Source organism: Mercenaria mercenaria, chromosome 6 (genome assembly GCF_021730395.1).
Source record: "Mercenaria mercenaria strain notata chromosome 6, MADL_Memer_1, whole genome shotgun sequence".
NCBI classification, from domain to species: domain Eukaryota; kingdom Metazoa; phylum Mollusca; class Bivalvia; order Venerida; family Veneridae; genus Mercenaria; species Mercenaria mercenaria.
This window is the reverse complement of record NC_069366.1, coordinates 34798399-34855496: the sequence shown is the minus strand read 5'-3', so window position 1 is coordinate 34855496 and position 57098 is coordinate 34798399. Positions and strand designations below refer to the sequence as shown.

General features: G+C 35.9%; 2 protein-coding genes across 10 annotated transcripts; both read right to left on the bottom strand.

Moving 5' to 3' along the window:
* Window positions 1–9356: 9356 nt before the first annotated feature.
* On the bottom strand, window positions 9357–32208 carry LOC123549198 (D-aspartate oxidase-like). 7 transcript variants are annotated; one of them, XM_045337094.2, is made up of 11 exons: window positions 27151–27349; window positions 26302–26521; window positions 26044–26158; window positions 17538–17617; window positions 16283–16348; window positions 14671–14725; window positions 14161–14262; window positions 13182–13243; window positions 12013–12130; window positions 11494–11592; window positions 9357–9520 (listed from the first exon to the last, which is right to left on the bottom strand). In XM_045337094.2, the coding sequence occupies exons 2-11, from the start codon at window positions 26493–26495 to the stop codon at window positions 9407–9409; spliced, it is 1005 nt and encodes a 334-aa protein (XP_045193029.2). In that variant the 5' UTR covers window positions 26496–26521; window positions 27151–27349; the 3' UTR covers window positions 9357–9406. The 7 variants fall into 7 exon arrangements, with proteins under 7 accessions (XP_045193029.2, XP_045193025.2, XP_045193021.2 ...); XM_045337090.2 differs by lacking the exons at window positions 9357–9520; window positions 27151–27349 and adding exons at window positions 9701–10485; window positions 32190–32208; XM_045337086.2 differs by lacking the exons at window positions 9357–9520; window positions 27151–27349 and adding exons at window positions 9701–10485; window positions 27367–27620.
* Window positions 32209–34245: 2037 nt separating this feature from the next.
* Window positions 34246–52118, bottom strand: LOC128545880 (D-aspartate oxidase-like). 3 transcript variants are annotated; one of them, XM_053545609.1, is made up of 12 exons: window positions 51805–52118; window positions 50740–50951; window positions 50492–50606; window positions 49026–49105; window positions 47894–47959; window positions 45321–45375; window positions 44846–44947; window positions 43815–43876; window positions 40406–40523; window positions 39827–39925; window positions 36184–38484; window positions 34246–35390 (listed from the first exon to the last, which is right to left on the bottom strand). In XM_053545609.1, exons 2-11 carry the CDS (start codon window positions 50931–50933, stop codon window positions 38371–38373), a joined length of 1005 nt encoding a protein of 334 aa, XP_053401584.1. In that variant the 5' UTR covers window positions 50934–50951; window positions 51805–52118; the 3' UTR covers window positions 34246–35390; window positions 36184–38370. The 3 variants fall into 3 exon arrangements, with proteins under 3 accessions (XP_053401584.1, XP_053401583.1, XP_053401585.1); XM_053545608.1 differs by having other exon boundaries at window positions 51816–52118; XM_053545610.1 differs by lacking the exon at window positions 51805–52118 and adding an exon at window positions 51684–51764.
* Window positions 52119–57098: the final 4980 nt, after the last annotated feature.

Here is a 57098-nt window from a genome sequence, read left to right as displayed (position 1 = left end):
AAATTCCAGAAGCTTCCATGGTTCTTAAGCGTCCCATACCCGGGACTATTATTCGATGTTGATCATTGTTCAGGTGGTTTAGTGGGGAATGGAACTCGCGAGCCTAGTCAGAGTGGCCATTATGCCACGTGGTTTTCTCTTTTGTGATTGTTCCTGTTGTTGTTGTTGTTGTTGCTGCTGTTTTATTCAAATTATTGAAGGGCCTTTTAATCCGTAAAGCCACCGTAACTGGCGTTAATCAATTAAGATTTTCAAGCCAGCTGTACAACTATTTATACCATGGCAGTCCTGTGTTATTTATAAAAGGGCATTCTGATCTGTCAAAAACATGTTAAATACTATGCAACGAACGTGCGTTATTTCATCACGAGCGGGCACCTTGGTAGAATCAACGACCTTCTGTAAGCCAACTGGATGGCTTCCTCACATGAAGAATTTAACTCCCCGAGTGAAACTCTAACCCACATCGATGAGGGGTAATTGATATGAAGTCAGCGACCTTAACCCCTCGGCCACGGTGGTCCACTAAAACTTTGTTACTTTTTAATACCTTTTGTATCTTACCTTATTGCTAAAATACCTCAACTGTGACGTATCCTTTATAATTTAAATAAAATATGGTTTGCAAGGTTGACAGCGTGTTAATTTAGCAAATATGATAACAACTTGTTAGCGAAGCAAGCTGGACACTACCTAGAATTTAAAGGATGTCAGCCAGTTGCACATCACAGACGCTTTTGATATGGACATGCCAGGTGAGCGGCTCTGGACCTTATGAAACATCTTGCTCAACTTTGTTTCTTAAAATACATTCCATAGCATAGCTTTCAAAATATATAGAGGATATTACATGAGTGCCTTTTCATACTGAATTTATTAAACGAGTTGAATAAAATGATAAAATGCGAGGCTCTGCTGAGATTTTATCAATTTTATTCAACGAGTTCAATAAGTTCAATGTAAAAAGTCACAAATGTAATATTCTTTTTATCACATGTTAGCTTTTCCTGTCGAAACATCAAAGATTGAGCTTTCTTTTACTATATAAACTAGTCAATGTGACCAATGTCTCCTATATTATAAACGACGTCGACGTCAAAGCTTTATTACACTAGTGTATTATCATTTTTATGTAATGGCTTTATTACACTCTCGCGACGTCAAACATGTGATAAAAATAGTTTAGTCAGTGTAGGGCAATATAAAACAAGAGATCACACTCAGAGTGATCTTGGCGCCCACCATTTAGCCATGTTTGAATGTTCCAAATTTCAAGACTAGCTTATGGTCAAAATCAAGGTCAAAGTTCATTTCGGTACACAAAACTGTGCATGTGCTCCATGCAAGTGCTTCAAATTTGAAAGCTGTAGCTTGAGAAATGTGAAAGTAGGTCACTAGATCAATTTCATGGTCAAAGTTTATTTCGGTACACAAAACTATGCATGTGCTTCAAATTTGAAGACTGTAGCTTGAGAAATGTGAAAGTAGGTGAATAGGTCAACCGTAAGGTCAAAGTTCATTTCGGTACATCAAACTATGCATGTGGTCAAAATTTGAAGCCTGTACCTTCAAAAATGTGAAAGAAGGTCACTAGGTCAATGTCAATGTTTAGTTCGATACACAAAACTATGCATGTGGTCCAACTTCGAAGGCTGTAGCTACAGAAATGTGAAAGTAGGTTACTAGGTCAAGATCAAGGTCGACTCATGTCAAGGTTCATCTGGCCACTCAAAACTATACATGTGGTTCAAATTTGAATGTTGTAGGTTATAGGCAAGAAGATTTTTGATGTTTTTCCCTATATAAGTCTATAAAAAGCATGTGACCCCGGGGCGGGGCCATATTAGACCCTAGGGAAATAATTTGAACACATTTGGTAGAGAACCACTAGATGATGCTACATACCAAATATCAAAGCCCTAGGCCCTGTGGTTTGGACAAGAAGTTTTTCCCTATATAAATCTATGTAAATTATAAAAATAATCAAAGGGCCATAACTCACTCAAAAATATTTGAACCAGTCTGATTTTCAGGGGGACACAACCAGAGGACCAAAACATTATTCTGACAAAGTTTGGTCAAAACCCCCCCCCCCCCCCCCCCACCCAGTCATTTCTGAGGAGATGCGATAACGAGAAATTGTTAACGGGCGGAAGGACGGACGGACGGACGGACAACGGACGCAGAGTGATTTGAATAGCCCACCGTCTGATGATGGTGGGCTAAAAATATCGTATAACACTATCAATCGTTCAGGCATTAGCAATATAACAAAGTAATTTTTGTAATTCCTGTTATATCGGCAATAATCTGTACGTACTCGTATTAAACTTATTAAGTATCTATTATTAGTTATCAGTTCATTTGAATTAAAATCAAACTTACTTTTTGGTTTAGATATGTGTAAAGGATATTTACACGGATGGGCAAACCGCGTCTTAGAAACAAATAGAAGTAACTCAGATTATCAAAACTCAACCTTTAACCCGCTGTGATAGCGTCCATTACTGTAATTCACCAAAAACCAGCCATAAGACACCAAAATCTTACAATTTACCACATTACAGCTATAAATACAGTAAGTATAAAGTGTAAAGGCGTCAGTCACTATATGTTATTTATTTATTTAGTTATTCTGTTTCGTTTATAGTCACATCAACCCAATTTAAGTCATATGCCGATTTTCAAGCTTATGGTGGTGGAGAAAGATCTCAATTGCCCCTCCGACAGGAGGGCACCGAAGTAGAACTATAAGCTAGCTGGATAGCCTGCCTACGTGAATAATTTCACACCTTAAACGAGGCTTCAAACTGGCATCAGCGAGAGGCAAGACATTCAAAGTCAGCAATACTAACCACTTGGCCTCGGATGGCCGTTATATCATATATGTTACATTTTTTTTCTGATTGAAAAAGTAAAGTTAGTAGTAAATGTTGTATTTTTAATTTCCTGGCCAGAAGTCAGAAATGTAGTACAAGGTTATTTGTTATCAAAGTGGTTTTGAATTTCCGGTGAATGACACCCCCCCCCCCCCCCCCCTCCAAAAAAAAAACAACAACAACAACAAAGGATATTCAGTTCTTTCCAAATATGTTACTTGGTATCATATAAGTGTTTACTTGGTATTATATTAGTGAAACACAGCAAACGTGGGTAAACAAATTGTCATATTTCAAGGAAACGTGATATCTTATCTGACGTGTAAACTCGCCAAACACAAACCATGATCATTTACCATGTATTATATTTCGAACGTAAGGCCTAAAAAAGTTCTTTGTTTTCAGTAGCATGCTCAAAAAATTACTGAATTACTGTAGGTAGGTCGGTAATTTTTTTGCATTTTTTTTTATTTAGTTGGACTTTTTTTAGTCTAAACATTAATGCATATAAGGGGGGTATGCCTTTAGAGCGTTATTCAGTTGATTTCTAACATCACTGACCATATTTAAAGCATAAAAATGCAGTTTTGCAACTTCAAATCTCCAAGGCCATAAAAAACATTTAGGGTCGGGCAAAATATTTAGGCTAGGTCGGGATACCGGAAACAAACATTTTTTAGGCCTAATCAGACAATAATGCGCTTGTAAGTTTGTACAGCTACACAGAGATACATATCTGCCTCGGATAACAACTTTTAAGGAAAGAAAAAAGACTTTACTGTTGTTTTATCTTGGCAAAAAATTGTAAAAGAATTTTTTCAATACTTTGATTTACTGCTTTACTGTAGCCTGGCTCCCTGGCTGCATGGTCATTTTTTATATTAATACTGGAAACATTTTATAAGAAACTTTTAAGCCTCTAAAATAGTACAGTTTTATCTGATGGCTGAACCATACATGTTTGGAGTCAGGGGCAATAAAAATGTCAATGTAGAAACAACCTTCTGGAGTTACTTCCCTCTTAATGAAGAAAACTGATATATGTGAATGAGAACAAACATAGGGACGGGAGTCAGTCTAGTTTTACTGTTTACGATCAATGTACAGAAATGTCAGTGTACAGCCTATTTATACACTTCCATCGTCATCTTTCTAGTTTCAAAGTGTTTCCATTACATAATTTCTAATTGATTATAACTCCGTGGCCGAATGATTCGATTCACTTGCGACAATGAAACCTCGCATTTGGTGTAATTTTTTATGTGAAAAAGCCATCCAGCTGACTAACGGAAGGTCGGTGGTTTTACACAGGACCCGGTGCCCGTCCATGCTTGAAACAATGTCTTCTTCCTCCGCCATAATTTTTCATGACCTAAATTGTGTTGATATGAATGTGACAAAAACAAAAAAGAAGCAAGCTGATTATGAATGTACAATGAACCATCTGAGTGCAGTAACACATTAAACAGTAATCTACTTACGGTACAATATAATGTTCATCATAACGAAAGGAAGGTAACTTGTATACAATCCTATATCCACACACATATATAAATGCACTCTTAACTAAATGCGCAGTTAAGATTTATCTTAACATAATATTATTTTATCAAAGTTATGCTAATAGTAAGTTAAATTATCAGATGATACGACTACGTTTGATATCTTGTGCATAATTTGTGAAGTGTTTCATAAAAGGTCTGTAACTGTATACATACTTATAATCGATACTTTACAAAAGAGCAACAAACGAAAGAATTGATCCGTTCTCGAAAATTTCTGTAGGCCAAGTGGTCTAGTGATAGCATCCTTGACTGTCAAACCAGATTTCAGGTGTTTGAAACCCGGTCCAAGCAATGGAAATTTCTGATATGCTCTAGAGTGTCTCACATCTAACTAGGAGGCCAGCATTAGTTCGTCTCATAAAAGACAGTTTCGTGTGTATCGGTGCTATACACCGGGTACGTTACAGAACCAGACTGTCTATTCACAAAGAGCTAGGCTAAGCTATCCGGACATCTCTCTCTCTCTCTCTCTCTCTCTCTCTCTCATTCTTTCTCAAAAATAATGACAGAACAATGACTTATTGAATATTAAACCATTACCATCGGAAATAATACGTATCAATTTTGAAATGCACCATACTGAAATTGTAACCTTTATAACATGTTTATTATGGTCAAATATATTACTTTTAATTCAGTCAGTTTTATACAATTTGAAAATTTAAAACTCTTCCTGTAGTTAGATTGAATTTCTGCGCAGTTATTTTGAAAACGTGTGTGTGAGTGCGCGTCAAATAGTACAATGTGTGCTATGACTGGTCGTCGATAAAGTATAGTTTCAAGTTTCTTCAACACAAAAGTAGACAAAAATAATAAATAAAATTGGTGTTCATTGTTTTAAACAGCAGAAAAAATATAGCACAAAGGTATACCGTAAATGTAGCAGTCACTATTTACACGGTATAGCACATTTTTGCACTTACTTAATTCCACCGTTGTGAAACGTATAAAGGTGGAAACATTTCATCACCCGTAATATTTAGTTCCTTTAACTGATTTTATATATATTAGCCTTGCTCAATGAAAAAATGAGTAAACTACATACCAGGTTATTCTGAAACAAGAAAAGAACAACAAAAACAATTGTTTAGGATTTTACATGTATATTGATTTTTGTATACATATACGTATATAAAACGAAGAAAGGGGAGCGGTGGTCTAGTGGTTAAGGTGTTGGCCGCTCAACCCGGGGGTCGTTGATTCGAGTCCTACTGGAGTCACGACCATGACTTCTCATATGACATCAGTACCGGGTTTTCCAGAAGCGGACTCGAGAGTGGTTCAAATAAACTGAGCTTTCATCACAATCGAGATAAAACAAATTAGTATATAAACTAAACTAGCCGTGTTGTCTTTCGACTAAAATTGTTATGCAATCAATCGTCCTGTGAAAAAGGTGAGTGATAAAATTCAGTTATTTTTCTGGCTTACCTAAGCTGTATAGTACACTTTTGAGAATACTTAAAGGCACTCGCTACAGTTTTTCCGGACGGGTCGATATTTACCCCAACACCATGCCAATTTGGTTGTGTTTCTAATCGATGTAGCTCACTGCAGAGTCGGTGCGGTCTTCTGCGCATGCCCGGAAGTGATTATCTAATGTCGCGTGCGGCACAAATTCGCAAATTATTGTATGTTCGCATGCATGTAATGTACAAAATGTATAATACACTGACTAAAGGTTAGGGTAAGTATCACCATGGTTACAAAATATATACATTCAAAGTACTTTTAGTTCAAATTGCTTCAATCCGACATATACTGGAGTCTGTTATTTATACCAACGCTCAAACTCTGCATTGAGTCACAGCTGTTTCTAATCCCGTACCGTACCCGTACCGTACATTCGTAAACTATAGGACGTTTTGTTAAAAAAAAGGGGCGGAGACTTTCATCGTTCTATGCCATCAAAATGCTTCAGAAACACCTTAAAATGCGCTTAATAAGAAATCTGCCGTTTGATAATTATATATATATATTTCTAAGCCATTTGCTCAAACACTGAATGAGTATTTCGTACCAACCTGCGTTGTATAAATGCCCGCCACACACCACCTCGTTGTAATTTGATTTAAGCGAAATTTAATATGGTGACCTATCAATTTTCTTTTTGTTTTAGATTAGGTAGACATAACCAAAGGTATGTGCAGAGTTTGATTAAATTCTATTATGTGAAACTCGATAAAAAAGCAGAAGTACCAACTTGAAACTGACAAAAATATGCAAAAATAGCCCTTGGGTCTGCTGAACAAGTATTCCTTTCTTTACAAAATCATGTTCTTTTGATTTCTCTGAGCATGTTTCAAATAGATATATTGTTTTCCGTTATAAAAATGCTTAGATAATCAAATTTATGCTGATAATTGTACTTAACAGAAATATATTTTAGGATTACAGAAATTTTGAAAAATGTTTAAAATAGCACCATATCTAGGGGCAAATTAAATTGAAACAAAGATGGTGACATAGTATTTTTATTTCATTTTTCAATACATCATAACATGATCTTTTAATACAAAACATTTCATCAAAATCTATTATTGAGAAAAAAATTACGAAACTGTAGCGAGCGTCCTTAAAACAACATTTTTTACTTCAAGCTATCATTTTTTTTTTCAGACAACGATGTTAAATTGACACGCCCCGAATCTATATCGTTGTTATCCTACTTTTCAAAACACTTTTCAACAAAAAGGTATGAGAGTCTGTATCTAAGAAAATCTGAGGAAGTCGTATGTTCTGTTTACCAGAAAATATGCAACGTGCAATTTCATCTAAATGCCTGTAAAATATTCTTTTTGGTTACACGTACATATGTATTTATTCAGATAGATAGCAATATATTTCGAATCTAAATGAGCCGTGCCATGAGAAAACCAACATAGTGGGTTTGCGACCAGCATGGATCCAGACCAGCATCCGCGCAGTCTGGTCAGGATCCATGCTGTTCGCTAACGGTTTCTCTAATTGCAATAGGCTTTGAAAGCGAACAGCATGGATCCTGACCAGACTGCGCGGATGCGCAGGCTGGTCTGGATCCATGCTGGTCGCAAACCCACTATGTTGGTTTTCTCATGGCACGGCTCAAATATAATTTCTACGTTGGTGAAAGAAAATACGTAAACGAATATAGATTTAAATGGTAATTCTTATCACCATGTTGTTACTGTTTGCTGTCCCCAAGGCATTGTTCGGTGCCAGTGACTTTATACTTCCCCCTTTACTAAGTTTTCGTGGCTCCTCTTTGTTTTGGCAGCCGAATCCCAAGACGGTACTTGATTGTTTTTTTTCCTACTTGTGTGGGTGCGTTTGTAAGCTTGTGAGTCTATAACGGTGCCCTACTGTTTTCTTATATGTTGCTTGTTCGTTTTTCTATGTTATTCAGTTGATAGTCAATGTGTGTTTATCTTTGGTACATGAGTGTATGCGCTATTGTGGTTTACGTTGTAGTGCGACTGTTTTTAAAGAACATGGCATTCCCTTGTATATTCGTCCTTGTTCAATTTTCTCCTTCGGATTCCTCCCCCACTCCCGACCCCATTTCGCCCCTTACCATTTCCTTCCCCTTTATCAATATTTACATTATATTAATATGTACTTGTTGGATATTTGAAGCAACCCGTCTGAAATATTTTTCCATTACAACTTCTTTTTGTTGTGGGCATACTATGTAAATGCGTGGCTCTGGGGCTGTGTTTTTGCTGCTCTGTGCTTCGGAGAAATCTACCCTTACCTATTATCTTTTATATTCCCGCCATTTCAGTTATACTTTATGAGTGTACGTCTCTATCTTGTGTTTTGTTATAATACCTCAGTGTAAGTTTTCTTTTACTAGGAGAGAATATTTGCAGAACGTTATTGCTTTTGACAATCAAGTAAAATGTAATTCTTGTCTAAAGATTATAAAAACATTCAGAAATTATGAAATAGAAATAAACGGATTTTTGCTACGTGGTTAAGTTCACAATTAAAAGGATAGATATAAAGAAAGGTGAAAATGATTTCACCCTTGACTGTTTTCAGCATTTTGGTACTGTCAGTAAATGGTTAGTGAATGATGCTACTTGAATTTAAATCGTCGCCTCAACGCGAAACTAGTCTATGTGTATATAGAAATAGAAGCAGATAGACTAGTTTCGCGTTGAGGCCACGAAATGCGGTTACTAAAAATAGAAAAATATATTTAAGTTACTGATTAAAAAACAATTGATAGATCAGCACCAAACTTTGTGTGTAACATCCTTTTATGGTCCTCTCTCAAATTCGTTGAAACGGCTTGACCCATTTAAGAGTTGGCGAGAACTAAAACTTGAAAAAATCTTCTTTAAATGACTTCTTCTGATGAGCCACTTGAAACTTGGTCTGCATCATCATTGTATGGTATGGTCGTCTCTTAAGTTTGTTTAAACGTGTCTACCTGCTTGGCCGGTTTTAGCGGCTGCCGCAGCAATAAGAAAAAATAACTTAATATAATGAAACTGCTTAATGCAAGTTCACCAAATTTACTCAGTAGCACGATTTAAAGATCGCAGTTCATCTCATGTGAGCGACTTAGTTTCACTTGGGCCTCTTGATTATTTTTCATATATGTTTAAACGTTTGGTCTATTTGATGACATGATGACATACAATCTGGATGACTTTGGAACATACATGAAATTTTGTGTAACACTTACAGGGAAGTCAAATAACCTTAAAAGAGCTTCATAAGGTACAAAAAGACCTAGACAAAATCATCTAATGCCATCCTATAAGTATGATTTACACAATAGAAAAATAGACTTTTTCCTTACTTTGCATAAAATGTTTTCGCTACTTAGATTAAAATCGAACAATGGCTCAATTTTTAAACGCTCCCATGTTATGAAAATAGGCTATCAAAAGTCAAGACAATATCGATAAAAGCATTCTGGTTAACTTTCAAAACATTTACTTATATCTTTTCTTGTACAGTTACTACAGTTTATAATCTTGACGTAGGCTGGTTTAAATGTTCAGCTGCAAGTGTGGCTGCATCCAGTGATGTGCCCCAAGACAGAGTTATGCCGGAGGCACCATGTCCGTAATTATGAACAACCTGCAACATCATATACATTCATTCTGAAGTCGCGGTTATTTCCACCAACATAAATTTTATTTTCTAAGCTGCATTTACAATTTCTCCAGAAACTCGAAAAGTAGTCTCATTTTTTTCTACGCCTCTTCAATAAACATTACACAATGCACTAATATAAGCAACTGACAACAAGGCAAACTGTAAGATAAACAACTGCAATAATGTATTATGCATAAAATAACATATATATACATATAGGTGTAAAAATATATTCAAGTAAGTTACAAGACAAAATACAAGAGGTACTATTAGCACCTAGAAATCATATCTGATCAACAACAGTTCTGTATCATTTAATGACAATCTCAATAATATGACATTGGCATCAAAGTCACACCATTTTGCATTTTCCGCATGAGTCGAAGGCGATCTGGTCCCATCTGCTTGCTGAGAAGCAACTTTTAGTTTATTATAAATCATCTAAAAAGACTAGCACCGATTATATACATACAAAGCCATAAACCTAACAAAAAAACAGGAAAAACGGTCGAAGTTTGCATTTGGTCAGTGTAGAAACAAGTTGTACTTGCTCTTAATTTTGTAAGATTATCAAATTATACCATGTATGCATTTTTCATAATTCTACAGCATATATATATTGTTGCCATCACCGAACACGGGTGCTCTCTTAGAGCCTGGATTTATCAGATGTTAGACACATAGGATTTTCGAGGCCATTTTATGAAGGCAGAAAAAGTTTATATATTATGAACTTGAAATTGCTTAAAAATATCTTCGAAAGAAAATGTGGTCTCTTAACAACAATATGTTGTGTGACGTCGGTATAGAGTATATTTGTGGATAAAACATTATCATAATTTTGATGGAATATTGTGTAAATCTTCTACAGCAAGTTTAGCAGCATCTATAGATGTTCCCCAGGCTAAAGCGATCCCTAAAGCCCCGTGTCCATAATTATGAACCACCTGCAACAAAATGTAGTTACATTTAAAGTTAGATCCCAACAAATTGTAGTCTTCTTGCACCTAAAGTAAAACTGTCCTGTGAAGTCTGATGATCAAAGGAACATAGTATTGTCCAGACACTGATTGGAAAAAAATAAACACAGAATAAGTAAAATATGCCAATTTCATTTTTGTACCTATACATACTAGCCTAAAAGATCCAGGAAGCAGTTACAACAACAGACAACGCCTCTATAATACCAAAAGAAGCCTTTTGAGAATGATGAGATAAACAAGCTTTTCTTGGCTATCAAGTGGGTAGGTAAAGGGACCAAATGACATCCAGGTTGAATGGATAACGTTAAAGTAACAAACGCATGTCCCTAGTTACTTACAGTTTTACGTACGCCATGCGTTACTGTCCACAGACATACATCCTACGTTTGACAATTGTGGGCCCAAGCTTTCTCCAATAATTACTAAGAAAATGGTTTCAATCTCAAAATTATATTGACCTTGATCCGCTACATACAAATATCAAGAAATTTAGGGGTTGTCTTCCAAGTAAAGGCAATCAACGGCCAAAGGTCAAAGCTTTCTCCAGTTATTGAACATAAACCGGTTTCAGTTTCAAAGGCACTTTGGACACGGCCTTTAAATTTGAGATAGTGGCCTAAATGTATTGACTACAGACATTCGTCCTATGACGATGCACTGACGTGGGTCAAAAGTTACTCAAGCTACTGCTTCAGTCTTGAGTTCACTGTGACCTTGATCTTCATTCTACTGATCCCAACAACACTAGCGATCATCGAATGACCACCGGCAATAGTCCTATGACGTCTGATGATCAAAGGAACATAGCATTGTCCAGACATTGATTGGAAACAAAATGTCCTCGCCACGTACAGACGTTTCGGCATCGTCATGAGTAAAGCAATACGCCTCCCATTTTTTTATTCTAGCTATACTAAGGAATAATTCATGAGTAAAACTTTGATGTAAAATAAAAAGAAAATAATACTGTACATTTAGAGATCCCTTTGGAAACTTCATAACTTCCTTTTCCAACCTGAGAGGGTCTCTATGAGGTCTCAGATCAACCCACTCGCTTTGTATTGGCGCTCCCTGCAAACATGAAATATGAAATGCCCTATTTTGCAATATAACGGTTTACATTGTACACAAATTTGACGTTTAAAAAAAGAAAATTCAACCAATTTTAAGTACAGGAGACTGTTTTTAGATGTTCATTCATACATAACAGATAAAGGTAATTATTCTGAGTATTTCTTAGCTTTAAGATTGAAATTTTACACAAAATTGAAACAGTGCCCAGAGTTCGATTCTATATCAAATTTTATGGGTTGCAAAGTAATAAAATCCACTATAGGTTAACAGCGCTCACATTTTGAAAAATCGGCGTTAAACATTACGAGCATTTTTTTATTTCTTAAGGTAATGAAATGGCAGTCCGCGGCATTTGTTATATCCGAACATACTTAAGCGTCTGTATACATTTTACTGCTAATACTGTACAAGATCTACCTTCAGACTTGGCCAAAGTTTATAACATCTTTCCAGTATTCCAGCTGTGTCTTTCGGGTCGATGTCTAAACTGAAATTATTCTTCTGACGGATACCACCGATCGCCACTGCGTCAAAACTGAAAGATTTTGACCGTTTAATACACACACATACACACACGCGAGCACACTTGCGCAAACACATTCTCTCCCTCTTTAATTAAACGTGTTTTACTACTACAATGTATTGTACTAGTTAATTATCGTAATCAAGGCTAAATGTAATAAAACTATCTGATTTGAAGCGCAAGTGGACCTCGAAACCCCAACAGCTGGTTTTGCTAACTCATATATTTGGTGTGATGATTCTCTTATTTTACAGAGCGCATGCTAGATTAGTTTACAGGTTATATGATTTACATACATACGGCATCGTCAACAGCTGATATATTTGTATTTGTTCACCACTTTTAATCAAAGCAAGTTATCAGCAGGCACCTTACAGCAAAACGCTAAATTTCATCATCGACAATGGTTTGCCCCCTCCGCCCCCTCCCCCTAAAAAAATGAACAATTGCGGGGTTCAAACACAAATAGACAGGAAAACGTACAAATACAGACCGCACCGCACCGTACCAGACCAGATCAGATAACACCGCATCAAGCAAGTTTATGTCATCTTATTTTTGATGTTACGCTTATATTAGCGATTTTTTAAATAGTTTTTGCGCTCATAAAACAGTGTGACATTTAGCGTTTGGGTTGCAATATATGCTGATGTTATAAAGCTTGAGACATTGTGTTAAAGACGCGACATAACTGCGACATTCAGCGTTAGTTAAGACATTTAACATCAGCTTCGCGAGGTAGAAACGCTGGTTTCGATATTTAGCGCCGGTATCACAGCCGGGCTGTCACGGTATAATTTGAACAGTGCTATTTTCTTCGATCAAGTCTGTCAGTCAAACTAAACAATATTTATTTTAAAACAACATACACATAACATGTACAACAAAGTTTTACAGGTCAAACACATGGATTGGAAAACAAGCTAGTAGCTGATATAAATTTCCTTCCAAAATCACTTTTCGTTGCACTTCAGTTAACAATATGTGCTAGGTATTTTAAAATCATTTTAACATTGTCAATTGTGACGGATAAGGCTGAAAAAAAAACACGTCGGATACAAACCTTGGAATGAAATAAGCAGAATCTTCCGTATACACCCAGTACTTTATCCAAGGAGCCTTGAGCTATAAGAGAAAAAACACATCAAATACGCATTAAACTTTATAACCATACCATTAAACTGACTTCAACACCTTTAACATTTAACTGTTTAAATCTACTAGTTAAACATTTTGTCCGTTGAACATTATTAAAATACAGACTGAAGAATAGTACAAGAGGTCCAGAGCGCCCGCATCGCTCATCTGGTCTATTTAGTTATACTTTAAAACTATAAACTGTGACTGTTAACTGAAGTCGAGGATCACTAGTGTAAAATATCAATATTTATATCAGAATTGATGATACTCTCTATTTTTTCTTTTCAAAAGCTTAAGGCTTGTGTTGTAGTTTGTGTTATATTAGCGGCATCAACATGATCGTGGGTTCGATCCCTGGCCGGGTCAAACCAAATGACAACAAACAACCTATGGCATTCTTAAATAAGTCTCGTTGCTGGTTTATGCGTTCTAAAGTCTTTATTTTAGAGAGTTAAATTCTACGGCGAATCGAAATAAAAAGATCATATATCGCCGTTTGAAAGTGTAACTGGACTGAACTGACAATTCGACAGTAAACAACAAAAAGAAAACATAAAATGTCCGAAATAGTATATATTTACAACAGATAAGATGGATACCAATAATTTTCTGGTACTGTGCACGAGTTACTTATCTATAAAGGCACGTTAAGCTTCAGGTTATGACCCAAAACTCGTAAAACCTTCTCTCTTTCAGATAGACAGGCGAGACAACTTAGGAAAGGTTCTTGCAAAATCACTTTTTGTTGCACTTCACAATAAATTTAGAATAGTAAGTTAATAATTGTATTAACCTGAATGCGCGCCGTTAGAGAGAAGATTATAGTTAAAGGAGGACATAAAAAACGGACGGACGGACGAGATGAATTGTGTTTAGCTAATAAAAATCTGCGTATATCTTACACGTATAAGATGTCCTCTGACTGGATACACCGACTTGTCTCCAACCAAATCTCGGCTCGAAAATCCGGCACAGTTCACAACAACATCATATTCACCTACAAACTGTACAAAAGTGAAACTGATTTTTATTACTCTATTCGATTTCAAAAATGATGTAAATAACGAATTTGGAAAAGAGTAATTTCATTTTGATTACCCTCCCCCCTTCCCCACGTCAGGACGTAAAAACAAGTCAGTCACCGAAAAAGAATAAATGAAAGTTTTAAAGGTATTTTTAACGCTTTTGTTAGAATACAGAAAAGGACTATTTATTACTCCAATGGAACGATGTGGAAAAACTTAAGTTTCGAAGCTGTTTATAGATTTTATCTGCAGAACAAAGTACCTACAAGTACTTTATAGGCGAGAGACATGAATACTGTAATTACAGACTTGATACCGTATTTCTGATACTGGCCGTCATGTTTTATCGTCACGTAATATAATTTTAAAAGAATAATATAAAATTACCTCTTCTAAACTCTTTACATGCCTATTTTCTACTGTCCCACCACGCTCTTTAAATCTGTAAGAGAAAAAATCTATACAGCATAAATAAGCAGGGTTGAAAGCAATTACTTTGGACTATTTTTACTTACATAGCACTTTATTATGTTACCAGAAACTTGGCAGCTTTTTACACGCCCGTCTCTGAAAGAGCGGTGCGTTTTATGTGAACACCCGTTGCGGGCGGCCGGTCGGCGTCCAAAAGCATGTCCACTCTCTAAGTCGAACAGTTTTCATTCGATCGTCGCCAAACTTGGTGAAAATATTTGTGGGCAAAATATATCGGCCATGTTCTATAACCAGCAAAATCGCCTTAGTCACTTTTGGGTTATGGCCCTTGAATTACTCAAAATCAGAAATTTAGCCTTTTCCACCCTCTTAGTCAAACAGTTTCCATCCAATCTTCACCAAACTTGGTGACAATATTGTGGCCATAATATCTCAGCCAAGTTCGATAATCAGCTAAATCGCCCCAGGAATTCTTTTATTATTGCCATTAAATTACTCGAAAAACTGCGAATTTAACATTGTCCGCTCTCTAAGTCAATCAGTTTCCATCCGATCTTCACCAAACTTGCTGACAATGTTTGTGGGCATAATATCTTAGCCAAGTTCGATAATCAGCCAAATCGCCCAAGGCACTTTTGGACTATAGCCCTTGAATTACTCGAAAACAGCAATTTTAGCCTTGTCCGCTCTCTAAGTCGAACAGTTTTCATCCGATCTTCCACAAACTTGCAGATAATGTTTCTGGGAATATATCTCAGCCAAGTTCGATAACCAGCCAAATCGGCCCAGGCACTCTTTGATTATGGCCCATGAATTACACGAAATCTACGAATTTAGCCTTGTCCGCTTTCTAAGTCGAACAGTTTTCATCCGATCTCCACCAAACTTGCTGACAATGTTTGTGGGCATAATATCTCGGCCAAGTTTGATAACTAGCAAAATCGCCATAGGCACTCTTGGATTATGGCCCTTGAATTAGGCCAAGTTCGATGACGGGCGTATTTTGTGACACTCTTGTTTTAGCGTTATCCAAGCCACAGAAACACAAAACTGAAAATGGTTCTAATATTCACTATAATAAAGGCTGTTTCGCGATTCAGCAATGAAACAGTCAAGATAAATAGAATATAGTCGTTATGGTGCAGAAAGAAAGACACACGCTAAACCTGAACACACACAGACTACTGGATTTGAATTGTTGAAAAAGACGCTAAACCTGAATACACACACACATAGCTGGATCTAAGCTGGTAAAAAGACGTTAACCTTGAACATAAACACTACTGGATTTTAACGTATAATCTCACCGGTATTCAGTTTACAGAACGCCAGTTTTCGTGCAGCAAAACGGTTTTAATTTCTTTCGGAATATAATTTACTTGAACTCTATGTAACCCGACGACACATAAAATCATAAGTAAAAATATATCTTACGATAATGACGAAGAGTTACTTTGAAGGACAAAAAAAAGTGCCGTGTACTACAAAATTTATCATGATAAACCCGTTTAAACTATCATCCTAACATCAACAAAATGACTGAGAGAGAGAGTAATTGAAAAATTACCTAGTCATTAACCAAGGCAAAAATCGACTGCAATCTGTAATCACTGTTGTAACCTGGTACCCATACCTGTAAATAAATAGCGAAAAGCTCTTTATTTTTAATGAAAGCTAGTTAACAGCTTCCTACCCTTTGCAATTATTGAAATCGGCTGTTATAGTGAAACAACTCGTTGTTGACATCTATAATTTCTTGGAAGACTTGGTCAAAAATTTAGCTTTCAGACATTCATCAACTTGCTTGTCTTTGTCAAACAACCCTGATGGAAACGGACACTACAAAGCGGGCATCTTTTCTTCTGAATCAAAGGGACAGTCATGGCTGTTCTCCGGGCATTGCGTTTCCATTTTTGTACAAAGCAATCAACATTACTGTTTTTACAACAGACAGCAAACAGTTAGATACCTAAAGTAAGACCTATTTTTTTCATTTAACGTCATCCAAGACTGTAAACCAAAGCGATGTTTTCATTCAAGAAATATGACTCTTTTCTTTTGATTCACATAAACTAGTAAATTATAAACAGTTACAAATGTACAGCTGCCCGCTGCATAATAACACGGTCATTAAATGATTTATAAAGTTAAGTAAAGATATCAAACGCGGATCCCTCCCTAAGATAGTTTATTTTTACACGATTGTGTAACTTAAATGTAGAAAATCATCTTCAAAGGAAATCAACTTTATGAAATATACATAAACATTACGAGTTGATACTGCTACATTCAAGTATCGGGTATAAAAGTTGTGTATTATGTGTGTATATATATAGTATTTAAACCTTAACTCTCATCACCATTCATGCACACAGACATGTTAATTTTATGTTTACATAGAAATTATGCAGTAATTGTTTGTATTTTCAAATATGAATTAGGGTCTTATAGCCTTTGGCGCTCTCTAACAAACAATGGTACAATGCACTTACACCATGACTACACATAGTTTAAATCCTATGAATTATTACTTTTGAAATGGACGACATCCGTCACCCGATTTGCCCGGTGTGTAGTAGTACTTTGCTATATCGTTCTACATTATTTACTCCCAATGCTTGTTTATTTAATGAAGGTACTTACTTAATAATGTATATGAAGTTAACCTGAAGTATGTGCGCTATACCACTTGTGCTCCATTTAAGTTCGTCTGTTGTTATCGTCTGCTGCTTACACAGGAATTTCCTACATGTATGATTTGATAAATGCCAACATATTTATCTAGTTTCTAAATGAAAAAAATGTTAACTGTATATACATACTTGTAATTTACTGATAATTTCCTTAGTTCGTCAGGAGTCAATTGGCGAAAACTGAACACAAGACTTTTATATAGCGGATTCTGTAAAAGAGGAAAAAATGTGTTGTTACATAAGCCAGTTTGATTCTAAAATATAAATACTAAAATACGAACGGGTAGACTTTCAAGCTGGAGAAAAAATATGGTTACACATATCCGCTAAAAGTTGGTTGTGAAACAGTACACTGCGGTGATTTATTTTAACAGTTATCAGCTTAATAGCCCCCACCGGTAACCCATATGGGTGACTACTCCAGAAGACTGTTAGTAATGTTAGTGGGAGAATGGTGCAAGATACAGAACACGCTCCTATTTTAGAAGCTTCCCTGACATTTTTAGCGTGCCATACACGGGACTGTTATCCAAACGTTATCATTTTTAGATGTAGGAGCGAGGGCTTGAACATAACAACTGCGTCCGCTTTACATAGAACTCAATGTGATAATCCTACGCATTACGGAAGGAAACGTTTTCACGTCGTTTAGTGAGCAGCAAACAATTCAATAATGATGCGACCTATCACTAAAGTATCTTCACTAGATGAGATATTTTCACTACATTGATACTGTATGACATGTTCCTGCTACAATTACCTCCATTTCGTGCTAGCAACTGTATAGCAAGTCATAAGCATATAAAGTGTCAAAACTCTGTTTAATATAATAGTCATTTATTTACACTCTGTTACAAAAACCAGATTTGTAATAATTATAACAATTCTCGTTTTTATTATAAAAGTGGTTGCAAAGGTTCAACCACATTTGTAATAACCAGATTTGTAATAAAAATCGCAAACACTTTTTTTCGTGAGATGTGTTTTCCCACGTGATATTCAAGCTTATGCATGCGTTATTAGGCACGTGCAGGTCGAATTAAACTGTCCTGGGTCATTTAAGACTCCAATTGTTTTACCCGAAATCCTTGTTCATGGATATATTTTACTTTAAAAAGTTATTACATTTCTCGTTTTTATTACAAAAGTGGTTGCAAAGGTTTAACCACATTTGTAATAACCAGATTTGTAATAAAAATCGCAAACACTTTTTTTCGGAAGATGTGTTTTCCCACGTGATATTCAAGCTTATGCATGCGTTATTAAGCACGTGCAGGTCGAATTAAATTTTCCTGGATCATTTAAGACTCCAAATGTTTTACCCGAAATCCTTGTTCATGGATATATTTTACTTTAAAAAGTTATTACATTTCTCGTTTTTATTACAAAAGTGGTTGCAAAGGTTCAACCACATTTGTAATAACCAGATTTGTAATAAAAATCGCAAACACTTTCTTCGGGAGATGTGTTTTCCCACGTGATATTCAAGCTTATGCATGCGTTATTAAGCACGTGCAGGTCGAATTAAACTGTCCTGGGTCATTTAAGACTCCAACTGTTTTACCCGAAATCCTTGTTCATGGATATATTTTACTTTAAAAAGTTATTACATTTCTCGTTTTTATTACAAAAGTGGTTGCAAATGTTTAACCACATTTGTAATAACCAGATTTGTAATAAAAATCGCAAACACTTTTTTTCGGGAGATGTGTTTTCCCACGTGATATTCAAGCTTAGGCATGCGTTATTAGGCACGTGCAGGTCGAATTGAATTGTCCTGGGTCATATAAGACTCCAAATGTTTTACCCGAAATCCTTGTTCATGGATATATTTTACTTTAAAACGTTATTACATTTCTCGTTTTTATTACAAAAGTGGTTGCAAAGGTTCAACCACATTTGTAATAACCAGATTTGTAATAAAAATCGCAAACACTTTTTTTCGGGAGATGTGTTTTCCCACGTGATATTCAAGTTTAGGCATGCGTTATTAAGCACGTGCAGGTCGAATTGAACTGTCCAAGGTCATTTAAGACTCCAATTGTTTTACCCGAAATCCTTGTTCATGGATATATTTTACTTTAAAAAGTTATTACATTTCTCGTTTATATTACAAAAGTGGTTGCAAAGGTTCAACCACATTTGTAATAACCAGACTTGTAATAAAAATCGCAAACACTTTTTTTCGGGAGATGTGTTTTCCCACGTGATATTCAAGCTTATGCATGCGTTATTAAGCACGTGCAGGTCGAATTAGACTGTCCCGGGTCATTTAAGACTCCAAATGTTTTACCTGAAATCCTTGTTCATGGACATATTTTACTTTAGAAAATTATTACATTTCTCGTTTTTATTACAAAAGTGGTTGCAAAGGTTCAACCACATTTGTAATAACCAGATTTGTAATAAAAATCGCAAACACTTTTTTTCGGGAGATGTGTTTTCCCACGTGATATTCAAGCTTAGGCATGCGTTATCAGGCACGTGCAGGTCGAATTAAACTGTCCTGGGTCATTAAAGACTCCAATTGATTTACCCGAAATCCTTGGTCATGGACATATTTTACTTTAAAAAGTTATTACATTTCTCGTTTTTATTACAAAGGTGGTTGCAAAGATTCAACCACATTTGTAATAACCAGATTTGTAATAAAAATCGCAAACACTTTTTTTCGGGAGATGTGTTTTCCCACGTGATATTCAAGCTTATGCATGCGTTATTAAGCACGTGCAGGTCGAATTAGACTGTCCCGGGTAATTTAAGACTCAAAATGTTTTACCCGAAATCCTTGTTCATGGACATATTTTACTTTAGAAAATTATTACATTTCTCGTTTTTATTACAAAAGTGGTTGCAAAAGTTCAACCAGATTTGTAATAAAAATCGCAAACACTTTTTTTCGGGAGATGTGTTTTCCCACGTGATATTTAAGCTTATGCATGCGTTATTAAGCACGTGCAGGTCGAATTAAACTGTCCTGGGTCATTTAAGACTCCAGATGTTTTACCCGAAATCCTTGTTCATGGACATATTTTACTTTAGAAAATTATTACATTTCTCGTTTTTATTACAAAAGTGGTTGCAAAGGTTCAACCACATTTGTAATAACCAGAATTGTAATAAAAATCGCAAATTGTTTTTTTGAGAGATGTGTTTTCCCACGTGATATTCAAGCTAACGCATGCGTTATTAAGCACGTGCAGGTCGAATTAAACTGTCCTCGGTCATTTAAGACTCCAAATGTTTTACCTGAAATCCTTGTTCATGGACATATTGTACTTTGAAAAAGTATTACATTTCTCGTCGGTTACTAACATAAAGATACTGTTGTACTGATTTTAATATCATTGACATTTTTATCATCATTATAAACATTATCATAATAATAATAGTAATAATAATAATCCTCATCATCTTGGGCTGGTCCGTTCTAGGATCAATGGTAAGATTACTTGAAACAGCTCTGGATGACGAAAGTTAGCTACAAATGTATGTCGCCACCGGGTTCGAACCAGTGACCTGAACTTGTAGATAAACATTTCAGCTAGTCGAGGTAACAGTAGAAGTAGCTGAAGTTGGCATTCTGACATTTTCGTGAATTTCCGGAAAGTCTATATTTAGGCTGACCTGTGCATTTATGCATCTGAATTAGGGTCAGAAAATTTCATATTCAGGTAGAATAAGCCTTCTTTGAAATAACAGCGAACGGTGTTTACCAATTAACCCGTCACGTGGCTCAATTTGTGTTATCATTTCTGCATCCACTGTCACTACCACTTTAATATGATTACAACTTCAGCTACTTCTACTGTTACCTCGACTAGCTGAAATGTTTATCTACAAGTTCAGGTCACTGGTTCGAACCCGGTGGCGACATACATTTGTAGCTATCTTTCGTCATCCAGAGCTGTTTCAAGTTGGTTGACAGACAGGAAGTTGCTATGTCATGGTACAAATTATGTACAACTTGTCAACCTTAAGTCTAGGAGGGCCCGATCTTGTGCTGCGAACTAATGTCTATGAGATTCTAAGAAAATACACCTTATTTTCTAATTACCCTCACCTCATTGAGCCCGCCTATGAGTTAACAGGCCTTCTTTTATTATAATCCCGCCGTGAAACAGCGGAGTTTGTGTGTTCCTGCAGTTATATATACATGTATAAGTTTTTGTCCTTGGTATAACTTGCCCATGCATAGTCAGAAATTTCAAATTATTTGGTACAAATAACCAGCATGGATAGAAGGTGTGTTGCGATCATGATCATTGTTGCTATCTCCAAGATCAATGTCACAGCTTTGAACTTAGATTTGTTTTGTTATTTTGTGTAATATATAATGTTTGTGCCCGAATCATAACTCGCTTTAGTCAGATTTCCAAATACTTTGGTACAAATAACCACCATTTATTGTCAATCTGTAGTGGTCATATTACACCTATTACTGCAAACGTCTCGAATTTTGGCAATCTGTATAATGGATTTGATGAATAATATATTTGTTTGTTGGATTCAGAGAGCCTGCTTTCAACAGTATTTAGGTAATACAGTTTAGGGCAATTAATCTTACCATTGATCCTAGAACGGACCAGCCCAAGATGATGAGGATTATTATTATTACTGTTATTATTATGATAATGTTTATAATGATGATAAAAATGTCAATGATATTAAAATCAGTACAACAGTATCTTTATGTTAGTAACCGACGAGAAATGTAATACTTTTTCAAAGTACAATATGTCCATGAACAAGGATTTCAGGTAAAACATTTGGAGTCTTAAATGACCGAGGACAGTTTAATTCGACCTGCACGTGCTTAATAACGCATGCATTAGCTTGAATATCACGTGGGAAAACACATCTCTCAAAAAAACAATTTGCGATTTTTATTACAATTCTGGTTATTACAAATGTGGTTGAACCTTTGCAACCACTTTTGTAATAAAAACGAGAAATGTAATAATTTTCTAAAGTAAAATATGTCCATGAACAAGGATTTCGGGTAAAACATCTGGAGTCTTAAATGACCCAGGACAGTTTAATTCGACCTGCACGTGCTTAATAACGCATGCATAAGCTTGAATATCACGTGGGAAAACACATCTCCCGAAAAAAAGTGTTTGCGATTTTTATTACAAATCTGGTTATTACATATCTGGTTGAACCTTTGCAACCACTTTTGTAATAAAAACGAGAAATGTAATAATTTTCTAAAGTAAAATATGTCCATGAACAAGGATTTCGGGTCAAACATTTGGAGTCTTAAATGACCCGGGACAGTCTAATTCGACCTGCACGTGCTTAATAACGCATGCATAAGCTTGAATATCACGTGGGAAAACACATCTCCCGAAAAAGTGTTTGCGATTTTTATTACAAATCTGGTTATTACAAATGTGGTTGAACCTTTGCAACCACTTTTGTAATAAAAACGAGAAATGTAATAACTTTTTAAAGTAAAATATATCCATGAACATGGATTTCGGGTAAAACAATTGGAGTCTTAAATGACCCAGGACAGTTTGATTCGACCTGCACGTGCCTAATAACGCATGCCTAAGCTTGAATATCACGTGGGAAAACACATCTCCCGAAAAAAGTGTTTGCCATTTTTATTACAAATCTGGTTATTACAAATGTGGTTAAACCTTTGCAACCACTTTTGTAATAAAAACGAGAAATGTAATAACTTTTTAAAGTAAAATATGTCCATGAACAAGGATTTCAGGTAAAACATTTGGAGTCTTAAATGACCCGGGACAGTCTAATTCGACCTGCACGTGCTTAATAACGCATGCATTAGCTTGAATATCACGTGGGAAAACATATCTCCCGAAAAAAAGTGTTTGCGATTTTTATTACAAATCTGGTTATTACAAATGTGGTTGAACCTTTGCAACCACTTTTGTAATAAAAACGAGAAATGTAATAACTTCTTAAATTAAAATATATCCATGAACAAGGATTTCGGGTAAAACAATTGGAGTCTTAAATGACCTTGGACAATTTAATTCGACCTGCACGTTCCTAATAACGCATGCATAAGCTTGAATATCACGTGGGAAAACACATCTCCCGAAAAAAAAAGTTTGCATTTTTTATTACAATTCTGGTTATTACAAATGTGGTTGAACCTTTGCAACCACTTTTGTAATAAAAACGAGAAATGTAATAATTTTCTAAAGTAAAATATGTCCATGAACAAGGATTTCGGGTAAAACATTTGGAGTCTTAAATGACCCAGGAAAGTTTAATTCGACCTGCATGTGCCTAATAACGCATGCCTAAGCTTGAATATCACGTGGGAAAACACATCTCCCGAAAAAAAGTGTTTGCGATTTTTATTACAAATCTGGTTATTACAAATGTGGTTGAACCTTTGCAACCACTTTTGTAATAAAAACGAGAAATGTAATAATTTTCTAAAGTAAAGTATGTCCATGAACAAGGATTTCGGGTAAAACATTTGGAGTCTTAAATGACCCATGTCAGTTTAATTCGACCTGCACGTGCTTAATAACGCATGCCTAAGCTTGAATATCACGTGGGAAAACACATCTACCGCAAAAAGTGTTTGCGATTTTTATTACAAATCTGGTTATTACAAATGTGGTTGAACCTTTGCAACCACTTTTGTAATAAAAACGAGAAGTAAAATATGTCCATGAAGAAGGATTTCGGGTAAAACATTAGGAGTCTTAAATGACCCAGGACAGTTCAATTCGACCTGCACGTGCTTAATAACGCATGCCTAAGCTTGAATATCACGTGGGAAAACACATCTCCCAAAAAAAAGTGTTTGCGATTTTTATTACAAATCTGGTTATTACAAATGTGGTTGAACCTTTGCAACCACTTTTGTAATAAAAACGAGAAATGTAATAATTTTCTGAAGTAAAATATGTCCATGAAGAAGAATTTCGGGTAAACATTTGGAGTCTTAAATGACCCAGGACAGTTCAATTCGACCTGCACGTGCTTAATAACGCATGCCTAAGCTTGAATATCACTTGGGAAAACACATCTCCCGAAAAAAGTGTTTGCGATTTTTATTACAAATCTGGTTATTACAAATGTGGTTGAACCTTTGCAACCACTTTTGTAATAAAAACGAGAAATGTAATAATTTTCTAAAGTAAAATATGTCCATGAAGAAGGATTTCGGGTAAAACATTTGGAGTCTTAAATGACCCAGGACAGTTCAATTCGACCTGCACGTGCTTAATAACGCATGCATAAGCTTAAATATCACGTGGGAAAACACATCTCCCGAAAAAAAGTGTTTGCGATTTTTATTACAAATCTGGTTATTACAAATCTGGTTGAATCTTTGCAACCACTTTTGTAATAAAAACGAGAAATGTAATAATTTTCTAAAAAATAATATGTCCATGAACAAGGATTTCAGGTAAAACATTTGGAGTCTTAAATGACCCAGGACAGTTCAATTCGACCTGCACGTGCTTAATAACGCATGCATAAGCTTGAATATCACGTGGGAAAACACATCTCCCGAAAAAAAAGTTTGCGATTTTTATTACAAATCTGGTTATTACAAATGTGGTTGAACCTTTGCAACCACTTTTGTAATAAAAACGAGAATTGTTATGATTATTACAAATCTGGTTTTTATTACAAATGTGGTTGTAACAACACTCCCTTCGTACTTTTTCACGTTTTGTCTAAACAACAAATCACAAACTACTAAACGTTACACAGTAACAAGGAACGGTGGTCTAGTGGTTTAGAAATGGCGCTCGCTCAACCGGGATGTGGGTTCCTACCCTGCTGGGGTCACGACTGAATATCTCCTTAGTATTAATTTTCTGATGAAGCGTGCTAGAGATAGAACGAGTGATACAAACAAACTTGAAACGTCCTTCACATTCAAGCTAAAAAGATTATTTCAAACTTAAATAATTATAAGTTCTATTTCCTTCCAAATAGCTGCCTTTGGAAAGCGAGCAACAACGAAAGTGGCTTTGAACAAACTTGACATTCTGACAGATGACAATGAAAGGAACTAAAAGACGCATGAATCTTAAAGAGGTGGGGACTTTGGCAGTCTCTCAACCGCACTCTGTAATAAAGTCTGTGAAAAGATCCTTTGTAAGCATTGATCGCAACCAAGCACGTGATTCGGAGGACACTGCGAGACTAGATTAGAACATGAATCTTTCAACACTCCATCGTCTATAAAAAGATTATGTTTCATATCGAATTCAGTTATGATCATGCAGACTCGGTCCGATAGGGTCTGACCATGAGTGGTAATGAAATATGCAACAGCCCTCACGCCCTCTAGCATCGACTTAAGTGGATTACTTTACTATAACAGTCAGTACTCTCCGACTGACTATGATTCCAAAGGAATAGGAAACAGCAACACGAAGTCCAAATAAATAGAGACTTTTTACAGCCGACACATGGCACTGAAAGACCGCTGTTTTGATAAATAAAATCTGTGAAAAGATCCTTCGGTAGCACAGACTGCAACCAAGCAACATATTAGCAAACTCGGTTTGACCGAGTCTGTTCATGTGTTTAGTCCTGTTTACTTTTTCATTTTCAACGGTGAGCTCTATCCTTATTCTGTGAAATAGATATTTGTGACATGAGCATTCTATAAACCTACCTGAATTTCTGTATTACTAAACACATAACCTGGCATGATCATGTGACCCGTATCACGTGACTCTGGGGACACTGCGAGACTAGAATAGAACTTGAATCCTTCAACACTCCATCGTCTATAAAAAGAATATATTTCATATTGAATTCATTTATAATCAAGCAGGACTTAAATCTCGAGAAATCTTAAGCTTGAGAAATTACACAAATTTTTCATCATCATTTGTGAAAAGTCTAAGTGGAAAAAGAACAAATACATTACGTGACAGTATCGGGATTCACACCAAGAAGATGTTCCACGTTTGGTCGGAATAAACCGCCGGCTCCATGACTTGTTGTCTGTTTGTCAAATCTGTCGGCAATAATAGTAACTTTCGCCGACGGCTGTCGTTTCTGTATGTTGATGGCAGTTGACAAACCAACAACACCGGCACCGATGACGGCTATTTTTGGCATTGATGAGGTTCAACAAATCGCCGAAACTAAAATTTAAAATAAAGAGCATGAGAAAGAGTGTTAAAGGCATCCAAATAAACTGCGTATATTCTTAAACTGCAAATGATCGTTAATTGATAAAATGCATCGAAACATGCATAATTACACTTTAAAGGTGGAACATTATATTTTATATGTTATATATTATGATATCAAAAATATGATATCCATAGCTGAGTAATGCATGGTGTGTCGAGAATTTCCATTCATTTTCTTACAAATGCTTTCAGTGTATCTTTGTTGCCACAGAATGAATCAACTTGAATTATTTATTTTAGTGATCTTGCATTTCCCATGCCTGATTATTTTTCCTATAAATTTCTTATAGGAATTTCTCATTGCCAACAGTTTCTATTTATCTATCTATTTTCATTTTTACAGCTGTCTGTAGAAACAGTCCATCTTTAATGACCTCTTGTGAACATAATTCAATAACTAAATGGTACGTGCAAACAAACACGAAACTGGAGGTTTATATAACGTACTGATTTCATGTATAGCAAAAAAAGTATTTATATGACAGTTGAAAACTATACCTAAATCTAAGATGCATTTATACCTTAAATAGGTACTAAATGATTTAGACGAAATATAAAATGTATTTACATGTACTTACAGGAAAACGTTAGCCGTGTGTGAATTTATCAATTTAACTGTCCTAGTTTACAAGTAAACTACACATATTTATACTCACTCACGCACAAACCATAAATTGGATTGTAGAATAATAATAATGTCCTAATAAATGTCCAATTCAAACGTGGAAATCAAAGAAGTATGTACATTGGTCAATTTAGTGTAATCTTAATTGTAGAATAAACACTGCACGTACTCACGTATATATCCAGATTAAATACTTTTGTGATACAGCTCACAGTCACGTAGTCCAAAGTATTAAATTGCGTGTAGATCTACATGCTCTTTTTAGTATTTAACCTTCAACATTCATTATGTTATTATTTTAATTTGCATTGTAACGTCTACACGCCATTATCAACAAGATCAATTTAATGAAGCATTTTCCTGAAAGCGAATTGTCATAAAATACTATTATCGGGTTAAAACAGCTGTTCGTAATCCACATCATATTGTGTACAAATACACGTTAAAAACACCTAGTATTCGATCATATGTCAACCGTGTAAACTTTTCATTTTGCTTTATACATGTAGAAGGTTATACGGTTATACGGTTATACGTTTATAGTGAATCCGCGTAGACGAAATATTTTTTCCACATCATTTTTTCGTGACAATGCGGTGAAAAAAAATCGTCTAAGATTAATTTTAGAAATATATCGGTGGCAAATTCCATGGAAAGAAACAAGTCTATATTTCTACAGACAAAGAAGAAAGGTTCTTTTCGTAATTCTTGAACAAAGCAGAAGAGGACAGCAAGCAGTGTTATCCCACTGCCGATTATGTTTGATTGTAATAACAAGACAATCAAATTTGTTTACCGACTGAAACATGTTATTATTATCATTATTATACCAGATTTATACAGCGCCCTTTTCATGATCAATTTCACGTTCAAAGGCGCTTTACACAGTTCAAATGCAGCCACACAGGGCGCATAATTCATCCTCTACTAGTAAAGACACAGAGCGATCTGACCAGAGGGACAGAGTGAGACAAAGCCCCCACGACAGAGAGATCAGAAATCAGATACAGGCTTGTCCGGCTAACTTAGCATAGCTCGTTACGAATAGACAGTCTGGTTCTTTAACGTGCCCAGTGTATAGCACTGATACACGCAAGGATTGCCTGGGTTCCTGACCAGTACACCTCTAATTGGGTGGGAAACACTGAAAAGCGTTTCTGAAAATTCCTGAGTGGCTGCCGGGGATCGAACCCCCGACCTCAGGATTGGAAGGCCAGTGTGCAAACCACTGAGCTATCCGTTCTGGCAGAACTGGTTGACGTCAAAATCCGAAAAAAGTACATCATGTCTAAATATCGCATAAACTGACGCTGTCTTTAGACCTTTCATTTACTAGACAGACCGTAGAGCTCTCGAACGATCGGGTATCAAGCTTCGAGTTTTATGTAAGACGGCACAAAGGTTTTGATATTTCAGATGGGCTTAAATCTTTAGGGTAAGACAAAGTTTAAGGTCACGATACAGAATCAAGTCAGGGCCGTTTTGTAATTTAAAAAGTTCGTTTTGCGGCCAACCTACTTGAAAGTTTTAAAATTATATTTACATATCATAACGAATTAAAGCAAACTATTGACTCTAAAACAGATTAACGAAAAACCCGCCTTCGTAACAGACGATGTAAAAATGGTACGCTATCAGCGCTTCTAACAGAATAAAGTTGGTACATAAGAACATATAATAATTGCCTAGATGAATGTATATAAGTGGTTATAACACATGCTGTTTTATTAGCTCATCAGGTTTGAAGCTTGCTATTCCGTGCGAAACAATCAAAATGCTATAATTCAGATCTGGCTTTCGTAATTAGTCATCAAAGGTTAGCTTTTTCTGAAAGCGGCCCGTTATCTCGTATGCCGTGACAGGAATTTATAGTATCGCGCAAAGAAAATTCCAGTCATATAGACAGTGATAAATTTATTGCGGACTACTAAATTAAAAACAATAACGATTACAGCCAACTGACACCAACTTAGACAGCTTAACTCAACTTTTTTATTTTATAATTTCCACACAAATAGCCGGATTTAGACTGAAAGGGGCAGAGGAAAGTTTTGTATTGTGGCTCGGGTACGTTTTCTGAATAAAATATGTAAATGTATTTTAAAGGTTTTAACATTCTACTGGCTATTTATGTATTCCCACGGGCGAGTACTTGTTGTGTAAAATAAATGAATGCTTGAATCGATTTTCATATCTAGACGGTCGAGTCTAAAATATTTTTACCGAGACGTAACGGAAACAGTCATCAATCCATCTAAATTCAGCTCAAATTTGCGAAAGAAAAGTAGACGGTTTTAAGACACATTTTTCACTATCTTTATTTGTCTGGTCACATACTTTAAAAGTATACATACATTTGCAGATAATACGGGGAAACAGTCTTGCTAAGTGTACAATTTGGGCCATTTTGTTCCATATTTTGTGTCCTGAAACCAAAATTTTACTGGAATCGACAGACTGAAAATATCACACGATGAAGTGCTTTTAGTATATGCAATACATTCGCTTGACAGTGCTCTCGTGTTTTCATTCATTAATTATTTTTTAACCAGTATCAACACAAATGTGTGGAATTTTCAAATTTACTTTCACTTGCTCTCTAATTCAACTTTCAATTATAACTGTTAATTACAGCTTAGCTGACGGAAATGTTGTCATAATAGTTATATTCATGTTCGCACTTTCAAGTTAAAATGTCAGTACTTCTTAAATTAAAATTAGTTTCCCACAAAATAAACAAGAGGGCCAAGATGGCCCTAGGTCGCTCACCTAAACACACCATAACAGTGTTAACATGTTTGACATAGTGATTTCATGGAAACAAATATTCTGACCAATTTTCATTAAGATTGGACCAAAAATATAGTCTCTTGAAGTGTAAACAAGTATTTTCTTCAATTTAACATAATGACCTAGTTTTTAAGCCAAGGTAACCTACATTCAAACTTGGCCTAGATTTGATCAAGGCAATCATTCTGACTAAATTTCATGAACCTCAATTGAAAAATACAGCCTCTATCGGATACAAAACCTTTTTCTTTAATTTGTCCTAGCGACCTAGTTTTTGATCCCAGATGACGCGTATTCAAAATTGACCTTAATTTCATCAAGGCTATCATTCTGACCAAATTTCATGAAGATCAATTGAAAAATAGTCTCTATCGCATACACAAGGGATTTTTATTTGACCTAGTGACCTAGTTTTTAACCACAGATGACCCATATTCTAACTTGACCTAGATTTCATTAAGGCAATCATTCTGACTTAATTGTATGTATATCCAGTGTAAAATGCAGCCCCTATTGCGTACACAAGGTTTTTCTTTAATTTGACCGGGTGACCTAGTTTTTGACCCTAGATGACCCATATTCAAATTCAACCTAGATTTCATCCAGACAAACATTCTGATCAAATTTCATGAAGATCAATTGAAAAATACAGCATCTATTGCATACACAAGGTTTTTCTTTGATTTGACCTAGTGACCTAGTTTTTGACCCCAGATGACCCATTTTCGAACTCACTCTAGATTTCATCCAGATAATCATTCTGACAAAATTTCATGAAGATCAATTGAAAAATACAGCCTCTATCGCATACACAAGGTTTTTCTTTGATTTGACCTAGTGACCTATTTTTTGACCCCAGATGACCCATTTTCTAACTTATGCTAGATTTCATCAAGGTAATCATTCTGATCAAAATTCATGAACCTCAATTGAAAAATACAGCTTCTATCGCATACACAAGGTTTTTCTTTGATTTGACCTAGTGACCTAGTTTTTGATCCCAGATGACCCATTTTCAAAATTGGCCTGGATTTTATCAAGGTAATAATTCTGACTAAATTTCATGAAGATATGTTGAAAAATACAGCCTCTATCGCATACACAAGGTTTTTCTTTGATTTAACCTAGTGACCTAGTTTTTGACCCTAGATGACCCATTTTCAAACTCGGCCTAGATTTTATCAAGGTTATCATTCTGACAAGAATTCATGAAGATCAACTGAAAAATACAGCCTCTATTTCATACACAAGCTAAATGTTGACGGACGACAGACGAGAGACAGACGACGGACGCCGGACATCGAGCGATCAGAAAAACTCACCTGAGCATTGCTCAGGTGAGCTAAAAAGAAAACAAAAGAATATCACAAAATGACTTAACGTTAATAAATAGTAAAAGACACCCCATACAAGTTACCCCTTCTGACTAAATGAAAGTACTGAACGAAAGTATAAAAAATAATAGGTAAGGGTAGATTTCTCGGAAGCACAGAGCACCAAAAACACAGCCCCCCAAGCCACGCATTTGCCAATAACGAAAAGAAGCTGTAATGGAAAAATATTTCAGCCGGGTTGCTTCAAACATCCAACAAGTACATATTAATTCATGCTAAATATTGATAGAGGAGAAGGAAAAGTAAAGGGCGAAATGGGGTTTAAGGAACCAGAAGGGGAAAGTTGAACAAGGACGAATATACAAGGGAATGCCATGTTCTTTAAGACAGACAAAACAACCAGTTGAAAATAGGGGCACCGCTTTGGAACGGTCAGTAACCTATATAAAGGAAACTGGGGGTTTAAACGCGTTTGGGGCATGCCAACCTCACACTTACCCTATTCCCTACAATTTACACAAGACAATGCTTGTTGCCAACAACAGACAAGACTACATACGCAAAACAAAATACGAGATGGAAAGTTAATAAAATTCCAACGAAGACTACACATGCAATATAAAATACAAGAGACAGAAAACAAGTTGAAAATAGGGACACCGCCTTGGAACGGTCAGTAGTCTATATAAAGAAAACTGGGGGTTTAAACGCGTTTAGGGCATGCCAACCTCGCACTTACCCTATTTTCAACAAGTTAAACAACACAATGTAAATAAAATCCCCACTGAGAAAGACTCTAACATTAGTGCAAAAATAACAGATAAATAAAGCAAAACATAAAATTAAGGTAAATTTAAGGTATATTTACACCAATGTACTCAACAACTTTTAAGACAAAGACGTCACACTAAATCCTGGCCTCTCTGATCCTAACTCATCCTAATCTATAGCACATATTGTTATTTGAATGCACTACCGTGCAGACCTAACCTTAAAATGTAAAATTTATATGACCTTTATCAAATACAATACACAAAGAATATGCATGATAAAGATATTCTATCAAGATATCAAATTAAACAACTAGAGACATGTTATATTTAATTAATATCAAGTGATGATTCTAAAACACATAATCATGTCCAAATAATTGTGTGTCGTAGTTGATTTTGTTTGTTTGTTTTGGGTTTAACGCCGTTTTTCAACAGTATTTCAGTCATGTAACAGCGGGCAGTTAACCTAACCAGTATTCCTGGATTCTGTACCAGAACAAACCTATTCTCCGCAAGTAACTGCCAACTTCCCCACATGAATCAGAGGTGAAGGACTAATGATTTCAGACACAACGTCGTTTATCAAATAGTCACGGAGAACATACGCCCCGCCCGAGGATCGAACTCGTGACCCCGAGATCCGTAGACCAACGCTCTTACCTACTGAGCTAAGCGGGCGGGCTGTGTCGTAGTTGAATCAAGCCTGAAGCACGCTGTGACCTTCACCTGGAGTGTACAAGGCAGAAAAAATCCGTATCGTACCTTTTAAATTCCGTATTGTACCTTCCGTACTGTATGCTGCCGGACTACTTTCATTAATATGCATGACCTGACACAGTTCTATAAATAGCGGACATAAAAAAACTTCACTTAGTGATAAACATTGAAGATTTCGTTCAATAACAAAACAAACAAAAAAGGTAGAGGTATTTAGTAAAAGGGTCTACATCTGTAGGACCCCCAAATGTAACAAGAGCTGTCTGATGACAGCGCGCTCGACTATTCGAAGCATTGATTGAAGAATGGGGTCAAAATATTTCCACGGATATTCAGACAAAAGAAATAAATAGATTAGACAAACAATGTTCCTGTATTTCTTTGATTTCGATAAGTCTTGCACTAAATGGCAATGTATGAGCCAATTTCAAAGTCCAAAAAGGGCCATAATTGAGTCAAAATAGCTATGTACTCTTGCCTACAGATGGAAATCATAATGATAAACAAGTGTTCAAAGTTTAAAAGCCATATGTCAAATAGTTTTGACCAAACATGGATTTGTATGAAAACAGAACCAATTTCAAAGTCCAAAAAGGGCCATAATTCAGCCAAAATAGATGACAGAGTTATCTTCTCTTTCCTACAGATAGAGACTATTATACTGAACAAGTGATAAAAGTTTTAAAGCCATATGTCAAACACTTTACAAAAAATATGAACTGGTACGAAAAACTTATCCAAGATTTCTAAGTCAAAAGGGGCCATAATTCAGCCAAAATCCTTGATGGAGTTATGTACTCTTGCCGATAACTGGCCATGGTGATGGTAAACAGGTGTTGAAAGTTTCAAAGCTTTATCTCAAAAGACTTTGTCAAAATATGAACTGGTACGGAATATTAACCCAGATTTCTAAGTCAAAAAGGGCCATAATTCAGCCAAAATCCTTGATGGAGTTATGTGCTCTTGCCTACAACTGGACATGGTGATGGTAAACAAGTGTTGAAAGTTTCAAAGCTTTATCTCAAAAGACTTTGTCAAAATGTGGACTGGTACGAAAAACTTAACCAAGGTGTGACGCCGACGCCGACGCCGACACCGACGCCGACGCCGACGCCGTGGTGAGTAGGATAGCTCTACTTATTCTTCGAATAGTCGAGCTAAAAATGGTCGTACAGGGTCATTATTACAGTAGTTAGATCTGGGATTTTGTATTCGGCTCTCGTGGATTTTGCAAGGTGATTCTCGGATCACACTCGCCGCTTGATCTGGCAAAATCCACCAGTGTCGAATACATCGGATACATCATCCCAGATCGAGCTAACCTTATAATAATCCTATTACCTCTTAAAAATATAGCAAACACTATTATGCGGTTTACGAGACATAGTTAGAGGCCGCAGGAGCTAAAAATAGGGAAAAAAAAAAACTTACTTAAAAACAAATTGATAGATCAGCACCAAACTTTGTAAGTAGCATCATTTTATGGTCAAATATAATGAAACGGCTTGATCAATTTAAGGGGCAACGAGAGCTAAAATGAAGCACTTGACAGAATTTTTCCCAACTTGGTTTGTAGCATCGTTTCATGATCATCTCTTAAGTTTGTTTACACAGGTCTGGCTGCTTGGCCGGTTTCAGAGGCTGTCTCAGCAATGATAATAATAATAACTTAATTAAACTGCTTAATGCATATTCCCCAAGCAAGCTCAGAAGCAAGATTTAAAATTCGCAGTCCTCGATCCTCGTGTGAGCGACTCAGGTTCATTTGTGCCTCTTGTTTATTCTTCATTGATGTTTAACCCTTATCATTCTAGACACGATCGCTTTTGCCTTTGCGACCGGTGTAGATCATGATTAGCCTGCACATCCGTGCAGTCTAATCATGATCTGCACTGTTCGCCCTTCAGTCAGTATCTTTTTGGTAAGTAGCAGTTTTAACAGCTAGTGGTACTGACAGGCAAGCTCATCATAGAAATTTAGCAGGGTAAGGGTTAAACGTTTTGGTCTATTTGATGACAGACGCATATACAATCTGGATGCCTTTAGGACATAAGAAATTTTGTCTAACACTTACATGGAACTGTGACAGGAAAGGCCGTACCGGCGACAGTAACCATCAGAACAAATCAACACCCTTTACAATATTTACAAATTTACATAAGATGATTATTAACAATGAATAGATGATATGAAAAAAAAAAACTGATTATAAGAAAGAAAAAAAATCAAAGTTCAGTATCTCCGGATACAAAAGATCTTACAGTTCCATTCTAAAGTGACGTGTCACAGTTCTTTAAACTTTAAGTAGCACAAACAATATATAAACGTATCTCTAAAACAAGTCCCTTTAAACCGTGAATACGTTGATTCCGTATTGGCTCCCTATGGTGGTAGGTGATTGCATCCCTGAGCTGACTTCAGAGGGTAACAAAAATCAGCGTCTTTGCGGTTTACGGCACAACCATGTGACGTAAGCTCTGCGCTGGGAATATCACATCCAGGCGAGTGAAGACAAGTGAACCTCGGGCATTGTACTTCCGGGTTATGACATCACCAGGAAAATCGTCTAGCGGAAGAAGCTAAAATATATAACATATGGTAAGCACCATAGCAAAACAAATAAGTCAGGGCATAAAACTGCTCCTTTGGGTACACCATACCTCCGTAGGCTCCCATAAATAATACGTGCTACTTATACAAAATATATGTGCTACTAAGTTCAGACGTCACGTGATTAAAATACGTCACTAATTACTACCATTATTACAAAAATTACTTACTTAAAAGACAAAAGTTAAAGTATGAAAAAGATATGAAAAATTTATGATGAAAACATTATAGATACGGACATGATAAACTGCAGCTATTATTTACAACTACAAATTAACAAAATTCAATGTAAATCAAACGTTACATCATAGTTGGCATCCATATAATATCTAATGCCATACAACAAAACGGACATTGTATGTATATGCAATAGACTGGCACACAATTTCATATTACAATAATATATTACATACATGGTACTAAACTTGCCATATAGATTTATACATAACAATACAATGCAGTAATGGCGTTCCATAACAACGAAATGTTTGACATAAGTTTTTGAAACAGTGCTTTACAATTATGTGTTACAAATTTCAGTACAAATTTAACATCTTATATAAATGAAACATTTTAGATTCCTCTTTCGAAATAATTTACAAAAGTCTGAAAAATTTAATAAATTATCCTGATATACCGAAACTAGCAAAAATCATATGCCGAAAAGTAAATGTTACAGAATTCTGTAGAATGCACAAAAATTTACCAAATAAAAATCGTAATGCAAAAATTATACAAAAATCTAACAAATAAATTTCTTACCTCGATCGAGCATAAATTTCTAGCAAGAAAATAATTCAGACATAGATTCGTCTATAATGTCGGAAGGTGGTGTGCGCAAGGCATATCTAGTCCAGTTTTTTTAAAGGGAAATGTCCCGCCAAATACTAAATTTCATGGGATTCACGGCCTATGCGTAAACTCTTGACTATTTGTATTTCCACGGGATTCACGATATAGCCGGGGAATCTAACTACTTTGGCGCGGATTGAAATTGACAATTTGAGGCCCATTATAGTGGTTTTGGGGATAAAAACATAAATTACTGAAGTTTATAAAATATCAACTTTCTTATTACTGAACCGAATTTAATGAAATTTACATGGAAATTTAAGTTATGAAATACAGAAAAACATGAGAGATATTTTATGCGTGAAATCTGACATTTACCTCAATAACTCAAAAATTTACAAAAAGATGATGCAATACCTGCATTTACACTACAGATAAGATAAGGCCCGTATGTCAATTTGTGACAGGAACCTTCATTGTGAAATCAAATAACCATATAATATGAATTAAGGCACCGCCTAGCATGGGGATTTATCTTTTATATATCTGCTTAGAAAGAAATATTCAACGCTCAAGAAAGTGAAACTTCGCTCTAAACTGTAGTTTACATTTAGTGTCATCATACCTCTTACAGCGAATATCATACTTTGCAAAATTTACGGGAAGCCGTGACGGTGACGCACTGGCTTTAGGATTTTTTTGTATGTTTGCTCTCCACGCAGAAACTTGACGGCCTTTACACTTCCTTACTGTTTTAAAAGTGTTTTTCAGTTGCATGTACAGTTTTCATTACGAAAAAGATGTAAAATAATCATGTTAGCGCGGTTTACGAATTTCTATGACTGATTCGGGGTGCTCGGATGTTCATGCAGACAACCAGTCTGCGGTGTGTATATAAACCGGAACCGGAAAACATCGAAAAAATTGCCTCAGTATATGCAGACAACAAAGACGAATATACGGACGTTACCGTCTCGGGGATTTTCATCTCCGGCGCTTCGCGCCGTGGATAAATCCCCTATAAAAGAGCTTTATAAGGTACAAAACAAATCTATTTTATGAGTAAAAGACCAAGATAGAATCATCTGATGCCATTCTAAAAGTAAGACAATATTCCAGTGAGGCAGCACTATAAAGTTGGACATAGTGCTCCCTGCTACAAGTAGACACCGTCGTTTATATAACTGATATATTGTTGAAAAAGACGTTAAACCCGAACACACACACACACACACACACACACACACACGCACAAGTAAGACAATGTGATTTACATAATAAATAGATGAATTTTCTCCTTAATTTTCATAAAATGTTTCACTGCAAAGATAAACAAGAGCTGTCCGTAAGACAGCGCGCCCCACTCTTCGGCGATTTGACAGTAAAATGAATAGTGTCTCAGTAAAAGACCTCTACTTTAAAAGGAAGATACACGAAGATATAAAAAGATTCTGTCAAGAACACAAATTAGAGTTATTGGGATCGTTACCACACATGCAGATAGTATATTCTAACACGACCAGCAAATAACCTTCATACATGTGAGCAAATTCTATCTTGTGTTATCCTGCAATAAACCACTCGCGTGCAATGACGTCATCCGATCCAGGTGCGTAGCACGGTCGTAAAAAGTACCATTTTTTTCTAACACTGCTGATATTAGTATGTCGTGTTAGAATCGAAATAATAATTTCCCAGGTGTGATTTATCGTAAAATGTCCCGAGGTGAAACAACATATCACTCAGGCCTATGGTCTTCGTGATATATTCTTACGCATAAGAACTCAAAACTCGGGTTATTCTACGATAAACCACGTTTGGGAACTTATTATTTTTTCATTAACCTTGAAAATAATCTAAGTATAACACCCTAGTGACCTTTACCCAGGTAAATTAGGCCCAGTCCCTGCACATACTTTGTTTGTATGCTGAACAATGTTAATGTGAAGTTACAGTAAGATATACATGTAAGCAATAGCAAGAAAGAAACAAAGGAATAGTGGAGCTTGGGTAATGGCTCAATATTTAAACGTTTCCATGTTACAATAATAGGTTTTAAAAAAGTTTAAAAAAGTCAAGACAATATCGATAAAAGCATTCTGGTTAACTTTCTAAACATAAATTTACTTATATCTTTTCTTGTACAGTTATTACAGTTTATAATCTTGACGTATTCTGGTTTAAATGTTCCGCAACAAGTGTGGCTGCATCCAGTGATGTGCCCCAAGACAGAGTTATGCCGGAGGCACCATGTCCGTAATTATGAACAACCTGCAATATCATACAAATTCATTCTGAAGTCGTTACCTCCACCAACATTTATCTTCTAAGCTCAATGTCTAATTATTCCGGAAACGAAAAGTGGTCTTTTTTTGACTACGACTCTTCAATAAACATAAGCAATTGATAACAAGGCAAACAGTAAGATAAACGGCTGAAATAATGTAATATGCATACAATAACATGTATACATATGTGTGTATAAAAGTATTGAAGTAAATTTCTAAGCAAAATACAAGAGGTACTATTAGCACCTAGAAATCATAACTGATCACAACAAGTCTGTATCATTGAATGACAATCTCGATGACATGGTATCGACATCAAAGTCACACCACACAGCCATAGTTTTTATATCCTTTGCTTGACACTCGTAGGCACACGCTATCTTCACTATTCATCAGAAACTTCTTCCAGTTTCAAAGACAGATTGACGTTTCATATAGATCTCAAGAAATTTAGGGGCTGTCTGCCAAGCCACTGGTCCAAGCGTTCTCCAGTTATTGAACATAAACCCGTTTCAGTCTGAGAAATACTGTGGCCTGGATCTTTGCTATTGCGGCATCAATGTGATGACTACAGCTAATCGTCCGAAGACGATTCACGGGCGCAAATCAAAATATACTTCAGTTAGTCATAATATGAAGGACTTAGTATTGTCCAGTTATTGATCGGAAACATAATGACCTACGCACCGACAGATGTATCGACCGACCAAACGACACGAGCAAAGCCATGTGCCTCCCCTTTATCCGCTCTTCTTCATCGGGGCATAGAATAATGTTATCTAATAACCCGAGTATCTACGTCCCTGCAAAAGGTTAGACAGTAATGGAGGAGTTTAATTTTCTTTTCGATATTTCAAGTAACTATAACTTCATATTCTAGCCGAGAAAGTATATTATTTTTGGATAATCAGTGCGCTCAATCACGTGATCGCGCTACGTCATTTTTAGCTCGAAAGTGAAAGCGGAAAGGTAAACAAAAGTTATAAATCAGGGCGTAAGTTTTAACGATTTTCCTGTTCAACTGGCTTGCAATGAAAACTCAAGAGTGCACAGTGTCGAAAGTGGTTGAACAGGAATAGCTTTAAAACGAGAAGATTTTGGTGGGGAAATCATAGTACCGGGGTTAGCCCTTTTAAATAGGTTTCGAATCATGTGCATGATATTAACACAATAAATTGAATATAAAACTTACGCCCTGATTTATTATATCTATTTACATTTCCACTTTCACTTTCGAGCTCAAAATGATGTAACGCGATCACGTGATTGGGCACACTGATTTAGAAATAAAACTTTGATATAGAATAAAATAAACAATACTGTACGTTTAAAGATCCTTTTGGAAACTTCATGACTTCCTTCTCTAACCTGAGAGGATCTCTATGAGGCCTCAGATCAACCCATTCTCTTTGTATTGGCGCTCCCTGCAAACATCAACTTTGAAATGCCTTAAATTATTTTATAAAATCATGGTGTATAATGGCTATGTTCTAAAATGGGAATAAAAGTAATTTAAACTAAAGGGGCCTTAAAACATTTGTAAAACGTGTCACAATATCTATTTTGAGTTTTTTTTTCATTCAGATCCATTTCACACAATATTGAAACAGTGCCCAAAGTTCGGTTCTGTGTGACATTTATTGGTTGCAGTATACTTATAAAAAGTAATAAAACTTGTTATAGGTAAAGCGTCTTTAATGATTAATTCCATTAAAAGCTACAACTACCATGTACCACACGTTACTTTTTAGCAACAGTATAACTAAAGTAATTCTGAAAATATGCGTTAAACGAAATAACCAACACCTAATTTATTATTATAGTCACGAAATGGAAATGCACTGCATTTTTATCCGACCATATTTAGGCATTTGTTTTCAGTTCCAACAGTATATAAATTTCACCTTGAGACTCGGCCAAAGTTTATAACATCTTTCCAGTATTCCAGCTGTGTCCTTCGGGTCGATGTCTAAACTGAAATTATTCTTCTGACGAATTCCACCGATCGCCACTGTGTCAAAACTACAAGATTTAGACAATTTAAGCGTACATTCATATGCACACACGCGCACATACACATGGGCACATTCGCGAACACACACACCCTCCCAATCTTCAATAAAAAGTAATTTACAAGTATTGTTGGTAGCAAGATTATTGGGTAATAACGGATGTGGTTATGCAACCGAAAAATAATCTATACTGGTTGGTAACTAGTAGCCGGACCAATTTTCATATTTCGGCTCCATTATTTCATCCAAAAATATTTGACATAAATGAAGCCCTCTCACAAACTTCAGCTCCTTCTGCATCCGATATTGTTGTCAGCATCGCGTTGTGACGTAAATAATGGGTTCCATTGGGCATCAAATGGGGTCAAAAAAGAAGTCATTTTCCCCGTGAGGTATACCAGTAGCGGGGCAAATATGTTGACGATGTTTTGCTGTTATTTTGATATCGAAATAAGTAATCAAACTATTTTTGCATATTTCTTTATTATTAATCTCTCCAAATATGCACATGAAAGATAACCCGACATTCAGTAGCAGCTACGAAAGCAAAGAGAGGCTAACTATAAGGTATTCGAATTTCGTCTAACACAAATTCCTGAAAATTCAAATAGATATAGAATAAAATTAGTGCAAAAATCGACAGCCCCTTATTTTATGTAACTACAACCGTGAAATTAAATGTAGCACATGTTATAAACAGACAATCAACATGTCGCTTAATTATTTCTTCCCAACTTGATATCTCGACAAGTGTAAACTACTGCGCATGCACGATGCTATCCTTATAACCCGTTAAGACCGAAAGTTGTTTTGTAAACATAGGTGTGGTATCACTATAAAACCTAACATTATACAGCATCGTAAATAAGAGGTTTTGTTTAGACATGAAGAACAAACAGCCAAATGATCCAGATGGAACAACTGCTTGAATAACGCCGAAATAAAGCGGTTAGTACATGTGTCCGGAAACTGGTTCTGTCCGAATACTGGTTCCCAACCAGTAATCCGCTACATGTCTGAAGTTAAAAGTTTTATGCTGCAAGATCTGAAGCGCAGGTGAACCTCACTACCCCGTCAGCTGGTTTTGCTACCTCATATCTGGAGTGATGATTCTCTTATTGTACAGAGCATGTGGGTAAAAATGCTAGTTTAGTTTACAGGTTATGGTTTACACATATACGGCATAGTCACGAGCAGTTTTATTCGTATTTGTTAAATAGACAGACAAACGTACAAATAAAGACTGCACCGCACTGCACCGCACAGCATTGCGCCGCATTAGACCAGACCAGATTACACCACAGCAAGCAAGCTTATGTCAACTTTATCTTTATGTTACACCAATAGAAGCGCCTTTCTTATATTTTTTTGCGCTGATGAAACAGTGCGACATTTAGCGTTCTGGTTGCGACATATTATACTGGTACAAATCTAAAAAAGACATTGTGGTAAAGTAGCAATATTATTGCCACATTCAGCGTTAGTTAACATCGGTATTGCGATATAACAGAAACGTTGGCTGCGACATTTAGCACCAGTGTCACAGCCAGGCTTTCACAGTATAATCTAAACACTACTATTTTCTTCGAGCAAGTCTGTAAGGCCAGTTGTTTCGAATAGCTACAAACATTTAATATTGTCATTTGTGATTACGGTGTTCCGTTAAGTTCATCGTGGTTTCGCGCTATGCATTGACGCGGAAACACGATGCGGTAAAGCGAAAAAATGATTCCAAAAATTATCCCTTTTTCGCGCTATTAATATCGTTTTTTCGCGTTCTCGCCCTCGATCTCCTATCGTATTTTCGTGTTTTCGCCTTCGCGGTCAGTATGGCGTGAAAACGCGATATTTTTCGCATCGTGTTTTCGCAATCTTGTATCGTGTTTTCGCCCTCTCAACTGCGAAAACACGATGTTTTGATACATATGTTAGAACTTTACAGGAATCGTAAAAGTATGATCTGATATGCAGAGTGATTGCCGATTTATCGCAGGTAGTAAGAATTATGGTTCTATTGTTTTCAACCTATAGTGCAAGTCTTATTGTATGCTTGAGTATGATAATCGGAATCACATGAAAAGTGCATACCTTCTTTTGATATATATCATTTAGCACACTGCACCACTCAGCCCTTGATATGCGAATAATTTAGGGTATGGGATCAAGTAATTATGTAATGACAGAAATTGGATACCATACACGGATACAGATGTACAGATACAGAAAAACTTGTGTTTTACAGGTTACCTGAGAGTGTGCATCATTGTCTACTAGCGTATTCAAATCATGGCCCCAGGGTCAAATTGGCCCCACCCCAGGAGTTACTAAGTGCTACATATTAGAAAAAAAACTTGTCTTCTTATTGTTTACATGCAGTAAGCTGTATTTACCTAGGTGAGTGCAGGACCAGTTGGTCCTCTTGTTTATTTATTGCTTGGCGTTTGTTCTTTCGAAGTCAGGAGCTGTTTTATGTCGTTTCTTTAGGTATATAGCTTTTTAGCTTTAACGTCCTATCTAGTCAAAACAGGGGCGATGACTATAATGTTCATTTTTGAAGTGTTTGAACGAAGTATAAAGTTTCAGCCAAAATCAGAAACAGCATAAAAATAGCTCCAGACTGGGACATGTCTTAACGAAAAAAAAGGCCAAGCAACAAAATTTCGACTTTTACCTCTTTGTATTCCGGTATCTGTATCTGTGCATTTTAATCACTTGATGCCATGTCCTGGAATTATGTCCAGTCAAATATAGGAGTAGAATATTTGATGGTTGACCATAATCAGGTGATATTCTTAGACAGAAGACAAACAGGATCCGGTTTGAAGATTTGAATAACTAAAATTTCCTAATTTTCTAATCAAAATTTATCATTGCTCTGCTAAATCCATACATGTGTTTTAAGGTTTTAACGTATGCATATACTTCACCATATATAAACCGTTAAGCAAAACATATATCCCAAGATCTCTTGAACATGTTGAAGAGAACACGATAAAACCGACAGAAAAAGAACTCCCTGATATGCAAGTCTAATTCGTCCTCCAAGTTTATGCATGATGATGTCCAACCGTTGAATATTTCACTTTTTCGTCTTAGATCTCCCATCGCGTTTTCGCCTTCGCGGTCAGTAGGCGAAATCGCGAAAACATAATACAAGATCGCGAAAACACGATTTCAAAATTTTCCAAAGTTTTCGCGCTATAAATATCGTGTTTCCGCATTTTCGCCCTACTAACCGCAAAGGCGAAAACATGAAAATTTAGATATACGCAAGTCAGATAAAAAATCGTCGGATACTAACCTTGGAACGAAATAGGCAGAATCTTCCGTATACACCCAGTACTTTATCCAAGGAGCCTTGAGCTATAAGAGCAAAAAACTTCAAATATGCATTTAACTTTATAACCATGCAATTATTATATAATATGACAATTTAATAGACTTCAACACCTTACACATTTCAATTATTTAATTCACTAGTTTAACTTTTGTCCATTGAAGATTATAAACATATAGGACGAACAATTGTACAAGAGGTCCATAGAGCTCGCATTGCCCATCTGTACATTTTACTATATTTTAAAACTATATGAAAGGTAACTGTTAACTGAAGTCGAGGATGACTGGTGTAGAATATCAATATTCATATCGGAATTGATGATACCCTATACTTTTTTCTTTTAAAAGGCTCTTGTTGTAGTTTGTGTTATATTAGCGGCATCAACATACATAAACAACCTTTGATATTCTTAATTAACGTTTCGTTGCTGGTATATGCGTTCCAACGTCTTTATGTTAGAGAGTTAAATTTTACGGCGAAGCGACATAAAAAGGTCATTTGTCGCCACTTGAACGTACACCTGAACTGAACTGACAAATCGACAGTAAACAACAAAAACAAAACATAAAATATGAGAAATTGTATATATTCACTAACAGATAAGACAGATGAATACCAATACTTTTCTCGTATTGTGCACGAGTTAGTATTAGTTACACTGCTTGTTGGTGACAGGATGTCGAGGAAATCCATATCTTCGCTCGAACCTGATATGGATTTTCGAGACAGCGTATTTTACGTATCCTGTTACCAGCAAGCTGTGTAACGATTTTATCTTACCGGGAACCCTTTTCTTGCCATCGTTTCTTTTAATCAAAATTCATATCTTAAATGTACTTGCAGGATATGGATTTATCCTGTCTCTACGTTACGTCTGAAATGCAAGAAACTTGTAGGAGGCGAGATAACAATCTATACATGCACGTTAAGCTTCAAGTTATATGACCTAAAACTCGGACAACCTTGACCCTAAAAAAATGCGTATATCTTACACGTATAAGATGTCCTCTGACTGGATACACCGACTTGTCTCCAACCAACTCTCGGCTCGAAAATCCTGTACAGTTTACTACAACTTCATATTCACCTACAAACTGTACAAAAGCTAAACTGACTTTTATTACTCTGTTCGAGATAAAAAGTGATATTAAGAATAAGTAATTTCATTTGGAATATTTTTTGCTCTGTCTATCAACAGAAGATGTAAGAACAAGTCAGCCACCGAAAAAGATCAAATGAAAAGTTTAAAGGTACGGTTTAACGTTGCTGTTAAAATATAGAAAAAGACTATTTATTACTGGATAGTTCGCTGTGGAAAAATTTAAATTTCGAAGCTGTTCATTGTTTTTTATGTGCAGAACGAAGTACGTAGTTTACTGGCGAGAGGCTTGAGTATAGGACACTGTCATTCTGATACTGGTCGTTATTTTATATTGTCACAGAATATAAAATAGAATATAAACTTACCTCTTCTAAACTCTTGACATGCCTATTTTCTACTGTCCCACCATGCTCTTTGAATCTATAATGGAAACAAGAGGGCCATGGTGGCCCTATATCGTTCTCCGGAGTGTAGTTGCTTGCTTGAACAAAATGTTAAAGCTTCAAAACAAACAAAGAACCAGGTGAGTAGGTCATGGTAAAGATTATTCAAAATAACTACTGAAAGTAGGTCAGTAGGTCACATTCATGGTCATTGAAAGTCAGTTATAAGATTGTTGTGCAAAACTGTACACGTCATCCAAATTTCAAGCCGGGTGATCTAGTTTTTGACTACATATGACCGAGATTCAAAAAAGATTCAGAGATCATCAAGATAAACAATCTGACCAAGTTTCATAAAGAAAGGATCATAAATGTGGCCTCTAGACTGTTAACAAAATTTTCCCGTGATTTCAGCATATGACCTCGTTTTTGACCCCACATAACCCAAATTCGAAGATTATCAAGGCAAAATTTTTTAACAAGTTTCATGAAGATAGGGTCATAAATATGGACACTAGATAGTTCACAAGCTTTTCCTTTGATTTGACCTGGAGACCTAGTTTTTGTTTTGACCCCACATGGATCAGGTTCAAACTTGATTTAAAGATCATCAAGAGTAAGATTTTGACAAAGTTTCATGAAAATATGATCAGGAATGTGGCCTCCAGAATGTTAAAAAGCTTTTCATTTGATTTGACCTGGTGACCTAGTTTTGATCCATCATAATCTAGATTCAAAGTTGACCTAAAGATCCTCAAGAATAACATTCTGACCAAGTTCCGTGAAGATATGATCATAAATGTGGCCTCTAGAGTGTCAACAAGCTTTTCATTTGATTTGAACTGGTGACCTAGGTTTTGACCCCACATGACCCAGATTCGATTTTGACCTAGAGGTCTTCAAGATCAAGATTCTGATCAATTGTCATGAGTTTAAATCTTAACCTTAGGTCTCTAGATTGTTAACAAGCTTTACCTTTGATTTGATCTGGTGGCCTAGTTTTTGATCCCATCTGACCCAAATTAGAACTTGACCTTAAGATCATTAAGACTAACATTCTGAACAAGTTTCATTAAGATATGGTCATAAATATGATCTCTAGAGTGTTAACTATCTTTTCCTTTGATTTGACCAGGTGACTTAGTTTTTGACCCCACATAAACCAGACGATTCAAATTTGACCTAAACATTATCAAGATTAATATTCTGACCAAGTTTCATGAAGATATAAATATAAATGTGGCAAGCTTCATGAAGATATAAATATAAATGTGGCCTATAGAGTGTTGACAAGCTTTACCTTTGATTTTTTGACCTGGTGACTTGACCCCACATGACCCAGATTAGAACTTGACCTAAAGATCATCAAGATTAACATTCTGACCAAGTTTCATAGAGATATTGTCATAAATGTGACCTCTAGAGTGTTAACAAGGTTTTCCTTTGATTTGACCTGGTGACCTAGTTTTTGACTCCAGATAATCAAATACCACACTAGTTCAAGATTTTATTTAGGGTAACATTCTGACCAAGTTTCATTAAGATTGGGCTAAAATTGTGACTTCTAGAGTGTTAACAGTCAAATTGTTGACGACGGACGATGGACGATGACGGGCGACAGACACAGGGCGATCGCAAAAGCTATATAGCTAAATAAGTATAGTTGAAAGCAGTTTCCTTGGACTACTTATACTTACATCGCACTTCTTATGTTGCCGTTTCTTTAGCGTTATCTAAGCCACAGAAACACAACACTAAAAAGGATTCTTATATTCTGTATATAAAGGCTGTTGCGCGAATCAGCAATGATACGGTCCAAGAAGGTTGATTACGGTCGTTATGGTGTGTAAAGAAAGACACACGCTAACCCTTAACACACACACTACTGGATTAATTGTCGAAAAAGACGCTAAACCTTAACATACACACTACTGGATTTATTTGTCGAAAGAGACGCTAAACCTGAACACATACACATGCACAACAGGATTTCATCTGTTAAAAAGACTCTAAACCTGAACACACACATACGCACAACTGGATTTATTTGTCGAAAAAAGACGCTAAACCTGAACACACACATACGCACAACTGGATTTATTTGTCGAAAAAACACGCTAAACCTGAACACACACACGCACAACTGGATTTAAGCTGTTAAAAAGACTTTAAACTTGAACACACAACTGGAATTAAACTGTTGAAAAAAAATTACCCTAAATCCGAACACGCACACTGCTGGATTTAAACTGTTGAAAATAAAATGAGGCTAAACTTGAGCACAAGCACAACTGGATTTATTATAACCGTGTCAGCTCATGGGTATTCAGGTTTCGGAACGCCAGTTTTCGTACAACAGTTTTCACCTCTTTCGAGATATGATTTATCTGCTCTATGTGACCCGAGACACATAAAACCATAAGTTGTGAAGATTATATGGTATGGTCACTTTAGAGAAACAGAAATGCAATGGACTACAAAATGTATCATTATATATATTAAACTGTCATCCTAACATTAACAAAATGACTGAGAGAGAGTAATTGAAAAATTACCTAGTCATTAACCAAGGCAAATATCGACTGCAATCTGTAATCACTGTAGTTACCTGGTACCCATACCTGTAAATAAATAGCAAAAAAGCTCTTTATTTTTAGTGAAAGCTAGTTAACAGCTTCCTACCCTTTGCAATTATTGCAATCGTCTGTTAAAGTGAAACAACTATAATTTCCCGTCACAACTGAGCTTTCAGACATTCTTCAACTTTCTGGTCTCTGTCACACTGCCCTGATGGAAACTGACAATACAAAGCGGGCATCTATTTTCTGAATCAAAGGAACAGCTATGGCTGTATCTCCAGGCATTACGACTTCTTGCTTGTATAAAAGTATCTAAATGCAACAATTTTTACAACAGAAAGCAAACAGTTAGATACCTAAAGTCAGACCTATTTTTTTTCTTTCAACGTCGTCGTTTGAAAAACAGTCAAGACTGTAAACCAAGACGATGTTATCATTAAGAAAATGTTATTTCTTTCTTTTGATTCACATAAACTAGTAAATTTTATACAGTTACGAATGTTCCCTGAATAATAACAAGACCATAACGAAATCACTTATTACAACTTTCAAAGATATTCAACGCAAATCCCGCACTAAAATAGTGTATTTTTACATATGAACTTAAATGTAGGAAATCATCCTCTTTATGAAATATATAAATATTACGAGTTTGTACGGTTACATTCACAATTAAATGTCGTTTATAAAAGGTTTTTGTTATAAAAAGTTCCAGTGTTTTAGTGTTAGGACACATTTATGAGTTGCTTAGCTATTATACAAGTATCAGGTTTTAAACATTCAGTACTATTCACACACATGAAGTATGCCTTTGGGTTTATAATGGTTCTTTTAACAAATATGTTTTAAATCTTGTGAATTATTACTTTTGAAATGGACAGCACCCGCTCCCAGATTTGCAGGGATTACGTTATCTGCGGGTATTAGTACTTTGATATATCGTACTACATTATTTATACCTTTGATTCGAGTATGTACACTCAGTCACTAGTGCTCCATTAAGTTCGTCTGTAGTTACCGTCTGTTGCTTACACAGGAATTTCCTGATTAATGCAAACATATTTATCTAGTTTCTAAATGGAAAATTTTTTTAACTGTATATACATACTTGTAATTTACTGATAATTTCCTTAGTTCGTCGGGAGTCAACTGGCGAAAACTGAACACAAGACTTTTATATAGCGGATTCTGTAAAAAGAGAACAAAGTCAAGCTTTAAGCAAGTTTGATTGTGTATTATAATCCAAAATATAAATACAAAAATATGAAGGAATTGACTTACGTGCTGGGTAAAAAAAGGTGCTATATGCCCGCTAAAAATAAGTTGTGGAACAGTACACTCTACTAAACACATTCTAATCACCTCGGCCATTATGATATCTAGTACGGAAGGAAACGTTTTCACGACTTTTAGATACACTCACCAAGCCATATCTTTCACTAATTTGATACTGTATGACACGGCGGTGCTAATATGTACTCGAAAAATTACCTCTACTTTCGGCTTTAAAATTCTGTTAGCAGCTGCACAGCAAATCATTGTATATCAAGTGTCCTAACTCTGTATATAATAGTTATTGATTTATTTTCCGTTTCGCACTTTTTCACGTTTTGGTCTCAACAATAATTCTTTAACTACAAAAGGAGAATTTAATAAACTTTGCGCAATAATAGGGAACAGTGGTCTAGTGGCTAAGATTATTATCATTATACCACATTTATATAGCACTCTTTGCACATGTACACGTTCAAAAAAAAAGATGACGTTTGCTCAACCAGGAGATGGGGTTCGAACCCCATTGGGGTCACGATTGAGTGTCTCCTTATATAACACCTTTTTTTTATTTCCCCTTGAAGCAGGCTGGAGAGTGATACAAAGAAGTTTGAAACTTCCCGCACATTCAAGCTGAACTGATTTTTTAAAACTTGAATAATTATAAGTTATATTTCTTTCCCAAAATTTGTCTTTCCAAAACGAGCAACAACGAAGTGGTTTTGAAGAAACTTGGCGTACTGATAAATGGCAATGAAAGGAAATGCAGGACGCAAGAACCTTAACTTCATCGTCAGTATTTACTGATGAATAACCCCTATTTTAAAAAGAACACAGAAGTGCGGACTTTGGCAGTCTCTCAACAACACTCTGTAATAAAATTGTGAAAAGATCCTTTGTAAGCACAGAACGCAACCAAGCAACCTAATAGCCAACTCGGTTTAATTGAGTCTGCTCATGAAAGGTAATGAAATATGCAATATCTCTCACGCCCCCGGCTTAATTGGAATTCTACATTAGTAAAAATCCATACTCTCCATGATCCCTATGGACCAGAAAATATAATAACACGGGATCTAAGTATGTGGAGTCTTTTTACAAACGCAACACGGCACAAGAAACGCTGTTGTGAGGAGAGATCCTGTGGAAGCATATGACGCAACCAAGCAACCAAGCAACATATCAGCAGACTCGGTTTGACTTAGTCTTTTTATGTTTTAAGTCTTGTTCAATTTTTCATTTTTATCGGTGAGCTTATCCTCTGAAATGGATATTTACGACTTGAACATACTATAGACCTACCTGAATTTCTGTATTACTAAACACATAACCTGGCATGATCATGTGACCCGTATCACGTGACTCAGGGGACACTGCGAGACTAGAATAGAACTTGAATCCTTCAACACTCCATCGTCTACAAAAAGAATATATTTCATATCGAATTCAGGTATGATTATGCAGGGCTTAAAAGTAGCGAACTCATAAGCTTGAAAAATTACGCGAATTTTTCATCATTAGTCAAAAGAAAAGAACAACAAATATATTACGTGACAGTATCGGGATTCACACCAAGTGTATGTTCAACGTTTGGTCGGAATAAACCGCCGGCTCCATGACTTGTTGTCTGTTTGTCAAATCTGTCGGCAATAATAGTAACTTCCGCCGACGGCTGTCGTTTCTGTATGTTGATGGCAGTCGACAGACCAACCACGCCGGCACCGATGACGGCTATTTTTGGCATTGATGAAAATCGCCGAAACTAAAATTTAAAATAAAGAGTATGAGAAAGAGTGCAAAAAGGCATCTAAACAAACGATGTATATTCTTAAACCGCAAATGATCGTTGATTGATCAGTAGCATCGAAACATGCATCATGAAGTATATACGTAAAAGGTGGAATATATTCTATATATATTTGTTACATGTAATATCCAAAAAAATATGGAAGTTGAGTAGTGCATGTTGCATCGATCTGAAACTTCTGCCGAGAATTTCCATAATGCTTTCAGTGTGTCTCTGTTGCTATAGAAGAATCAGCTTGAAATATTTATTTTAGTGTCCTTGCATCTCACAAGCCGTTTATATCATTTTTATGACATCTCTCTGACAGGAATTTCTCATCATTTTTCACAGTTTGTCAGTTTTTAGTTTTTATATATTTATGTATTTATTTTTATTTTTACAGGGTTTTATAGAAACAGTTGACCTTTATTTATAATTCAATAACTAAATGGTGCGTGCAAACAAACACAAAACGGGAGGTGTATATAACGTAATAATTTCATGCCGGGTAAAAAGGTATTTATATGACAGTTGAAAACTATACCTAAATCTAAGATGTATTTTAAAAAAAACCTTAAATAGGTACTAAATGATTTTGACGAAATATAAAATATATTTACATGTACTTACAGGAAAAGGTTAGCCGTGTGCGAATTTATCAACTTAACTGTCCTAGTTTACAAGTAAACTGTACATATTTATACTCACTCACACACAAACCATAAATTGGATTGTAGAATATAATGTCCTAATAAATGTCCAACTCAAACGTGGAAAAAAAGTATGTGTATTAGTCAGCTTAGGGTAATCTAAATCGTAAAATACATACATTCTACTCACGTATATACTCTTGATACTGCTCACTGTCAAGTAGTCCGAGGTCTTAAAATGTGTGTACATGCTCATGTTTCATTGTTTTGTTACTTTATTTGCATTATAACGTCTAAACCTGTCCTGATCAATATAGTCTAATCAATTTAATGTAGTATTTTCCAGAAAGCAAAATGTCATAAAAATACTATTATCGGGTTAAATTCGTATTCCAATTGTATTATGTTTAAATGCACGTTTAAACATAGTATCCGATCATATTTCAACCGTGTTAACTTTTCTTTTTGTTGTTTACATGTCTATGTTATACTGCTTAACAATAGTTATCGATTATAACTAGCAGGCGCTTTGTCAGGGATAGCTGTTAAAATAATAAGAATACAGAGATTATGTGCATCTCAAAGATAAAGTAAAAGAACTATTTTACAGGTCAGGTTAAAAAGTAAAAGCAGGAAGTTGAATTATAACTGATAGAAGGGTGGTAGCTGCCCAGCAAATACTTCTAAGCTGGGACTAGCTTGCAAAGGCACAGGGAGACTGTTCCACAGACGTATGCATCTGGGGAAAAAGGAGTTTGCATGATAATGTGTCTTTGAATACGGTATCAAGTAGTTCAAGTTTCTGGTAGGTCTAAGGTGACTGTGGTCAACAAAAACAAGGTGTTGTTGGATCTTGTATAACATAGTAACTGAGCTGATCTTACGGCGTTGTTCTAGGGTTTGCCAGTTTAGTTCGTTTATCATTTTGGAGACACCACTGGTGTAATTGTAGTCATTATAGACATATCTTGCTGCAGATCTTTGAACTTGCTCAATTTTATGGGTTAGGTATTTTTGCCATGGATGCCATATGTTGGAACAGTACTCTAACTGGGGTCTAACATAGGTTTTATATGCAACCTCTTTGACTCTTTTATTTGGGGTTTTGGCATTACGTTTGAGGAATCGTAGGGAATTTTTCGCTTCGGATGTTACACTATTGATATGATTGGTCCATGATAGGTCTTTACTAATGTTTACGCCTAAATATTTGGCAGAATCAGCCGATTTTAACTCGATGTCATGCAGCTTATGAGGGAATATTACAGGGTTTCTTTTGCGACTGATTCTTAGAACTTCGCACTTATCTGGATTGATTTCCATGGACCAATCAGACTCCCAGGTTTCGAGACTGAAAAGGTCTTGCTGTAGAGCTTGGGCATCACTGTTTGATTTGACCGTTAGCTTGCCTTTAACACTTTCAGGCAGATCATTTATGTACGAGGGGAAGAGGCAAGGTCCGAGGCTCGAGCCTTGTGGGACACCAGAGAGGACGGGGAGATTGTCTGAATTGTGACCTTCGACGACAACCTGCTGAGTGTGACCCTGAAGGAAGGACTTGACCCAAGAAGTGACCTGTGGATTGACACCTAGTATTTGTAACTTGTGGACTAGTTTGTGATGATGTACCTTATCGAAAGCTTTGCTGAAGTCCATGACTATGATATCTGTTTGTTGACCTTGTTCTAAGCTGTCACAGACTTCTTGGGGAAAACTTATTAGCTGTGTTTTGACCTGAAACCATGTTGGTAGGGGCTGAGGAAATAGTAATACATGCAGAAGGTTATACGTCTATACTAAATCCGCGTAGACGAAATATTTTTTTCTACGTGAACTTTTTTCGTGGCAATGCGGCGAAAAAATCGTCTAAGATTAATTTGGAAATATATCGATGACAAATTCCGTGGAAAGAAACAAGTCTATATTTTTACACACAAAGAAGAAAGTTTTTTTTCGTAATTCTCGAACAAAGCAGAAGAGGCCAGCAACTATTTTGTTGTTAGCAGTGCCGAATTCGTTTTACTGTAATAACGAGACAATCAAATTTGTTTACCGACTGAAACATCTTCGTTACGGGAACTGGTAAGACGACGTCAAAATCCGAAAAAGGTATCTCATGTCTAAATATCGCATAAACTGACGCTGTCATTTAGATTTAATATGAAATTAGGTGCTACCTAAAATGCAGAGCTCCCTTGAAAAATCACCAGTGCCCTTAAAAATTAGGAGTGGTGTTGGAATCAAACCCGAGGTCATAACAAAAAGTTAATAAAACCCAGATGTTTGAAAACGTTTCGTCTTAGATCATTCTGTGTTCGTACAATTGATATGTGGAACAGTTTGCCTGACAATATTATCAGTGCTAATAATGTATTACAATTCAAGACACGGTTGGATAGACATCATGGCGATACTAGATTTGATACCAGTAACATTTATTAATCAACCATCATTATGACTCTACTGTTTAACAACCATTTTACATCGGAAGTGTACTAGTAATTTGGTAGAATACTTTAATAGACGTAGAAGACGAGTTCCAGGACTCAAGAATATTCTACAAGACCAATACAAGTTCCAATACAAGTGGAATGATCTGGAATTATGGATTCGTTTATGAAGTTTATGTTCTATTAGATCTATTAAAATTATAACTATTAATGATAATTCATGATTTCTGAATGCATGTTTTAGACTGCATCAATATTAATTCTTGACATGTGAAAACTCGAAAGATATTCTATATATAATCAAAAGAAAGTTCGATATAGATTAAAATCGGCACCAAGATAAAGAGAGAAAAAACGTATTTGAATAATTTCTGTTATTCTTATTAAAACGTACTGCATCAAAAAGTTTGCGTAAATTATTATCATACTGGAAACCAGTCACACATGATAACTCCTTCAAATTGAAAAGCTTGAACCTTGAAATTTTCAAACCTAACAGAATCTCATTAAAGGGCCCAATAGCCAAAGGAATTCTGGTCTCTTTGCGTGTGAATGTTTGGCAATGAGGACTTAATGTAAAAAGTTAATGTTCCAATTCCAAAGTTAATAGAAATTAGAATTTACGTAATCCTGGAAATGACTATTGTAATTCTTTTAAATGTCATTATTGTCAAATTTTGGTTCTTTTTGGAAGGAAGAATGTGTCCAACTTTCAGTCAAAAATACTATTATAATAGACGCCTTGTATGGGAAAATTACAATCATTTACATGACTGTGCAAAGCTTGTTTTAAACCCAAAAGACTAGCAATTTTTAAAAGTTAATGATCAGAATTTTACCTAGAGAACCCCTGTTTATTTACTGAACTTCTAAGTTAACAATCTATGGCTTTTTTATGGTTAATCTTTTAGCACTAGAGAATAGGGATGGCAGTAAGAACCTTTTTGATGTTTATTGATAATTCATCGCCAATAGTTTTAGTTTTTTTGATAAACTCTGGTCAGTGATTTTAAAGCTAACGGATGAAATATATGTGAACGGAGAGAAGAGCATTATTTGCTTTTCACAGTTCAATGCCTGTATATTTTGATCCTAAAGCTTTTTTTTTAAAAAAAGTTCTTTCTACTGACTACTGCACATGCACTACATTGGAACCTGACATCAAAACTATAAACACTTGTTAAATTTCACATGCATGACTTTAGTTATACAATATTTTCAAAACTCATAATAATACAAAACAAAACTGAAATAAAAAAAGGAATAAAAAAAAAATCTGATCCAGGTGAGGTTCGAACTCACGACCGCTGGATTTCAACACGAACTCGCTAACCACTACACCACTGAGGAGTTATGACGTCATCGGGAAAAACATAAGTATATATAATAAAGTTCAGTAATGGCAGCGTGACGAAAGTCGTTTCAAAATGAAAATATTGTATTTTATTTCTTTTTTCTTCGTAGAAAATGTATTTAGCACTTATTTCTTATTATGAAACGCTCATTTACATTTTTATTCAATATTCAAAGCAGTAAGCGAGACGCTTTTGTCAACCGTAAACAGTAAGCGTCTACTGACGTCTTTACTGATTAATTACTATGTGCATAGTGTACTTGAAAAAATCCGAACAACGCCGATTCCAAAAAGTACCACGGATTTTCAACTCGATAGTATTCACAGTTAGATCTCTCTATTCATTTTCTTTTTCATACGTCTAACCGTAATGCGACGCTGTCGGCTCCGTTTCGCGGCGCCGATAGCTCTGCTATTAAATAGACAAACACGATCGGGTATCAAGCTTCGATTTTTATGTGAGACGGCACAAAGGTTTTGATATATTTCAGATGGGCTTAAATCTTTAGGGTAAGACAAAGATTTAGATATATAGAATGTGTTTGAAGTGAAGTCAAGTCAGGGACGTTTTGTACTTTAAATAGTAGAATAGCGTCGTTTTGCGGTCAACCTACTTTCGCTTTGTCAAGACTCATTGAGATTTAGATATACATGTCATTACGAATTACAGCAAATATAAAAATGTATTTCAAATATAATAAGCTATCAGCGCTTGCAATAGAATAAAGTTGGTAAATAAAACATACATTTATTGCCTAGATGTTCATAAATATGTGGTTATAACACATGCTGTTTCATTAGCTCATCAGGTTTGATGCTTGCTAGTCCATTCGAAACAATCAAAATCTGGCTTTTTTAATTAGTCATGTCAAATGTCAGCGTTTTATGTATATATCGTATGCCGAGACTGGAAACTTGTGGCTATGATCTAATGCATTTTGAACAGTACCCTCAATCACTTCAATTTATCATGAGTAAGCGGCCTACTAAATAAAAACAATAACGAAGGTGGGCCGGTCGTCTAGTGGTAACACGTTTGCCTGTCAATCCAGAGGTACGGAGTTCGAATCCCGGTCCAGCCACTGGAAATTTCTGAGATGCTCTTGAGTGTCTCCCACCTAACTCAGAAACCTGTACTGGTTATTCACAGGAAAGATGGCTTCGCGTGTATAGGTGCTATACACCGGGCACGTTAAAGAACCAGACTGTCTATTCGCAAAGAGTTAGGCTAAGTTAGCCGGACAGGCCTGTATCTAAATCTGTTCTCTCTATCTGTTCTGGGGGCTTTATCTCACTCTGTCCCTCTGGTCAGATCGCTCTGAGTCTGTACTAGTAGAGGATGAATTTCACGCCCTGTGTGGCTGCGTTTGCTATATGTAAAGCGCCTTTGAACGTGAACGCGCTATATAAATCTGGTATGATAATGATGATGACAATAATAATAATAATAATAATAATAATAACGATTATAGCAATTTAAGACAAAATTAGATAATTTTAACAGGAAGAGCCTGGTTAACCTTTACCCTGCCAAATTTCTAAAATGGACTGGTCAGTCGTTCAATATGGGCAACACCATCTATTATTTGAAGGCTGATTTACTGACTGAATAGCGAACAGTGCAGGCTGTGCAGGCTGATCTTGGTCTGCACTGGGCACAAAGGCAGAA

What these genes read in the sequence shown, in the direction of transcription:
- LOC128545880 (XM_053545608.1), bottom strand. Translation starts at nt 51,881, where the DNA reads ATGAGCATGTACACACATTTTAAGACCTCGGACTACTTGACAGTGAGC. An exon ending in GTGAATCCCGATACTGTCAC is followed by an intron (nt 50,607 to 50,739) that starts GTAATATATTTG and finishes TTCTTTTTGTAG; the next exon opens with ACGATGGAGTGTTGAAGGAT. An exon ending in ATGTCAAGAGTTTAGAAGAG is followed by an intron (nt 44,948 to 45,320) that starts GTAAGTTTATAT and finishes GCTTTTGTACAG; the next exon opens with TTTGTAGGTGAATATGAAGT.
- LOC123549198 (XM_045337090.2), bottom strand. Translation starts at nt 26,495, where the DNA reads ATGCCAAAAATAGCCGTCATCGGTGCCGGTGTTGTTGGTTTGTCAACT. An exon ending in AAATTATCAGTAAATTACAA is followed by an intron (nt 16,349 to 17,537) that starts GTATGTATATAC and finishes ATTTATTTACAG; the next exon opens with GTATGGGTACCAGGTTACAA. An exon ending in AACTTTGGCCAAGTCTGAAG is followed by an intron (nt 11,593 to 12,012) that starts GTAGATCTTGTA and finishes TCATGTTTGCAG; the next exon opens with GGAGCGCCAATACAAAGCGA.